The following is a 66,895-nucleotide window of genomic DNA, read 5'->3' as shown; positions in this document are numbered from 1 at the left end:
GTTAGGGCCATTTTGAGTAATAGTGAGCGTAAATATGAGCGAAGGAAAACAGTTAATAAAGAATATCAGTTTTTCTGTAAGTTTAAACAAACAGGATAACGGCTAAGCATAGTCACTTAGTATAGAGCAAGTGTGTGTGTGTGTGTGCACGCGCCCGCGTAATGTAGACAAGATCGGAATAGTAAAAAGAAGAGAAACAAAAACAAAAAAAGCAAAGTGTCCCATAACACCTTAATGTGATGATTAATTAGTAATAACTAAAGAACCGGTAGGTAAACAACCACAACTAAACAGACAAAAATTAAACACGCAAGACGGCGACCGGACGAAGTTTCGTTCCCTGTCCCCCCCTCCACTCCGGCGTTTATCATCAGTCAGAGACACACACACCCAGAGATCACCCCAGCATCCTCATCGCGTGGCGCGTGAGAAGAAAAATATAATTTAAAACCATAAAACACATAGAGGAAACAAGGACTGCTGCAGCTTGAAAACTGTATCAAAGTTACTGACTGTATTTAAGAATATATTAAAAGAAAAAAAAAGGAAAATAAATTATATTTAAAGAAAGAGGAACGTAGAATGCTTACATATTTAGTATCTAGTAGCAAAGAAAATTGAAGGTGAAAAATAAAGTAAAAAAAATACCGACGACACTGGTAGCAACAAACCAAGTGAGAGAGAGAAGTAAGAAAGCGAATGAACAAAAAAAAATACACGGAAGACGATCCATTAGATAGTTTCGGAAAAAAATTAAAGAAAACAAATGTGGATAATGATTTCTACTATCAAACGCTGTGAAAGAGTAAACTAATTACAACACCATCGTCGTGCGGAGTGAACTTCGCATCCATCATCATCATCATTATCATCAATGTCCAGGCCAGGCAATGTAGGCAACCTGGGACGAAGGTTTACAATATCCTAGTGCCCTCAATCAGTCCGTTTATGATTGGTTTCGTCATTCTGTAGATCTGTTCGGTCTTCCCGAAACTTATTCAAAATTTTCTTATCGTGAGAAATAAATTTAGAATCTGAAACCTGCTTTCGTTCGTCGTTTTTGGCTCGTGAATAATTTGAAGTATTTAAATTGTAACATTTGAGCATTTGAGTTTGCTGAGGCTGCTGCTGATTGTGCTATCACATGGGTGCATGAAAACGATATCATTCTTGCGACGAACGGAGAGAATTGCTTGGCACACCTTCACTCCGCACGGGGTTTTGTTTCCATTTCTGATGAAACGACTAACAGGCTCATTGTGTTCGTTATCGTAGTATCTAATGCCATCTTTTCATGATCATCATCTCTCACTCTATCGTTAGCCGGTGTGTAAAGAAGAAGAAAAAAAAACATGAGCAAAAGAAGTGTAGGATTCGAGTAAAAAAAAACATGTATATTTTTCCCTGTTGTTGAGTTCTACTAAAAAGAATAGAATCGCGCGCGTGTTGGTTGGACTGTGTATGTGAGAGTGCGCGCGCGCAAAAACTTGATTGAACAAAAAATTATCGCGAATATGTTATTGTTTCGTCCCTTTTCTCCGCTTGGGAAACAAAAAGAAGCAAAAAACAACCTAGAGAAGTGTGAATCAATAGAATTATATTAAACACACGCGAGCCCCTCACGAAAAAAAAACCGTGAACTAGGTCACCATTTTCGAGGGAATCCGGAGTAGAAGTTTAGTTTAGCGAACAAATAAAAAGAAAAAAAAAGAAATACCGAAACATAAGCGCGATAACAATGGAGCAACATACTTTTGTTAAATATTGATTAAGTCGAAAATAGTGCGAGCATGAGCGAGAATGAGACAACCAGTTGGAGCGAGAGATCACTGCATGAACCGAGGATGCGAGGACATTCACAGGTGGCGTTGCGCGCAGATCGTTGTTTTTCATTTCTTCTTCTTCTTTTTTTGTATTGCCGGAGAAAATAACTACCAGGCAAATAAGTAGGCCGTGGCGTGGTGTGACGTGACGCGAGTGAGAGAGGCTGCAAATATTTATCTTAAGGGCACTGGAAAAGATTTCGCGAAATCCGAAATATTCAATATTCGGGGCGTTTGTTGCTTTAGCGGCGCGAGATATATGAATGTTTGCGTGTGTGGGCGAGCGAAAGAGACAAACGCTTTCGATGGGCAAATGTGATTAACTTATGTATAATATTGAAAAAAAAAAGCTAATATTAACTCTATGCGAGCAAACGAAAAAGAAAACCTATAAGCTGAGAGCATGTGTGAGCGTGTGTGCGCGCGGAATCGGGAAACATCTTAATAATTTGTATTGTATTAAGAAATGGAATAAATAGAAATGGATATATTTGGTATGGAAAGCATGAATGTTGTTGAAATATTGGTTCGATTTGCTCGAAAACTAGGGGAGCCAAAGGCGAAAAACCATAAAAATGGAGTGAATGATCAAAAGCTGAAGATATTCATAAACACACACCCACACAACAATAATAACAACAACAAAAAACCAGTCATAAAAGCTCACGTAGCACTTCTTGCTATGTAGGTTTGGAAACAATTCGATGATTTCACGCTGAATCGAGTGTGAATGGAAGAAATCAAACTAAACAGAAAACATACGGAAAACTGCAACTGCTGGAATAAAAAGCGCGAGTCACACGTAAATTATGAATGAAGCAAGTGAAACGGCAAGATCTAGAACAAACACAGTACAGTATGTTGCATCTAAATCTAGCGAAAAAGAGATAATTAATAATTCAGAAAGTGGAATGGAAGAACGAAGAATGTTTTTAATTTATGTTTGTAAATTATTATTGAGAAAAGGAGAAAAAAATAATAAAACAGAAAAATACAAAAAAAAACAATACTTTTCTTATTTCATTGAAAGCCATGCCATTAGAGGAGACCGGGGCTAGTCCGGCCAACTTGAATATCTTCTAAACACTGACTGTAGGGATGGGTATCGATACTGCGATACTTCAAGGTATCGATACTTAAGCCTAAAGTATCGATTTTTTTAGGATCGATACCGTGCAAAGTGGTATCGCGTGGTATCGATATTTTCATGGTCGATACTACACTCAGAAAAATATTATGGTAACAGTTACAGTTAACAGAGTATAGTGGTTTTCAGCCGACTATTAAATCAGATGATTTCAACAATAGTCACGTTCATGTTTACTATAAATGGTATCGACTCTAGAATAGTAATATTGAACAGTATATTGTATGAATAACTAATACGATTGAGATGGTTAGGCTAACCATGACCGAATCTTTATTTACATTGTAGTTTTCGCTATAACCAGAGCCATGGTATTTTTAACATTTCACTTCTAGTTATTTCGAAACTAAAGGCAGTGGTTGATTCAACAATGCTGAAGATCAGCAGAACATGAGCTAATGTTAAAAAGTTTTATGAATTTGAATTCTAGAACAAGAACAACAAAATAGTTTCATGGATTTTTATTTTATTTTCACATCATATTAAATGATGACATGCCTAGTGAAATGTTGAATAGCAACGTGGACACTGAGGAGCATTGTTTGGTAGCAGCAGTTGATCAAAGGCTCTGATGTCCGGTGGATTTTTTCCCGAAGCAGGAATGAGCAGCTTGGAAGAAATTAATAGCCATGTCCAGATGTAAACCTCGTTACCCACCTGCGATATGTTGGATGTTATTTCTACAGCGACCGATAATGAATAATAAATCTAATACGAGACGTTGATTTCACTGGAAAACGTAGCCGTTGCCGGAAAAATGGTTGAAAAATTGAATTTCAATGACGGAAACTATTAAGGCTACAAACTTTACTCACCTGCAAGACCTACCAAATTACACAAAGTCATCATATAAAATATTTTTTTCATATCAATCACTGATGTGTTACCCACGTACGAAATTTTCTGTTATACTTTATGTGACAATAACATAGAACATTCGTTTATTGACAATTTGTATAGTTAGCACAAATGAAATACATAGTCGGTTAAAAAACAAAAAATACACGATAATGTGATTACTACATAAATTCTGTTTATATGGACTACATGAATAGTGTTTTCAAACTTCATAATCGTCTATCAAACCATGTATCTATTTATGGTAACATTATTATACTGTGAACAAATTCACATGGTAGCAATAACTATTTCGCTTCTCATATATCAAGGCTCAAGAGCAATTTCACCTTACTAGAAATTGTGAGTTTAACTATTTGTTCTTATATTTGAGATGACTACCATTGTCAGTATGACCATGCCAGAAAAGTCATAAATACAAATAGTTTAGTCAAGTCGTAGTCTTTGTTGTCTAGTAATTTATACAATACAGATGGTGAATAGTCATATATCATGCTCTTTGCTACTATTTTAGCGTATAGTAGAAATGACAATGAAAAACAGTTTGCGGTTACTATGGTTCTTTTCTCAGTGTAGCTTAAAGTAAACATTATCTAGATCCCACTCTAATAGTCAATCAAAGAGCAACCAGCGACACCAAAAGCGCCCATTCTGTCTGGCAACCAAAGAAATGTCCAAAGAAAAGTATACAACTCTTAGTAAGATCATTCCCATTGTTCGAATGATTTCTGATGTAAGTAGAAGAAACAGAAGTTCTGCATAAGCATATAATTTAAAATAATCGACCTAACTATTAAAACATATAATTTGAATGAAGGTTTTTTTTAACAGAAACCCGGTACCAAGAACTTGCAACCGACGACACGACCTGCCACTCGACTATCAAAACTGTATCGCAAATTTAACTACCCCTCAGTAACTGGTAATGTCAAAACGGATTTGCTTGAAAAAATGTTGGAACTGGCAACACAAGTTGATAAGTTATTGATTTTGAAAAACAGTTACCAGTAGCCTTGGTAACTACATATGGAATGTAAACAAAAACAAGAGATTCTCACTTGAAACGAAACCAGTTGGCGCGCTGGCAGGTATTAAATGCATTCTTTCAAAGAGTTTTGAGTCATTTTTGCTCATTTTTTTAATTTGTTTTTTTTATAGCCAGTCAGATACCTCTAGCTTCGGCTATCAGTTCGATGTTTCTTTCCATAATCTTCACAATATCAACATCGTCAGGGAAGTCAAAGAGCTGTACGTACTTTCGGAAGATCGTGTTGATCCTCGCTCTTCGAAGCAATATTGAACAAGAGACGAAAGAATCCAAAACCTTGCCGTAGCTCTCTCTGAGACTTGAGACGACTCGAGAGCGTCCCAGATACTTGGACGTAGCACATTACTCTATCCATCGTTGCCTCGAAGAATCACGTCAAATTATACGGAAATCCGCATTCGTGCATAATCTGCCATAGCGATTGTGTCGTATGCCGCTTTGAAATCAATGGCGCGTTGTATTCTCGACACTTCTGGAGTACTTGTCTCATAACGAATATGTAATTCGTAGTGGCGTACCGTACCGGCAACGCAAATTATTCACTACCAAAAATTTGATTTCGGTTGTTTAAGGCAATAAAAAACTTCTCTTGTGTTATCTTCAGAGGGAATATATTCATATAACTAAGCATTGATCACTTTCATAACGTTCCCAGAATTACATTCCTCGTTTACAGTTTTGCTCGAACTTCCTGGTTTAAAACTAGTCCACCAAGCCGATTGAATGTAGACATTTTGATAACTCGCTCCAGGCGACCACAGTGTTTCTATAAACTTGGTGGACATATCAGCATTGTTTAAGGTTGTCAAAAATTTTGAACGTGCCTGTTCAACGTCACTAGTTTGTAATTACCCTTGCTGGATTGAACTTTGAAGTGCCAGCGTTTGACAAATTTTATATACGATTCAGTCCTCGAATGAATTATTGTTATTCCACCAAAGAGGGCATCAATGTCTCTCGCATTCAGTTTATCAACCGATCCACCACCTGATGTGTTCCCTGATCGTGCATTCCAATTAAAGGAAAAATTTTGAAGAATCGTTCTACCGATGCCAAATTATCTTTTTTGATTGCATCTTCAAACTTTTGACAAACGACGTTGCGGATCTGTGTTGTTGCTTGTTCTAGCGTAGAAACAGCTTTTCGAACGGAAGCTATCGATCCAGACACGTCATCAGTAATTTTTTGTAAATGATTCTTAATAATGAAATGTGGAATTATTCCACAACTATTTCAAACTGTTTGTTTATTTATTCTGGTGCTCCTTGGTAACTAGTTCATAGCAACTTAAACAGTGTTGCTCGAATAGTTAGTTTTTGTCATTTTCAAGGGGTCGCTATATTTATGGTAACTGGTGGTAAATCGCACACGAACACTTTTTATTCCGATTTTTCTTCGGAGTGTCTGGTCGTGTCGTCGTTGTAACCCTCTGCATACATGGGAATCGATTTGCCATCAGTTTCCTCATTTGACGTCTTTCACTTTCACTTTCAATGAGTGTTCTTATCCAGTTTGGATAACGAATTTTGGTTTTCATAGAAGAAACAGACTCAATCAACTAAGAAGTGAGATGATACCGTTTTTAATAACTCCGCAAGCGCGAACTTGTTTGATAAAACTCATTTATATCTCGTTGGAAAGGTATTCTCGCGAGGTATTGAAATATAAAAAAAATTCTTGATCAATTGAAAAAGATATTCTCAAATAACTGAAATTGTCTGTAACTCAAAAGGTGAACAAAGGATCTCAAAACCAATCAACAGCGTTTTGGATCTTTGGGGAGGTCATTATTTGAAGACTAGTTTAATCAAAATCGGCCTAGCTTGCATTTTCGATCGATACCGATACCGATACTAAGTATCGATACTTTTTCCTATAGTATCGATACCGATACCTGAAAAGACAAAACGGTATCGCGATACCAAGTATCGATACTTTACCTCTCGATACCCATCCCTAACTGACTGACTATGTAAACACGCTTTGATGTGACAGACAATTTTCTGGATGACACTGAGTCAATTCAATTTTGTATCAATAGGGTTCGTGTCAAAAGTTGTACGTTTTTTACTGATTTTTAGAAGGTTTCTAATTTGGTGGGTATATTCGATTTCTGTGCATTGTAATGACTGTCTGGTTACTGTTTTCAAATGTTCATCTCGTGCTGAATCCAGTGATTAATGAGTTCTTTCGATTACGTGGAAAATAAAATTATTATCGTGTCTCGAAAATGAATTGTCTGTGCAGGGCTAAACCGGATACAAAAGTTGTACTCAATCGCACACATAATTTCCGACTTGAAATTCATGACAGATTTTTGAAACATACCTAAATATTGATATAATAATATAAAAATATTCATTTATTTAGATATTTAAAGACTTTTAAAGCCAGTTTCAACATCAATTATTTGCTCTTTTTGCTTGCCAACTCAGTTTAGCGTATCATACTTTATAGACAAATTACTGCCACTACTTGCTGATTGCAGATTTTTTTTCGCATTTACAGACTTTTGCAACCCTGCCTGAGGAATTTTGGAATTTTCACCTGGCATCTCTGTTTATATCCAACGTTTTTCGGAACCATTGTGGACTATTCACACATTTCAGTTCCGTGGCGGTTCAGTGAAAGTGCCTTCAGTGCGCCGTCAGTGTTCTTTTTTTATCGGAACCCTTCCGTTCTGTTTCCGTGCTGTTTCCGTTCCGGCACAGCCAATGCAATGACATACCGACTTCAGTGAAAATAAAAAAAATATCGGTAACGACGAATTTGAGTTTGCCGGACGGACGCTACACTGACGGCGAGCTGCACTGAAACGGCACAGTGCCGGATAGGTGTGAATGCGCGCATAGAGAACGAATGAAATAATATCAGTATCCGTGCACGGTGTCGTGCCGGTACTGAACCGGACCGGATATGTGTGAATAGTCCTTTAACGTTTTATTTCTACACTTGCAAGCTGAGCATGGAGTTCCTCCTATCTCGAACTATAAATGTACAGCAAGTGTACTAACAATGTTGTTTAAAGATATCTATTGCCGGCACCCCACCGTAACTTTTGACATAAAGCAGATAGCGCCATTCCGACAAATGTCAAGTGTGTGTAGTATTAGCACGTTCTTTTTGTGCCGAATACCGAAGCAAACAGACGCTTGTACTTTTTGCTGCGTTCAAAACAAATTTTAATTGCGTGAAAATAAACACAAAAGTTTTTTATGACTTTTTTAAAGTATCATAAATTGAAGAGCATCAATCGAAAAGGTGAATGGATTTAATAGTTATGGATTTGGGTGAAATCGATCTATTTCGAGATTTGATACCGGATGCTATCAAAATTTTCTGGCATTCTGGTAGAATACCGGTTAAAATGGCTGGCAGTCTTAGCCAGCCGTCTGGGGGGAAATCTGCCCGCCGCGTACAAGCGGGCATATGGGACCATACGACCCGCTTGTGAGGAATTCTGGCAACCGTCAGAAGACTGGCTGCATTCCGGCTGCTGTCAAAATTGTTCATGCGAAATTGCGTCACTATCTCGCCGTATGTGTATTGTTTATTTCTCTCTTCCTTCGTTTTTCTTTTTTTTTATTCGACTGTGATAAGTGTTAATATTGTTGTAGTTGGAATATTTCTATAACAGGCAGGAGGATTTTGTTATTGTTCCGGAACGTAGTGGAACGTTTTCAACGATCGCGGCGAACAGTCGAATAGGTGGCAGTAGTGTTTCCAACGTATAGCAAATTTGAAATTTACTCAGGATTTTGAAAAATTTTGTTCCTGTTCCTGTATATCTGTTATCTGTGATTATATATAAACATTATTTATAAAATTTGAAAAATTTGTTTATAGTATTTCTGATTCTGAGCCAATTTTTTCAGCAATGAAACGAGCGACTTCTGGCAATTAATTTTGATTTTGAAAATTCGTTGCTTTCAACTTTTCTATGATGATAAATTTACCTTCACTAGTTAGCGCAAGAGCTTGTTTTTTGAATGCTTGTAGGCATTCAAATTCATCAACTCGTTGCTCTCTTTAACATTTTAATATTTCTGTTATGAAATCGTTCGGGTTTTTTATCATCGAATTTCTTGGGGAATAACACTGTTCCTATAAAAGTGTAGAGAAAATGTAATACAAAAATTACTAATAGAAGTTTTCAGCATATCCGCTAGAAATATTCATGTGCCAAGTATTTACGATACTCCGAGTCGAGTTCTCCATGTTTTGAAACAATTTGTAACAGTTTTTCCTATATCATTATTTCTTATGAAATTTACTCACCTGCAATACCAATGCTGAAGTACAACTGCGCCTTATTTCAAAATTTAACACTAATACAACATATCGCAATTTCGTCGTTGGAATATGAAATCTGCCGCTGTAATGAAACTTTATGTGACAATAAAAGAAGCAGACGCGTTGATTGACAATTTGTATAGTAGCGTTAAGAAAATACATAGTCGGTTTAAAAACACCATACAGACGATGTTCTTTCTACATAAATTATGTTGATATGAACAATATGTATAGTGCTTTTAAACTTGACAATCTCTATTCAACTATATGTTTATTCATGGTAACATTATTATATTCTGAAGAAGAACTTACTCACACGGTAGTCATAACTATATCACTTCTCAACTTTATGGTGACCGAAAGCTCAATTTCACCTCACTTGTAATTGGTCATTGGGAATTTTTCGTTCTTATTTTCATGATTATCAGAATTACCACGCCAGGAAAGTCATAAAGACAAATAGTATAGTCAAGTAGTGGATTTTTTGTTCTAGTGCTTATTACAATACAGATGGTGAATGATTTGATATCATGGTCTTTACTATTATTTGAGTGTATAGTTCAAATGACCATGAGGAAGAGATTGCGGTTACTGTAATATTTTTCTGAGTGTATTTAAAATCATAAAAAAGTGGAAATTCGAAGAAACTTTGAAAAATCTTGCTGATAGAGGGCGAAAACGTATTCTAGCACCTGGAGATAAGCGCAGATCGTGCGAACATTACGAAAATATCCTAAAACAAGTATTCCGAAGTTGGCTGTGGAAGTTGCTGACAATATTCATATGCACGTTAGTCGCCGCATCCTAATACTATGTTCACACCTGCAGAAAATAACACGTTTTAACGATAGTAATATAAAGTTGAACCTAACTGTTCACACTTGTATTATGTTAAACGCATGACATATTGTTTGTTATTGAGTTTGTTTATAAACAAACTGCAAAATGTTTACGTCGCAAATATTAAGCACTTGTTAAGAAGATAAATTACTGTGAAACTTTACTGGGTTCCGGAATTCTAATAGAATAGTTTGTAGTACTTCGGAATTGGAAAATCTACAGTGAAAAAATTGAAGATTGCATTCCCGGTTTCAAGAAGCATGGTTTTTCACAATGCCATCCATGGAAGTTGACCATCAATGTCAACTTCCCTCTCTGAGCAGCCTAGATAGCCGTGTAGTGTCGGTAGCGGTTTCCCAACTGGCTAAGAATAACGCTACGGTCCACCTGTACCGGTGGTATAAGTCCACCAAACAGGTAAGCCGTGTGGCATCCGGCGGAATTATTTTTTTACCAAGAATTGATCCACTGGTTTCCTGTTCCATGTCGTAAAAGGCCACAAAAATAGGAACTCCTAAGCCAAGGTGTATTTCCGTGCCGATGGCTGAATGGCTACAGGAGGTTAAACAATGCAGTCGTGAACGGAATATCTTGGGGTGTTCCCTTACTGTGTTAAGCGAAGCTCTGGCACAGTGGACGACTTCTTTCTTCGCAACTCGTGGGATTTAAATGATAATAACATTTAAAAAAATCCTTACATGGTTCGCTATAGGCGATTATAAGCCAATATATTTGGTTTCTTGTAGTTGTTGTACGGTTGGTGCTGGAGGTGGAATGTTCGTTACTCTAATTTATAATGGTTAGAGTGGCACAAATCAATCTTCAGCATAAACGTACAGCAACTATGAATCTATCCAGACTTCTTCAAGAAGGTAAAGCTTCTATAGCTTTGGTTCAAGAACCATATTTCCAAAAGGGAAACTTCTACGTTGGAAAATTGTTAAACCCAGTCTTTGTTGCCTTCAACAAGATCGGTATGACAAATCCACGTGAAATGCCTCGAGCATGCATACTTGCAAATAGTGCTCTCGATGTTTCTCTCATATCGGAGCTCACAACTCGGGATATTTGTGCTGTCACAGTTAGTATGACTATTGATGGCATAGACAGGAAATATGTCTATTGTTCGGCATATTTGCCGCATAACCAACCTTCGCCAAGCGATGACTTCAAAAAGGTTGTATCATACTGCTGCAAGAGTGATTTACCGCTTGTAATCGGCAGTGACATAAATGCTCACCATATCATTTGGGGCAGCACAGATATAAATTCGAGTGGCTCTGATATGATGGAATTTGTGAGCAGTACAAACCTGCACATAGTCAATGCAGGAAACCGCCCAACTTTTGCGAGATCTGGAAGAGAGGAGGTTTTGGACGTAACTCTCTGCTCTGATAGAATTGCGCATGAGTTGGTGAATTGGCTCGTCTCCGATGAGCTCGAACCTTCGTTGTCTGATCATAAGTACATATTCTTTGATCATTCAAACGTTAAATTTGATATTGTCACATATCGTAATCCCAAATCTACAAACTGGGACCTCTATGAAGAGGGCTTGGCGACTAGATTTTACGGGTACCAACCAACAATTGAAACCCCAATTGATTTGGAAAATGTTGTCGACGAGACAAATTCACTCATAGTTGCAGCATATGAAGAGGCTTGTCCACTTCGGATTGTGCGAGCTACTAGAGGAACTCCTTGGTGGAATGCTGAACTTGCTAGACTAAGGAAACTATGCAGAAGAGCTTGGAACCACCGACGCAGAGATGGGTCGGAGGCATTCGTGTTGGCTCGAAGGGCTTACAAAAATGCTCTTCGATCATCTGAGCGAAGTAGTTGGAAAAGCCTCTGCACAAATGTCTCTAGTCTCAACGAGGCTAGCAGATTAAATAAGTTACTTTCGAAGTCTAAGGACTTTAATGTCAGTTTCTTAAGAACTTCAGATGGTGAACACTTGTCTGATGAAAGTGATGTACTTCACTGCCTTTTTAACACTCACTTTCCAGGATGTATGGATCCATCACCGACAGCTCTTCCCGAGACTTTTTCAGGTAGTTACGATTCTTGGGCCCTTGCTCGAAGCGTTGTGACGATTGAATCGGTCAAATGGGCAGTTGAGAGTTTTGCTCCGTACAAATCTCCTGGAAAGGATGGAGTTTTCCCAGTGTTACTGCAGAAAGGGTATGAACATTTCAAACATGTTTTGAAGAAAATACTTACTTTTAGTCTTGCGACTGGATATATTCCAAGAGCCTGGCAGGAAATAATTGTCAAATTTATTCCCAAAGGCGGTCGCGACACTTATGAGGAAGCGAAGAGTTTCAGGCCTATCAGTCTTAGCTCATTTCTTCTTAAAACAGTGGAACGCATAGTCGATCACTATATCAGGAATGTTAGTCTGGGCGTGCAACCGCTACATGGAATGCAACATGCTTACCAGCGTGGAAAGTCCACTACAACCCTGTTACATGATGTTGTGTACAACATTGAAAAAGCTTTCTCACAAAAGCAATCTTGCTTGGGAGTTTTCCTAGATATTGAAGGTGCCTTTGATAACGTGTCTTTCAATTCAATTCTGGAAGCAGCCCGTGGTCATGGCATACCTTCAAGTATCACAAATTGGATACACGCAATGCTTAGCAATCGACTTCTTTGTTCATCGCTTCGGCAAGCAGAGATTAGAAAGCTAAGTGTCTGTGGGTGTCCTCAAGGTGGTGTACTATCCCCACTTTTATGGAACCTTGTCGCTGATGGTTTGTTAAGGAAACTTAATAACCTTGGATTTCCGACTTATGGTTTTGCCGACGATTATCATATATTGATGACCGGTAAAAGCATTAACACTCTCTTTGATTTAATGCAGCAAGCCCTGCGATCTGTTGAACAATGGTGTTGTCAGGTTGGATTGTCTGTAAATCCGGGCAAAACATCAATGGTGCTTTTCACTCATCGTAGGATAATCACAGGAGCTCGTCCGTTACAGTTCTTCGGTTCAGAGGTCACTGTGGTCGATCAAGTTAAATACGTCGGGGTTATTCTTGACTCAAAACTGAATTGGTCTGCTCACATTGACTTCAGGATTAAGAGAGCTTGTATGGCTTTCGGCCAATGCAGACGAGCTTTTGGAAAATCATGGGGACTCGAACCCATATATATTCATTGGATCTACACAACTATTGTTAGACCAATTTTAGCATATGGTTGTCTTGTATGGTGGCAGAAAGGAGAAGTCGCGACAGTTCAGTCAAAGCTAAATCATCTCCAAAGGATGGTCCTAATGGCGATGACAGGAGCATTCACGACAACTCCTACTGCTGCTCTAGAGGCGCTACTGTGCATTAAACCACTACATGTGTTCCTAAAACAAGAAGCATTATCTTGTGCATATCGTCTTAAGATTACAGGGCTTTGGAACAGTAACCCATTAGATTATGCTACCAGCCACACTCGCTTGTGGTCTCAAATGGTTACATGGGATGAGTATTTACTCGCTCCTAGTGACCTAACTCTCACATGCAGTTTTCCTTTCAAAACATTCCATGTGAGCTATCCTCTTCGTGAGAAATGGAACGACAACTTGATGAACACACAGTTTGTTGTACGGACGGTTCTCTGTTGAATGGTCGTGCTGCTGCTGGTGTCTACTGTCGTGAAATGAGACTAAAGCAGTATCATTCACTTGGTAGATACTGTACTGTGTTCGAAGCAGAAATCTACGCGATTCTGTGTGGAGTACAATCGGCACTTCAGCAGAGGATCTGTGGTAAACGAATTTATTTTTGTTCCGACAGTCAGGCAGCCTTAAAAGCACTCAGTTCGAATGACTCACGGTCGAATCTAGTGATCGCATGTCGAACTCAAATTGAAGACCTCAGCATTTCAAATGCTGTTTACTGCTTATGGGTACCCGGCCATTCTGGTATTACTGGAAATGAATGGGCTGATGAGTTGGCTAGAGCTGGTGCAACGAATGATTTCGTTGGTCCTGAACCAGCTTTACCACTTTCAACTAGTTGGATAAATCACAAGATTCGTTCTTGGGCTGCATCCAAACATGCCAGCTACTGGCGCAGCTTGCAAACTTGCGCTCAGACAAAAGCATTTCTACCAGATTTAAATCTGAAAATGTCAAAGTGTCTACTGCATTTCTCCAAGCAACATTGCAGTATTCTGGTCAGAGCTCTGACTGGACATTGCAAACTCAATTATCACATGGCTACTATTCAACGTGCTGAGTATTATTCGTGTGATTTGTGTGAATGCGATTATGGTACTTCATATCATCTGATATGTAACTGTCCCGCATTGACGCAGCTACGTATCCGGGTTTTTGGTTCTCCATACATGGTTGAGTCTGTGTATGCGGAGCTAAAATTGAAGGATATTCTCTCGTTTCTCACCCAATGTGGTAAGGAGCTATAGGCAGAAGGGTTCATCGTTCTTCCTGGAGTGAATGAATCCCTTCTGTATTCACCTTAAATAGGGTTTAGCAGATTGTTTGGCATTCTTTAGGGGGTGCCGAATTTACTTCTGCTCGTACATACTGCGAATCGTTCTGCATTCTTCCGGGAGTTCAGAATGGTGTCGCTTCTGTAAGATCTCTAAATCCTCTCGTGGGTTGGAGGTTTTATTAACAGCAGACTGTTCGGGACCTCGTAGAGGTTCAGAATTTACTTCTGCTTCCACTAAATGTGATCCTCAGCAGATTGTTCGGCATCCCTTAGGGGTGCAGAATTTACTTCTGCTTTTATGTGTTTTTGTGTCGTCAATTTTTCCCATCCTCCTAGTCCAACCCTTACCATTTCCTTTCAATCCTTCCCTCTTATATATCGGGAAAATGATGCTAAAAACAAATTGATGGCAAGGCACAAAGGGGAACGTGCCATTTGAGCCAATTTGTTCTGATTCCTGATTCCTGAATGGTTTTTCACAATGCCTCGGAAAAATTGGTAAAAGTATTATGTCAATCGTTTTAATTTTTCCACTTCTTCACTCAAAAAGTTTTCTACGTATTAAAAAGTCATTTTTGGTCATTTGTTGGTTTTAAATGTTTGTATCACGTTAGATGTCAACTTTTCGAAGGGTATTTGCTTCGATACTTTGGCCATTTACGTGAAATAAATATTTTTAGCAATAAATGATGTATTTAAACAAAAAAACAAGCAATGTTGCTCGAATATCAAAAATACAACGAATGTCTATGATCATCGCTCGCTTTCCTTCGCCTTTGTTCGATAATCGTTCTGGTATTCGGACTTGTCCGTATATTCAGGCGCGAATGAAGCCGACGCTGCTTCGTTACTTTAACGAATATCTATTCCTTGCAGTTGTTATTAGCAGCCCTTACACGAGACAATATTATTGTCAATACAAGGAGTATTGACAATACTTTTGATCGTGTAATGGAAACTTCATTGGATTGACGAAAATATTGTCAAAAAATCAAAACTGCTCATCAATCCGACAATACTTTTTCTCCAGAGAGGAAACTGTCAAATATGTACAATGGACTCTTCTCTCAATGTTACAATGTTCAGTTGCAATATTTGAAGCTTCAAACGCTTAATTATTTCGAAAAATGCGGACTCAAGTTACCAAGTCAATTGGATTGACGGTATTGACAATACTTTGGATTGACAATAATATTGTCACGTGTAAGGGCAGCTATTCGCATTGGACATACCCCCGAATGACTTAACGCGAATATCAAACGAATATTCATACAGTGATCATCGCCAAACCTAATTCGCGATGATCGTTCGTGCTGTCTTTGAAACATGCAAATTAAGATGTTTCCCCCCGCACTATTACCACAGACTAACAGACATGACAGTATGAGTAAATTCTAATAAAAATTATTTTTCGTGATGCACTAGTTCCACCTATATTGTACTGCGCGAACTATTTACTATCTGTACACCCCTTGTGTTATGTAAAAGTTTTTTTACTAGTTGGTTTCCCCTCGTTTGTCAACACCGATCAGCTGCTTGCAGGGATGCCTGATTTCATCAAAATATTTGAAAATGAATCGTCACAATGATTTATTGGATTACGTTGATAATATATTTAACTTTTTCTTGATGTTGGAGGGTAACCATTTATTCGACTCAAATTTGTTCATCTAGACTATTTTTTATTGTGTTGGTAGTTTTCACCCGAAATTAAGTGGCGGCAGACCAGAAGCAAGTAAATATTGTAACAAAACGGGTTCGATTTTTTATTGAGTTGGAGGATGAGAACTAGGCGCAATTATGTATATAGTTTAGGCAATATCAAAGATAAACTCAAGATAGAGTAGTCTGCGATTTCTTAGGTATCATTTGAATAGGACCCCTCGATGAGCTCGGTTCACTGTCAATTTGAGTATTTTGAAGCAAAACAACAAGTGTCTGATCACTAGATGCGTCGTAACTATGACAATGATTGTTTATGTTTGGAAAAATATCAAGTTACAGTATGAACGATATTGAGAAATTTCGCTTTATATCAGTGATTCTCAGAATAAGAAAGTGAAAACTACTTAGAACCATTGTCTAGAATTTATTTAGTTTGTTATAGCCTCATCCCATGAAGCATCAGTTGTGGCAAGAAATCATTATATGCTGAATGTAAACATATGTGTGCTTCCTTTCTAACTTGTATTGTTTCCATGGCATTTTGTCGGAACTAGTCGACGCTTGTTAACGGAGGGTCAATAAAATTACATTATTACTGAACCAACTGGTTCACGATTACTGACCCAACATTTTTCAATGAAACGTATGGAACATTGTAATCTTCAGTTTATCTTTGGGAATATGTATTAAATCTGTATCCTGCATGAAATTCGCATGGACGTATACAAATCAATACATTACAGGTAATTCTGTATGAATGGCAACTCTGTTGGTAAATGAAAAAAATAAAGACAGTCTAGATGACAGACATGATGTTTTTGATAGGGTAACGTGGCGCCATCATGACACATGTGAGTACTGTCCCAAATAATGGAATATTCGAAATGACCGTTAAAATGATTGAAGAATCAAATTTGAGTGTCCTGTCTGTTAGTCTGTGCTATTACCATAGTCTTATATGTGTGAACCATATTCCAGCATTCTCCCATTACTGCTACCGAACGAGATATGATGATTTTATTAGATGAAAAATGCTTCGCGAAGAATGGAAACCAACGATCTTCGCCGTGACGCTATTCGAACCAATTCGAAGAATAAAATAAATGAACGAATGACAAACGAATGTATAAAACGAACATGCACGATGTATACCAGCAGCGAAGAATGGATTAGTATATTCGGGTTCTCTACGATTATTGCTTATTCCTTTTGCACCCTTCTCTCGTTCGAGCAGTGAATAGTTCAACGTTGTTCGAGACTGGCATATTCGAAGGCAGTATAATCACAGCAAGGATGCGTGAATGAATTAGTTACACGAAGAATATTTGCAACATTGAAAACAAGCAGTGCTGTATAAGTTTCCTGTTCTATTTTGTCATGACTACTCTGATGGAAAACTGTTTCGATAAAAGCTTGTCAATTGACATAGTCGAAAAATGACGGAAAATGCTAGCAGGGTTGTGCTTGACTGATCATTATATCATGTTATTTTGGGAAAACATGTTTTAAACATTTCGCTGTTATTTCGCTTAAAACATGAATTCAGCTTTCGGTGGAAAAGTTAATATAACTACAGGGTTATTACTTCCAGCAAGACAATTAAGCATACCTCCTACGTAGTACGTGAGTGGTTGCTCTATAATGTACCGAAACATCTCAAAACTCCTTCTTAATCACCCGATTTGAACTCTATTGAGCATTTCTGGTGTGAGGTGAAGAACTGGCTGAAAAATGTTAACCTTAAAACGGCAATTCAAATAATGAGGGACAATACTCCACTAACAGTGACAAAAAATCTGCTGAAATCGATGCCGTGTCACTTACAAGCCATGCTACATGCCAAAGGAAGACACCAAATACTAAATAAAAATTTTTTATGACTAACGACATTCAAACCTGGTTTTTATTAACAATAAGTTGACTGTGCACTCAATTTTGCAAGATCAGCATTAAAGGTTTTGCTTTCTTATAACGAATTTCTAATGAATTCCACCAAAGTGGTTAAAGCCGGGGTAAAATAACTGTATGCTGTTTCTTAAACCAGTTTACCTTTTGTTTGTATTTAATGAAACATATTTCAACTGGAATATTTTCGCTTATAATATAAATATTTCAGTAATTAGTAATTATTTTATCTACTCAAAATGAATAAAAAGTTTGTTCCGGGGGCTGGGGTCCCCTAGGAGATTGATATTACCTATTAGCTCTCTCCGGACAGTACCAGCCTAGATGCCGTGTGGAATCCGGCGGAAAAAAATGAACCAAGAATAGATCCACTGGGTTCCTGCTTCCATGTCGTAAAAGGCGACAATTGCTGGAGTTTCTTTTTCCTTTCAGTTATCAGAAATTTTCAATGTTTCACTTCTGATTACTCTATTTTACTAAATTATCTCTTCATTCAATCTATTAATTTCCGTCTAGCTTCGTTCGTTTCAATCTATCAATTTCCGTCTAGTTTTATTTGGAATGTTTTCTTCTTCCATGTTATTGATTGTCTTTCAGGATTATAAATTGAATTGATAACTATTGCGCAAATCCGTTGATATTACAAAGTTAATAACAGAGATAACATATATCGGTATATTGAATACATAGTAAAAAACATTTGATATTAATATTTCAAACAACAAATTAATATTTTTCTCGGTAGCCGGCTGCCCAGATCAACCAATATAACCAATTGATATTTTTATTAAATAATTAAAATAATGAAGCTGAAATTATAAAGACGCGCGTGAAATCTTTTTACCTTCATTTGGTGATTTAAAATGATTTTATAACAACTGTTTAGAATATGTCAATGCAATGAATCATAAATCTAAATCCTATTCACTCGTTTATTTTGTATCACGTAATTTCATTTAAAAAAAATAGGGAAGTTTTTCTTCTATACGCGATAGTATTGCAAATTTTTTCTTTAGTTTCCTCGAATAAGATCTGTGAATCAAGACTTCCCGGGACTTCAATATAGGATATTGTTGAAACGTCCCCTGGGGAGTCAGTGAGTTTAGTGGTGCATCCGGGCATCTTGAAACCGGAACATACTGAGTCGCGCGCGAAACCAATACTGAAATTTTTACTAACAAATATCCTTCTCCCGTGACACTTGTGGATTGCGCAGTAGTATATACCTAAGACAAGACCTGACAACTGGGGGGGGCTGCTTTTGTTCCAAAATGGACCAGTTTCTGATTGGCTGATTTTGATGTTGCTACCCTCACATTGTGAAAAGGAAAAACTTTTGCAGGGTACGCGAGCAATGATGCCAAGTATAAAGAAAATCAGAGAACAAGTTTATTAAAATGTATAATTTTAGCTCACCAATGAAAATGGAAAATTTCAGAGAATGTTTCACTTGTTTTCAATCTCATTTGTAATAAATTTTTATAGTGGCAGCACTGTGTAATGAAAATCAGCATCAAGCCGTTTTTCTTTTTAGTGAATTAAAATGTAACCAAAAAAGATTTGTTTAATTAATGTAAATTCGAAAGTGTGCTTAGTTTTACGAGAAGAATGAACTGTTGTGTTCCACACTGTGGTCGCACTAAACATTTCTATCCAAACTTGACTTTTTCCGGTTTCCAAAAGATCCGGTAATACATCAACAATGGATTCGATTTTGCGTTCAATATGAGATATTTCGTCTTTAGCCATCGAAGCTCAATTAATTGTTTTTAAGCGTTAATATATATTAAAAAAATGCATTCACCAAAACATTTTGCATGTTTATTTCAAATCGAAAACCGAGTCTAAAAATTTCATTTCAATAAATATTTTTTTCTTAGCAAAAAGTTGTTAAAAAATCTGTAAATATGGCTACACTGTAGCCGATGCGTTGGTATTTATTCCACAGGGCGAAAATGACGAGAAAGGTGATTCGGAAGGAAGAATAAGAAGCCAGTTGTCAGGTCTTGTCTTAGGTATATACGGCCTCTAGTAACAACAAGTATTGGACTAACATCCCTTCCCATTCCTTAGACGATCTACGTTCGGGCCTGGCCGGCGCCGGTACTGATCAATGATTTCTGGGATTACCAGAAGATGTACATTGAAGGATGATTTACCAGTCCCAGGTCGGATCATCTAGAAACTCCCTGTACAATTTCAGCTAATCCCGATCAGTAACGGAGTAGCAACCAGGGGTGGTCGCTCAAGCTCAAAATGAATAAAAAGTTCCGATGTTTTCTTGTTTAGCGATGTACTATTTTTTATCGTTCAGCAAAGATATTTTGTGGTTCTTTGAAAAGTTTGAAATTTTGTAAATAGCGTTTTTGGCTCTTTCGACTCAAAAGATTACCGACCCCTGTACAGTGTAGACCGATTAAACGAATGAATTGCTCAAAACTGGACGCATCTGAAACTAAATCGAATCGAATTTTCGCGCAAGTGCGAAAACCTGGTCGTTTCGATTTTCCTAATGCAGCAACACGATGAAATTTTGAATCTCGAAGGATTCCTGGAGGCAGTATGAATGTGATATTTTCTTTCTCGAAAAGACTAGTAAGACATTTAGAAGCTAGTAAGTTGTAAAAGCTTTATTGGTTACTTCCGTTGGATGATTCTGACATAAACGATATTAATAAGAATTAGGAGTTCTTGAATGTGCCAAGTGCCTTAAATTAGCTGTTAGGTGAGTGGAAAACGAAACACGTTACATAGTATGGTTTACGCATTAGTACAAGGGAGCAAAATTATCCTTTAAGGCTGCTCATACCGGCACGCATGATCTCATCCACCAGAAGCAAATTGCTTGCTATGACAGTGCATGAGTTGAGAATTTGTTTCTTAACAATGTAATTATCATAAACGCCCAGATCGACCGGTTTCATTGGTTCCCCCGTGGACAAGTCCAATCCAATCGGGTCACCACTCAAACGGCTCTCTTCCTGTAGACGTACGATGGTGTCCTGCGCATCGTAACCGCTGTTGACGGCCAACACCTTGGGAATGACCAACAAAGCATCGGCATAGGCTTGGATTGCGAGGCGTGTTTTTCCCTTGACATCCTTGGCGTATTCCTTTAGTTTGTTGTGAATACGCACCTCGAAGGCACCTGCTCCCGGTACCAGCTTTTGATCCTCGATGGCATTGTTAATTGAACGAAGACCATCCCGAACGGCGTCTTTGATCTGCGTTAGAGTGTACTTGTTTGGACCTTTCATCAGAATCGTCACCGACTGGGGATTTTTGCAGTCCTCCACGAATGTGTACTTAGTTTCCCCAAGCACATGTTCGTACACCAACCCAGCATATCCAAGACTAGTTTCGTCCATATTATCGAATGAATTTAGGGCCAATCCACCGCAAGCCAAAGCTAAGCGCTCCATGTTGCGGCGCTTGGCACGACGTAAAGCCATGATTCCTTCTTTGGCCAGTAAATCCAACGACATCGGATCGATACCCTTCTGATTGATGACAACAAATGTCTTATTTGTTCCTTCGCAAACCTTACGCTTCAGTTCAATCACTTTCTTAACACGTTCCTCGATGAATTCCCGTTCGGCCAAAACAAACTTCTCTCGCTCCTCTGCAGTTTTGTAGAAGAATCCGGAATTGACCTCGCTCTTTTCGTACTCCAGCGAAACATTGCAGGTTAGAATGTACGCATTCTCCAATCGTTTTGGCATGTCCGGGTGACGGGAACCGTGATCCATGACAATTCCTTTCACCAACTGAGTATCGGTAGCCGACTTATGCTGCATCTCCATAAGCTCGACCATATGCAAATCAACCGGTTTTCCCTCTGTTCGAATGGCCAGTACAGCATCGACGCAAACCTCAGTCAATAAATCCGCCAGTTGTGGATGAACCTTGGTTCTCAACGAAGTGCGAGCAATGCTCAGTAAACTTTCCCTGTTAACCTCGATCGGACAGGACATTTCATCGAGGATCTGCAGTGCTTGCAGGCGAGCTTGGTCGAATCCTTCGGCCAAGATTCGCGGATGCAATCCGTCGGCTATGTAAAGATCAGCCTGCTTCAGCAGCTCACCGATGATCAACACCGTCGAGGTGGTTCCATCGCCAGTCATGTCGTCCTGCGCTGTACTGGCACGGGCAATAAGGGAAGCCGTCGGATGCTGAATTTGCATCTCGTGTAGCAGCACATTTCCGTCTTTGGTGATTTTAATGTCACCGGCACCGGAGACCAACCTGAAAATAACAGCATTGAGGTTATGAAACATGAGTCATCTGCGAATAATTGATTTCTTCTTGATTTTGAGTAGACAAATTTTAGTACATAAAATTTATAACACAATCAAATAATTCTCAACTAAATCTTACAACTGAACCTCCCGAGAACGGAAATATTTTAAAATCCATTCCCACCTGAGACCCCGTACTCACATTTTCATGGTACCTTTCGGTCCCAGATTGGTTTTCATCACATCTTGAATACCCTTTGCGGCACCGATATTGACGGCTAGGGCCTGAGCAGCGCGAGCAAACTCGGCCTTTGGATTAAGCAGACTAATTGAAGCCATTTTCACAGACGATTCACGGAAAATTCGAGAGCTCTATCAGAACACGAAAGGATTTTGCGAAGAAAAGAAAACCACGGGAGCTACCGTTTCTGCGATACGATGAAAACAACAAGGAAAATCACACGCTTTCGATGTGACAGTAAGGGGTAGGACATGAAAATTGTGGAGTGCGTTCTCAATCTACACACTCGACGAAAGTTCAGAAATCCAGGGCTGAGAGCAAGGAGAACGGATTTTTTTACATTGATAAAAATTTGCACGATCGATTCATATGTAAAGAACACTTCAATTTAATGATGAACATCAAGTGATGTGTTTTGCTATTAAATCGAACTGCATGTGTTCATTTGAAGCTAATCACATTAAATTACCTATTGCGGAAGGATTTTTCAAAGAACATTTGGTGGATATTTTTACAAAGTGGGACAAAATAAAATCAATCCTAAAGTGGGCCAAAATACCTATGTTACCCTAACAGAGGAGAGTTAGCCACTGTACAAATTATGACTAACCTCACAGACTTATTGCATTTAACCAATTTTAAATAGCTCACGTTTCATAATATTTTAAAAACCATGGAATGGTTTTCGAAAGATTTTGTAATATTTAGTAAATGCTAAAAAAACTCAAAAAACGAAATCAGTTGAAGCCTACACAAAAAAATTCTTTTTCGATGTTCAGTAATTATTTTTACTGTTACGAATCATGAAATATTTTTACTCGACGATCTGTAAAATTTATCCAATTCACTGTCATCCATCGCTGAGCTACCGAATTTCGGCAAATCGTATAAAAATATTCTGACACACTCGTTTTTATACTACTCACATGATCTGTAAACCTTGAAATGTCATAATTTTTTTCCAATTCAGTAAAAGTTTTACGAATTTTCAGTAAATAAATTGATAATAATGAAGAATTTCAGTTAACATTACTAATTCGATCGGTACGAATCATATCTGTCAAACTGTTTTATTAATATTTCAGCTGTTGCGTTAGTTTCGATTTCGATTGAGAATTCAGTCTTGTGACGAAAATTCACCTATATATTGCAACTGTGACAACAAAAATTTTTGAAATGCAAATTATTCTTTATTAATGCAATCAAGATATGATGCATTTGCATGCATTTCTACTTTAATGTAAATAAATAATGTAAAAAAATAACAGCTCCTCTAAATCCGATGCATACTTTTGTGCACTTTTGAATATTTCATTTTATCGAATGAATTCAAATTATAAATTGAAGGTCCGTGTTGGTTTCAAAAAAAGATCAATAGATCAATTATGATAGGAAGATGGATTTACCGATCGTTTAACAAATAGAACTTTTACTGAACTGCCCGAATAAAACGGAGCCATACCTTTACGTCTACAGGAATTATATTTTGAGGATAAGTTATTTTCCTGGAACTGAAGAATTGTGTTATATATACATTCAATCTCTGCAGGGGCTTTTTGACGAAAGCAAAACATGCTCCAAATCTCCTTCCATTTATGCCTTTCCTGATAAATAGGTATATGTTCACATTTTCAATACATATAGGCAGACCCTGTCAGCTTGGAGCGATCTCAATCTTCAGTTCAGCAACGCCATCGCACGGCATCACATTCCAAGCAACAATTCGAATGCCTAATGGTTTTGATTGTAATTTATAGGAGTTTTGTAATTGAGTTTTTAATCACCACCTGTTTTATGACGACTATAATAAATGTCTCCTTTGACAAGCAATATCATAGTTTTTAATGCTTCTATAAAACTTTTTACCCAGACTAACAACTGGACTAAAAAGTACGGGTGTGTAATGTCAGAGACATAACTGGATGTCGTGAATACGAATATGACACACTTTATTTATGCTTCCGAATTCGAATTGGTAGTTCATCGATTGTTTGAATTGTGCAACTTTCCCCTCTTTCATTACTAGAAATTTAAACGATGCGCCTAGACTAAATTACAGATTAGTTACATTAAACATTCTGAAACGCACTTAAATACTATGAAATAAGCAGTATAGTTCTTTATGGTGACGATTTGAGTTAGTTCAGCACGCAGACTCTGAATTCTAAACCCATATTCCAGAACTAAGCTCTAAAACATGAAGACGATTTGTTCTGTATAAAATGTTCAAAACGACGTATGTAACAATGAGAGATTCTCTTTGTTTACTTTCTCTTTTGATTTTAACGGCACTCTTAGCAATCCTTCTCTCCAATTATTTACCGATAATAATAACTAAAGCTATTGTCTTTAATCTGCTTTGGAGAAATGATCGAAAAAAGCAGGAATATTTCGCAATAATAGAAAGAGAAAGTAAACAAAGAGAATCTCTCAATGTTACATACGTCGTTTTGAACATTTTATACAGAAATGATGGCAGGTGCTCTCTCCGTCGCTGATGGTTCAACTCTCGCGATGGCAGTCTGCTCGCCTTGAAGGCTAGCAAACGAATGAAAGCTGCTACCTGAGCGTTTGAGGTTTTAACCACGCAAAAGGCGCTCTCTCCGTCGCTGCTGGTTGATGGTTTAACCAAATACAAATAATAATACCCCTAAGTCCCATATAAACGAATCGCCAATGTTTGGTTCACAGCATGAACAAGTAAGCCTAGCAAATATCTCCCTTTCGTTGCGATAGTGTGAAAATGTGAAAGGAGATCTTTTCTGGCAACGCTTTATGCTAGTTGCTACGGTGCAAAACAAACTTGTTTGTTTATCGTTGCTGTATTAAACTGCAACAATCAGTCCAAATATCGCCGGCTAATAAACCGAGTAGCTTTCGTAATGGTAATGATATTCATATTTCCATTCTACTTCAATTTAGTATTATGTATTTCAGCATACAGAATTTATAGATGCTGTTCTATTAGGGGAGTGGGCTCTTCGTATTTTCATGGACCAGTTCAAATTCCATCATAAGGACGATGCTTTATAACATATCAAACTGCAGGAACAGGAATTCAGTAAATAAAACTCAACTCCGACTGCAAATATATAAGCTCATAAGCCACACACACATGTACACCATATATATATATATATATATATATATATATATATATATATATATATATATATATATATATATATATATATATATATATATATATATATATATATATATATATATATATATATATATATATATATATATATATATATATATATATATATATATATATATATTGTGAATAAATGGTAATGATGCAGTTGATGGAATGTATTTTTATTCTGTAACCTCACTTTGATAAATATACTGACTTATTAATGAACCGACCTTCGTACCGTTTCTCAACTCAAATCAGTTGCAAATATCTTCCACTTTGATATGCCATCGTGATCGTTGTCAATTTTGACAAAGGATTTTTAAAATTGGGTCTAACCGGGAATCATCTAGAGTCTGCTGAAAAACATAAGAGATTGTTTAGCAGAATTTAAAATGTTTTTTTTAAACCTTACTTTTCTTATAACCGACATCAGTTCATCGATTCGCACCAATTCCTCGCTAACAACGCCTGTTGGCCCATTATCATCAGTAGTACGTTTTTTGACGGCGCTCACTTGTTGCATCAGTTCCTGTTCCTTCATCTCTAGATCAACAAGCACTGTGTTCGTTTTGCTGATCATTGAATTAACTTGTTTGTACAGCATTTGGCTGCGCGCGATTCTTTTACCTTCATCTCTCCAGTTTTACAATACCTCGGTTAAGATTATAGTTCTTCTGACTTCGCTTGTGTTTACATATTTTTCACTATAATAAACAGTAACTATAGTGAACTTGTTCTTACCCTTCAGTGTTGCTAGTTTTATAGGAAATTCGTTAAAGTACATTGTCACTCTGACAGTGTATCATGACAATGTACCGCACGATGCAAAATGTGTCCTTGAAAATTTGTTGGAGTACTCCGTATTATAATTTGTATTTGGTTTAACTCTCGCGATGGCAGTCTGCTCGCCTTGAAGCCCAGCAAGCGAATGAAAGTTGCTACCTGAGCGTTTGAGGTTTTAACCACGCAAAAGGCGCTCTCTCCGTCGCTGCTGGTTGATGGTTTAACTCTCGCGATGGCAGTCTGCTCGCCTTGAAGGCCAGCAAGCGAATGAAAGTTGCTACCTGAGCGTTTGAGGTTTTAACCACGCAAAAGGCGCTCTCTCCGTCGCTGCTGGTTGATGGTTTAACTCTCGCGATGGCAGTCTGCTCGCCTTGAAGGCCAGCAAGCGAATGAAAGTTGCTACCTGAGCGTTTGTGCTTTTAACCACGCAGAAGGCGCTCTCTCCGTCGCTGCTGGTTTAACTCTCGCGATGGCAGTCTGCTCGCCTTGAAGGCCAGCAAGCGAATGAAAGTTGCTACCTGAGCGTTTGAGGTTTTAACCACGCAAAAGGCGCTCTCTCCGTCGCTGCTGGTTGATGGTTTAACTCTCGCGATGGCAGTCTGCTCGCCTTGAAGGCCAGCAAGCGAATGAAAGTTGCTACCTGAGCGTTTGTGCTTTTAACCACGCAGAAGGCGCTCTCTCCGTCGCTGCTGGTTGATGGTTTAATCGACGACACGACCAGGCACTCCGAAGAAAAATTGGCAATGAAATTGTCTGTTAACGATTCACCGCCAGTTACCGCAAATATAGCGACCCCTTGATAATGATAAAAATAATCTTCTTGAGCAACACTGTTTAGGTTGCTACAAACTAGTTACCAAGGAGCTCCAAAGTAAATAAACAAACAATTTAAAAAAACGCAAAAGATACGCGAATGGTACACATTTTACAGATTTTGTTCAATATTTCAGTAACTTCTACTGTGAAATCCAAAGAAGGTCATCTTTCCATTGTACGCAATGGAAATGCTAACCAGTCAACATGTTCTAGCTTCAATGGTTTTGTAAAAAATCAAATTCATGATCGAGAAATATAAACAATTTATCGATCGAGCATTTTTTAATGTTCTAACGGTAATGATGTACGGATACAAAAATAAAAAATAAATTTGTTCCCGACGGTCTGGATTGAATTCTAGAATATATCTAGGCCAACCCGCGCCCTGATTCAGACATAGGTTCCCCCATTCTCGTTCGGTAGAATGGCGCTCCAATTTCGGGAAGGTCCCGGCACGACGGTTATTCAAGGTAGAACGTGTACAATCACTATCCTCCACAATACGGTCACTATGACCGGTACACGCTTGATAGTAGCTTCAAAAGAGATTGACGCATCGATCGGCGTGATTCACGAAATCACGTTCCGTATCATCGTACATAGAAGGTCCGAAAGAATCGGAAATCCGCATTTCTTCTGGTTCACAGAAACAATTTGTTTTTGTTTTGAGATTATTTATATAGTCCGTTCCATTAAAAAACATACGTAGCCATGGTTATGGTAACTGTTATCTAAAATCAACAGTTTTCTACTTTTGTTGCCAGTTTCAATAGATTTTCAAGCAACTTCGTTTTGACATTACCAGTTACTGAGGGGTAGCTGCATTTTCGATACAGTTTAGATAGACGAGTGGCAGGTCGTGTCGTCGGTTTAACTCTCGCGATGGCAGTCTGCTCGCCTTGAAGGCTAGCAAGCCAATGAAAGCTGCTACCTGAGCGTTTGAGGTTTTAACAACGCAAAAGGCGCTCTCTCCGTCGCTGCTGGTTGATGGTTTAACTCTCGCGATGGCAGTCTGCTCGCCTTGAAGGCCAGCAAGCGAATGAAAGTTGCTACCTGAGCGTTTGAGGTTTTAACCACGCAGAAGGCGCTCTCTCCGCCGCTGCTGGTTGATGGTTTAACTCTCGCGATGGCAGTCTGCTCGCCTTGAAGGCCAGCAAGCGAATAGCAGCCCTTACACGTGACAATATTATTGTCAATACAAGGAGTATTGACAATACTTTTGATCGTGTAAAGGAAACTTCATTGGATTGACGAAAATATTGTCAAAAAATCAAAACTGCTCATCAATCCGACAATACTTTCTCTCCAGAGAAGAAACTGTCAAATATGTGCAATGAACTCTTCTCTCAATGCTTCAATGTTCAGTTGCAATATTTTAAGCTTCAAACGCTTGATTTGTTCGAAAAATGCGGACTCAAGTTACCAAGTCAATTGGATTGACGGTATTGACAATACTTTGGATTGACAATAATATTGTCTCGTGTAAGGGCAGCTAAGGAAAGTTGCTACCTGAGCGTTTGAGGTTTAACCACGCAAAAGGCGCTCTCTCCGTCGCTGCTGGTTGATGGTTTAACTCTCGCGATGGCAGTCTGCTCGCCTTGAAGGCCAGCAAGCGAATGAAAGTTGCTACCTGAGCGTTTGAGGTTTTAACCACGCAAAAGGCGCTCTCTCCGTCGCTGCTGGTTGATGGTTTAACTCCCACGACGTCTGCTCCCATCGAACGCACGAAAAGAAATGATCGATTCTCACCACGGTTCCGCTTTTATACGCATTCAGTTGAAGATATGTGCCTGACTACCTCAAAATCGTCGTCCTTGCGCGAAAAACCCAAGTGAAAGTAAAGTTTTCCGCATTATTTTGAAATTTTGAGAAAACTTAATTTTTGAGTTGTTTGTGGTTATCTCACACTGTTCAAAATATTATCCCAAATTCCTGATCATATTTTTGATGAAATGGTGAATGAATTATGTTGCTACCATTAATACAAGTCGAGATATTCACGATTAAGTTCTGCCCATTCTTCCATATGGCTAATTTTGAGAAGGCATCCCATAGTAAAGTAAGTCGTATTCACGACAAAAATAAAACACTTTGTACTGGAATAAAACCATGCAAACACTTTTAATATTGCTTTCAAACATTTTCTTTAAAACATTATTGTCAGTTAAATTCTTTCATAAATCTAGTTTTATGTGTGTGCGTATTCATTGGATGACAGTTTTACTCAGAGCAAATTTGAGGGTTCTAAAGTACATTTATGACACATTTGTTGTGGGCTATTTAATTTATTGCTTCTTAGGATAAGCGTAATTTGCATTAAAGAAAATTTCATGGCCGCCATTATGATGTCCTATACCGTAGCATTTATTGACATCAAATAAACTTCGAAATGCAAAAACGGATAAAAATGATGGGCGTTAATGATTCATTTTCAGAACATATACACAAGTTTTAATGCCACGAAATAGTTTTGTACAAAAATTATTTTCAAAAATCATGGAGATTGTTGCAAAAACTGCATTTATTTCAAGGCGATTAGTTGTTATTCTTATTTTTATCCAAACATTCACGATAAAAATAAAAGCGCATGAAGTTTTTACGTTCGGAAAAAACCTCAAACTTGTAAATAAAATCTAATATATTCTTACTGATTGCATTCAAAGCAGACATGATACACACATAGCCATGGAAAATATTATCAAAACGACAATTTATTCATAGCGGAATTCATTCCTTCCGAATAAATTGAATGTTTATCGTAAAGCTGGTTCTAAAATTTTCTTGAATTTGGAGTTTTAACGCAGGTTTATGCTAATTCTTTACTTTGCTTTATAAACCTTATGAAGAATGGTCAGTAGGCTTTCGTGGAGTTTGAAGGTCTAATGCAAGATTTATTATGTAGCATTGAAAATAGCTACAAGTATTTATTAACATTAAAATTGTTACTTGGGATTTAACGTATCATGTCAATTGTATGGGTGCGCAGTGCTGCTGTTTTGGCGCGCACGAAATTGACATTTCTCTTCCCTACTTCTATGTACGAGATTCGATGCGGACTCGCCTGAGGGCACCATGCTCGCAAAAAAGGATGTTGCCAATAATTTGTTCGGGAAATGTGAGAGCTGAATATCTTGTTAATATGATGTCTTTGATATAGGGTAAAATATTTTCCTTATTACTCCTAAAATAATAAGTTGAATTAGAAATAAATAGGATAATCAGTCGGCTTACATCTATCAATCTAACGATGTGTTTAGGTTTAATTAATTGGTTAAACATGACTGAGAACATTTTACAGCTCACGAAGAACATATTTTACAGCTTACGACGTTTATATATTTACTGATCTTTTGTAAATTTTACGTAACGTCGGTGAGAAACGACGAAAAAGTCGGTATAATTATGACAGGAAGATGTATGGTGCACTTTACCAATCGATCAATGAGGATGAATTATAGCCATCAAGACAGCGACTACTTTAATCGAGAGTCTACATTTAAATAACTTCGTTATATATACAGATTCCCGGTCAGCTTTTCTTATGCTGGAAAGTGCTTTTGAAGCCAAGCGTGGTGACGATACATTGATCGAAATACTTACAATCTGCTCGAAACGGAATTTATCCATACAGTGGATCCCAAGTCATGTCGAAATATATGAAAACGAGGTAGCGGATCAACTAAAGCAGCACTCACATGCGACAGAGTTCTAGATAACAAAATCCTTTTGACGGATGCATTTTTGTACTTCAAACAAAAATTATTGAAAAGTAGTAACGAATTGTATAAATTTTATTCGGAAGAAAAGGGCAAAACCTTCTATGAAATACAAAATACTTTCTCTACTAAACCTTGGTATATCAAGAAACAAATACGCGGTAGTGACATCAGACTCATCAACCGCTTAATGGCTGGTCACGATTATTCGAACTACTGGCTAGCACGAATGAAAATTATAACAGATCCTAACTGCGATATCTGTGGAGAAGCAGAAACTGATGAACACGTAATACTGCACTGCACTAAATATAACATAAGCAGGATGAATTACAACTTCGATAATAGATTTAGAACATTAATTTCAGCATTCAAAACAAGTGACATGAGCATATACAAAGAAATAGTAAAATTTGTACGGGACAATAAACTAAAATTTTAAAGTAAACACACAACCTCTTTCAAGCAAACGCGAAAACAGGGCATATAGTCGCACGGCTGGCCCTCTCCTCGAACTGACAGCCGTCAGTTCAACAAGATGAAGAAGAAGAGGATGAATTATTGTTCCGTTCCATTCTCTCTTATTGTTTGCGACATTTACGGTTTTTGTTTCGCCGCTTTAGGCGACGATAGAAATTTTTTAACACACTTTACCCTATAACTCCGTATGTGAGAGTGAAAATGAAATTCTGGAATTCCGTATGAGATCACAAGACCTTTCATTTGAACCTAAGATTGTGGAAATCGGTTAAACTATCACTGAGAAAAGTGAGTAGGATCTATTTCGGAATCGGTTCAGTAGAAGTTTTAGAAAATTATTTTAAACACCTGCAATTTTTCGTTACTACAGTATATCATAACATAACCATAAACTATATTGCAGAAACATATCATATTATACTTTGTAGTTGAACAAAAACCGTGGTTATTGTTGATTCAAAAACATACCATAACAAATGGTGTTACAACAACACAAAAGATTTTTAAACAATTCGAACTGTACCAGTTTCTATTTTTAATTATGCGGGAAGCTAAGATCCCAATATTATTGAACTACTTCCTAAAGTTCGATTCAGACTATCCGTCACCTTCCGTCACAGTCAACATCCTTCATCGTCCCATTAATTACATGCATTCTTACGGAGACATTCACACGTAACGTCACCGCCACGGAACGTCTTGATGGACGAAGTGTGTGAACGTTCCGGTAAAGAAAGTATTTAACTAATTTTGACGGAAGGTGACGGTGACGAAAGGAGACGGAGCGTCTGAATCGAGCAAAATAGCTTTTGTCAGCCATCTGACACCGGTATTTTAACACCAGCCATTTGAAAGTACACCGATTAGGTTGAGCCCACCGCGTTTTGAGCCCCAAACACTGCGATATTTTGATACTCATCGCGATTCTAAAATTGTGAAAATTACTTCCACTTGATGTCCCAAAACACTATCTGCTGTATTTTAGGTAAACCGACAAGTTATTGTGAGAAAATCGACCCAAAATTCTCTAATTCTCGGTAACCGTGAAACAATTGCATTACTAATACCTTGTTTACGTTGCACGTACGTTGCAGCTGATTTTGAAGTTCCGACTTAGATCTCAAAAGGCGCAAAAGGCCGACTTTTGTACACTCTCATTCAACATAACTCAAAATTGAGTGTTACCATCTATCTACTCATTTTTAAGTTAAGAGACGAAGCTTTCAAAATTTTAGTATTTTCACTCAAAATATGGAAAAAATATTTTTTTTCAAAATTTTAGTGAGTTTAACGCAAAACTTGAGTTCCTTGTACTAAAAAAAACATCCTTATTCGTAAATGTTTATATACAAAGTTATTCTTCTTTCTTTTAAATGGAAAGCGAATAAAAAGTGATTCAAAACCGTTTCCTTTTGACCGGTTTGGAGTCGAAATTGAACGATGTTGATATCCTTATGTTGTACTTCTCACTTAGCATAATTGAAACCATAAAATTTCTATGAAAACATCTATGATTGATGGTTTATGGTTTCAAAAACCAGATCTAGAAATGGCAATAAAAAACGACGTGTTCTGGCATCCTTAAATTCGATAAGAATATTCCGATAAAGAAAACGAACTGAACTGCTAGAAGTATTTTTTTACTCAAATGTTTGAAGACTCAACGCTTACTCTATTGTATGAATAAATACGAGAGAACTCATGTCCTGAGAAAATTTTACTCAAATTTTGACATATCTCGGGTAATTTTTCAAAAGGGCGTATAAGAAGATAGTTTCTCTTTGTTTAGTTTCTCTTCTATTAATTACCAAGCGGTTTCCACGTTTGTGATATTGTTTCAGTTTATGAATTTGAGTGATCGCAACTCAAACCATGATTTATGTTCAAAGAGCATATTGAAGACAAACACGAGAAAAGGTCCTAAGTGCAAATGACAGTTTCTCTTTGTTTACTTTCTCTTTCGAGTATTACGGTCCAATCTGCAATCTTTCCATCTAACACTTTACATAGGATAATAGCAAAAACCATCAACTTTCGATATGCACTGTAGAATTTGTTGGCAATTACTGGAATTTGCCGTAATAATTGAAAGAGAAAGTAAACCAAGCAAGACAAACATTTCAAAAGGTCCTATCTGACAATTTATTAAATTTCATGATAACAGTGTAGGAACAGTTATCTAACGGTAAACTTATGATTTCCATTAAAAACACTGATTTTTTCTAATTGTTGCTATAAAATTATTGATACATGCAAAACGACCAATCTGCTTTACCGACAATATCGCACAGTTCTGTTGATTGGACGTTTGACGGATGAGTAGTCCAATCTGACAATAAAAAAAACATTCTGAAAGTGCAGTTCGGACTTTTCAAACACGCATGGAAAAATAAAAACTTAATCTAAATTTCGTGGATTTACCAATTTTTGGAAGTTATGCATCCATCGCTGGACAACATTCAGCTATTATTAGGTAAGAATACTAAGTGAAGTTGTTTTGTGCTTTCAATTGTAGAATATTTTCAGATGCTGCAGATACCATTTCACATCGGTTGGATAATAATGTCGATCATGGTGATGTGATTGTGAATGCTTCGAGCTATCTCAGCCCGCATTATCCTCTGAAAAAAAATTTACCTACGTATAACTTCGAGCGAAATGTTACTTCGAAGAAAATTTCGAAAGGTAATCATTGGCAAAGACAGCATTTTGGATCGTCCAACAATGGTAAATGTATATTCTGAAAATTAACAACAGTCATAAATATCTTTGTCAACTCATATCATAACCGTAGATCACAATTCAACTTTACGAACAAAAGGATCGGCTCGACGGTCACTTAATTTCCAACATATTACTGCCGAGTTCCATCGTAACAACGAAAGGTACGAACGTAGCACACAAGTTTCCTCTCAACGTTATGATGGTGTTGGCTTTGCGAATGATCGTACGTCAAATTGGGTAGAGGAGCATGTCCACATACAAAACAACGAATATGAAATAGTAAAAGCATCTATCTGTGGTAAAATGTACTGTGTGGCTACACGATAAGTTATATTTATTATAGATTTCATCCAAAGATTCGTCAGATTTACCCTCAATCATCCGCAAAACTAATAAAACAGCGACTGTAGAGGAATCTAAAAATGTCGATTATAACCTTTTGTGTCGGGAAGAAACTTCCAATTACTTTAACAGTAGCGTTTATAGTGCAGACCGAAAAAAATATTTGTGCGAGAGTCAGATGGAAGAATCCATGAGGCGTAATATTATAGCCACTGATCATCCTTACGTTCAGCGACAAGACTGTCCGATTGTTGATTCGGGTTATCTTATAAGGCAAAACGAAAAATTAAGTGGAATTGCCACTTTAAAAAGTTCTAATAGCAACGAAGGTAATTTTCAACTGTATTAAAAATTATTCGTTATTAAAATCCATATACAGTTGTGAGCAGACATCTATGGTCCCGATCAAAAAATATGAGCGGAATTGAAATGTTGCGCAATAGTTCCATCAGGAACACAGGTTATCGAATCTATTTCTACTACATTCGATGTAATTCTCATCATTTTCTTTTTTCATGTAGAAAATTTTTGGAAAACTGTTGACAAGCATATCTTTCCTAAATCCGGTTTAAATTATATTCCTTCATCTCCTAATCGATATAATTCTCGAACGACATTTACGACTGAGAAAAGTTTATGCACTGATCACATGAACACCTCAGTACCAACTTTTTCAAAAGTCGTTACTTCCACACCTTGCGTACAAGATGGAGGTAGCAAATTTTTGAGCGACCCATTAGTTGAAGAAGTGATGGTTGCAGAAGACGATCTTGATGCAGAACACAAGAACACATTCAGTGCCAGTACGGATATGAGTGGCACAAAAAATGATTCTTTTTCAGATGATGACATTTCGACAGGAAAATATGAATTTTTGAATGATCTCACAATATTCGAGTACTTTGAAAAGTACGTTGAGCCAAATGATGACGTTTCTTTGTCAATCGTTAAAGAACCTGAAGGCTCGTATGGTAAGTGATTGAATTCTTTGGCGGCAGCTTTCCAATCTATGTACAATGTTATAGCTAACCTACGACCTGAAGACGAGCTTTGCATCGATGTGGTAAACGAAGACTCATGCCATGTCAAGAAGAAAATTAAGGCGAGGCGGATGAATCAAAAACGCAAAGAGCTAGGTCTGTCGTATGTCCGCGATAATGGAATAGTTGTACCTGCACGCGAAGTTAAGACACCATGTAAATGTAGATTGAAATGTTACGAGAAATATGCTTTGAATACACGCCAGAAGCTACTTCGAAATCTTCTACGATTAAAAAATAACAGCCAAAATCAGTTTTTAGCGAATCACATAACAGTTAAAAGAACTGTCCGGCCACATGTGAGTAATAGTGAATCTTTTTGAACTTTCATCCAATCATTCTACATTCAATTTGTTTACTATATTCAATAGGTGGTGAACTCTAGGCGCAGTTACACCCGAGTTTATAAGATGCCCGGTATCAATGGTACAGTCAAAGTATGTAAGACTATGTTTCAAGCAACATACGACATCGGTAGTAGAAAAATACGTGTCCTTGCGGCAAAGATCATAACCGGATTAGGAATACCCACCGATGATGAACGTCAACAGAATAGTAATCGGAAACCGATTAGTCAGGAACATATACACTACATAAAACAGCACATTTTATCATTTCCTGCCTATGAAAGTCACTACACAAGGGAAAAATCAAGTAAACTATACCTCTCTAGTGATTTATCTATCCGACAGATGTATGAGTTGTACCAACACAAATGCGCTGTTCAAAATTTGGTTCCGGTTCACTATAATGCTTATCGTTTGATTTTCAATACCTTTAATTTGAGCTTCAGAAAGCCCAAATCTGATACCTGTGGTAAATGTGATCGCCTCATGGTTCAGATAAAAACAGCATCGGATACGAAGGAAAAACAGGAACTGAAGATGCTGCTTGAAAGTCATCAAGATGCTGCTAAAAGAATATATAACGAAAAAAGGAAAGATATAACCAACGCCAATAAAAATTCGACTATCAGAACATCTTCGTTTGACTTGCAAAAGCAACTCGCAACTCCACACCTGAAAAATGGTGAAGCATTTTATCGTAGGCAGTTGTACACTTATAATTTGACAGTTTTTACTTCTTACCTTGGCGAAAATATATCATCTTGTTATTTGTGGGATGAAACAAAGGCCAAGCGTGGATCCCAAGAAATTGGATCATGTATTCTTCAAGATTTAAGAAAGATTCCCGACACAGTCAACACTGTCATATATTACAGCGATCGATGTTCTGGCCAAAATAATAATAAAACTATAATATTCCTTTTCACTTATTTCATTGAATTAATGAAGCGACGTGGTACTACGTTGGAAGTTTTTCACAAGTTTATGCTTAGCGGCCATTCCCACATGGAGGTAGACACTGTGCATGCAGCAATTGAAAGGGCAAAGAAAAAATGTTCGGTTGATATAGAAATCCCCCACGATTGGGCTATATTTATTAGTTCGATCCGCCGGAAATTTCCTTTCAATGTAACCGAATTGGACCAAAAAGAAATGCTTAATTTGAAATCTTTAGATAATAGATACCAAATACCAAAATTCTCGACTGCAGGTAGGCCATTTAGAATGAAGGAAGTTATGATATTCCGGTATTCCACAGAATCTCCTGGACTAGTTGAATATAAAGCTGATGTTGAGGATGAAACATTCAGTAGCATTCAAGTTCTAAGAAACGCAGCAAGCGACGTTGACAATGTTATTTTAAAACCAATTTCGGATCAACCAATAGAGTTACCGAGCGCAAAGCTAGAAGATTTGAGGAAACTTATGCCTTACATCAAACGAAAGGAATATTACTCTACATTTCTTAAAACATTGGTAGCACCGAAGAGAGGTAGACGAGGAAAGAATGCTGTGATTGACCATTTTGATGCAGATCAAGATCCAATGGAGGATAGCGATTGTGACGAATAAGAACATCAAGAGATTTAGAGCAATCGATCAACTTTGTGCTTATAAATTTGCTAAATCTAAGTCAAATAACATTATTATTATTTGTTTTACCCCGGTGGTAATACCATTATTATGGTAAACTACAAATAAAATATACTAACATGTTGAAGTTCTCTTTTTTTAATAACACGAAAATACCTTATTAAACTCAACATCAGAGTGAATTTCAATATTATTCTAAATCTATTCACAAATGTTGTCCAGTTCAGGATCTCAACATCATTCATATCTGAACCAAGAACAAACCTGTGTTCTGTTTTATGTTGACCAGATTTAAATCTGATTGATATTTTCTGATAGTAGATTTCATTCAGAATTTCCTCCGTGCCTCCGAAATCCGGCTTATTTGCAATGGTCGTATTGTTACCATATTGCACATCTCAGTTGACTGCATTTTCTAATGGTATGCCTTCCGAGAGCATCAGAACATAAATCTTATTGTTTTCTGTTGCAGTTCTCTGGTTGATCGTTAGTGTAGAGGTGCCCTATTAACAGATGAGACAAGAGGTTTTTTCAAACCGTTTTCGAACACAGTTCCCACAGAAAGCACTTACCTAATTGTACAGTTCGATGCATCCAAAAGAATCATCAAGGGTTGACAGCGTATTTAACACCAGAACTGTTCGATATTTGCATGTCACAAGCTTTTCTAAAAATCTATTTGTAAATATCATAACGGAACCGCTTCATGCCTTCGTGTTTTATTTTACGGTGGTACCCCTATTGTTTTTTGCTTAAAAAAGAGTAACACAAATTCTACACAAAAGCTCAAAACAATTTCTCCTCCCGTTCGACCGCACGTCGGAGTAACAGTTCGTGATATTGTATTTGTTTTCACTACAGAATAAAATTTATAAGTTCGTTTTTGTTCCAGAAAATATTTTAGTTTCATCACGGTCCTATGACACATGATGTATTTATAATGTCCTATTTGACAGGTCCTAACTAGTGATGCAATTTCATAAGGTTCTATGTAACAAACATGCAGATAAAAACAAGATAATGCAAATATAACAAAAATTGTATTGATAATCAAATTATATGACTGTTATGTAACATTATTGCGTTGCACGATAAATGTTATGATGGTATATACTTATTTAGCATTTGATTTCATCCACAAAATTTTAAACTGGTGATTTCCACAGTCACTGTGAATGTTATATAGGACCTTTTGTAATGTTTGTCTTGCAAGAGAAACTGTCACTTGCACTTGGGACCTTTTCTAATGTTCATCGAGATATAGTCTAATTAAAATTTGTTTGTGCTTGGTGCTGAACGCGTTCCAGTTTAATTCTTACCCCTCAAAGAATTCCAAACTTCATTATGTTTATGCGTGTTGACATTTTTACGACTGCATGTAACTTCGCCTGCCTGCCGTGTTGATGTTCTCTGTTCTAGTTTGTCGGAGAAAGTTAGTGTGTTAGTTTATTAGATTTTATTTTGTTTAAAGGGATCTCGCGGTTACCTTCGATAGGCACTGTAGAGCCCTACCGTACTGAGAATATTGTACGATCCCGGTCATGGTTGCTTCCGAATGGGACAGTAAGTATTAGGGGGTCAATAGTTCAATGTTTACAAAGATACAAACAGACGAATGCGCAAAAAACGATGACGAATCCATTTCGTGAAACTTCTTCTTGACTTGCTTTCAGATCTGCGAAAGCAGGCTCGCCATCTGGAAAATGATATCGATCTCAAGTTGATCGCCTTCAACAAAGTGGGAGTCGGTAGCGGTTCGTTAGGATCGTCTGCGAATGCCGAACCGGGTTCCGATGCTGATACGGCACCTCTACTCGGCGATCATGTATTCGAATCACTGTCGCTGGAAATCGAACAGATGCTGGATAAACTTTCTAGCATCAATGAAAAAATGTCCGAGATTCCTAGCAGTGGAGCAGCAGTAATGCATGTGCTGCAAAGACATCGGGAAATTCTGCACGTAAGTTTAATGCACATCGAAAAAATAAAATAAAACATTATTGCATTTCTTCTAGGGCTACCGACAAGAGTTTCTTAAAATTCAAGCCAATCACACAACCCGCATCGAACGGGAAGAACTGCTGCGTGGTTCCGGACTGGGTCCTTCTTCTGCAAGTTCGCCCGCAACGAGCGGATTGAGCCGAAGAGATATGTATTTGAAAGAGAACACTCACCTTCACAAGTGCGGTCCCAGCTTCTTTCAGGTGCTGAAAAATTTAACGCGAGTTTCTGTTTTTATCTTTCAGTTCGAGTTCCATGGTTAACGACCAGATTAGCATCGCAATGGAAACGAAGGAACATTTAAGTTCACAGCGGCAACATTTGAAGCGCTTCCAAACTAGAATGCATGACATTTCACATCGTTTTCCGATGATTTCTAGGTAAGCGACATACTTTTGCGATAATGTGCTCAAGAAAACTAGTGATCAATTTATTTTCAGTCTCGTTCAACGAATCAATATTCGTAAACGTCGAGACTCGTTGATTCTAGGAGGTGTGATTGCTGTGTGTACAATTTTGCTACTTCTCTATGCTTTTCACTGACCGTCGTAGAATGGCAGGAATGTGAGCTAAGGTCACATTTTAAACTTCACCTTTATTTTGTTCCCTTATTATTATTATTAATACTGGTTTATAATCACAACTGATAGTTTCTATATGTACACGGTATTGACTCATGTTACAAAAATAATCGATTCCAAGTAGGTCGAAACGAAAGAGTTCTAAACCAATAGCGCAATTACTAAAAACGGAATTATTGAGAAATATACTATTGAGTCACGGTTGTAATTTGTGATAGTATTTAATGATTCTGTTGACAAATGATTCAGAATGTGATATATCACCTGATCTGATTAGCTGGTAAGGAAATTATTCTCATATCTAATTTGTATTTGACTAATATTTAGTAATAAATAATTCTACGAGCCTTCAATAATTGTTTTGTTAAAAAGGTTACCCGACCCAAGTTCTAACCTGGTTGGCCTTTTTCACTTGTACTATATAGAAAAAAATCTAACGGATTCCGATGGTTCTTTGAACATTTCACTGCTTGGTTCACAGGAACGGATGAAGCTACCTCATTTTTTGCCAAACTACCAAAGTTTCGCCGTTGCCCACGGATCATGTCCATCATGTGCTATCACTGGCGGATGAACCGGGACGGGGAAGGGTTTGGGAACGGCCACCGGAACGGGTGCTGGCACCGGAACACCAACGTGTTTGATTACTGGAACCGGAATGGGATGAGCCACCGGTACGGGATATGGACGGTCAACTGGAACCGGATACGGTCTGTCGACGGGTACGGCAAATGGCTTCGGAACTGCCACCGGGTAGGGTCGATCCACCGGGACGGGAACGTGAACCTGTGGTAGGGAAGAAAGTCAATTTAGTCGTTTTTTAAAACTGAGATGCAGAACCATTTGAGACTTCAGCGATCTGGAAAAGTGTATTTTCCTCAAATACAAAGGACCGGAAGCTGAATGTCGGTGTCGAATGGTCCCGCAACAGAACTGCCCACGGTGCAAATTGATTCAAAACTGAAGTAATTTTTATAAAACGCTCTCTTGTCATGAGGCTTCCTTCTCATTCTAACAAAATCGGCGGTTTTAACGACAGCAGATAGAAATTAACAGCATGTTTTTTTTTTAATTACAAGCTTTACGTGGCCGATTGGCTTATTTTTGTTTTGCCTTTCTCATATAGTAAGGTTATGCAATCACTATGAAAACCGACTTTTGAACCGAGGCCCGGATGGTTGAGTGGCATATACCATTCGACTCAGTTCGTCGAGTACACAAAATGTCTGTATGTGTATGTATGTATGTATGTATGTAAGTAACATTTGTTTGCACTCACTTTTCTCGGAGATGGCTAAACCGATTCTCATAAACTTAGATTCAAATGAAAGGTCTTGTAACCCCACACAAAGTTCCTGAATTTTATTTTGATTCGACTTCCGGTTTCGGAATTACAGGATGATTTGTGAAAAAAATCCTACTTCAAACTACTTTCCCACTTTGCTGAGAGATGGCGTGATCGATTCTTACAATCTTGAATTCAAATGAAAGTTCTCATAGTTCCAAATAAAACATCCAAATTTCATTTGGATCTGACTACCGGTTCCGTAATTTTAGGGTAAATTGTGTTAAAAATTTGATACCGTCACTTAAACAGGCGAAACAAAAAACGCAAAAAAAATCTAAACTAGTCTCAAAACTACACATTTTGGTTGCCATTATCAGTAGGCAACTAAACAAACCGAATTCGGCTATCCTGGTTCCCGGTATCCATTTCCGGAAGTATCGGAAATAGTGGTCATATATTCCAAAATGGATCTCACTCACTTTTCTCAGCGATGGTTTGACCGATTTCCACAAATTTAAATTGAAATGAAAGGTCTCATGGTCCCATATGGAATTCCTGAATTTCATTTGGATCCGACTTCCAGCTCCGGAGATATAGGGTAAAGTGTGTAAAATATTGTACATCATCATTTAAACAGGCGAAACAAAAACCGTAAAAAAAAATCTAAACTGGACTCAAAACCAATATACCCAATCTTAGGGTCAAATGAGAGGTTTTATGGTCGTGCCAAAACTTACTGCATATTTTCGGATACAACAAAAAATTAAATCGTCGTCGCGAGCAAAGCACTGTTACATTCTGTATGTTACACTAGTTAATGCACAAACAATCCCTTGGTTTCTTTCAAAAATCGAAGAGAAACATTTTGAATAGAATACCACAGTATTAAATATGAGAAAGGCATCATTACACCACTAGGTGGATTAAAACATTTTTTTTTGCTATTCGATCTCGTTGTCACCCTTTTTCTAGGGGGAAATGAGCTTCCATTTTCATCTAACGAGGATCGAGGGTCACTTTGTCCGTGGTTTATATCATCATCCATTGCTTCGTCGTCGGTGTTGTGTGTGATTTCCGTTTTCATTTCGTTTCCCTTGTTGATCGTAGTTGTGGGCTCGTTGAGAGTTGCTGTAGATGCGCCTTGTTGTACATTGGTTGCAGTTGTTGGTTAGTTGGAAGGTAAGTTGTTAACTGCAGCTGGTGTACTTTGTTTTATAGGGGATACTGATGGTTTCGTTGAAGGGGATGCTTCATTGTTGTTGGTGGCTGTCACAGATGTACTGGAGTTGCTTGGAGTTTGTGTGAAGGAAGCACCGTTGTCCTTTGGTGTAGTTGTCTTCTTGTCCAGTTTATCACATGTCTTTCCGTAGTGAACAGCTTTTTGGCAACATTGACATGTGGTCATCTGATTGTCATAGGTAACAAGTGATTTGCACGGAATTCTTGTATCTTGACCGAAAATCACATAAGAAGGTATAGGCCTCTTCAAGTGTATGCGTAACAAACGTACGTCATTTAGAATACCGGGGAAAAAGTTCTTCCACTTTTCTTTTTTGATAGAGAGAATCTCTCCGTATTGGGACATAGTTTTGCGAATATAAGAATTGGTGACGCATGAGGGAAGATCATGCACACGCACTTCTATAGCACTATCTTTCATATGTACTGGAATGGTGTACTTAATGTTCTCGTGCTCCACATAGTGCACATTGTTATTGTCTTTTGCGAATTGAATTGCATCCAACTCTTTATAAAACTGGATGTAAACAACATTGTTTGTCTTATTGCATTGAAGTAAATGCACACGTTTAATGTCAAGATGCATTTGTTCCTGTAAGCGAAGCAACCCTTGAAATAATGAAGCGATCGCTGACATGAAATTTTTCATTCATTCCTATTAAGATGCTCGAAGCAAACGGTCACTAGAAATAAATTGTTCTTACCAGTTTTTATCTTTTATTCCGACCGGTCATTTCATCAGGTTATGGGCTCTTCAGTGAAAGACGGTGCTGTTATCCCACAGCTGAGCGGAAGCAACTATGAAAACTGGCGGTTCCGGGTCAAACTCTTTCTGGAAGCTGCTGAAGTTTCGGAAGCGCTTACGGAGAATGTTCCTGCTGAAGGTGAACCGAAAAACAAGTTCTTGAAGATGGACCGAAAAGCGAAATCGTTGCTGGTAGGATTTGTCGGCGATGAGTGCCTGAGAATCGTCCGGGACAAAAAAAGTGCTCAAGCAATGTGGAAGGCGTTGGAAGACACTTTTGTGAAGAAATCTGTGACAAATCAGACCCTGTTACGCAAGCAACTGGCAAGGTTACGAATGAAGGATGGCACATCGTTACGAAATCACTTTGTGACATTTGACGAGTTGGTTCGACAGCTCAAGTCTGCAGGAGCAAAACTGGAGAAAAACGATCTGGTTTCCCAGCTGGTCCTGACGCTTCCAGACAGTTATGATCCCTTAGTGACTGCTCTGGAAAATATTGATGAAAAAGAGCTGACCTTGGAGATCGTGAAACAACGGTTGCTAGGAGAGGGATCGAAACGCGCTGATAGAGCGGACTCGCCTGAAGAAAAGCCTGCTGCGTTTGTTGGAGGTCGAAATAAGAAACTCAGAAAGTTTACCGGAAAATGCCATCGTTGCGCAAAACCGGTCATATGAAAAAAGATTGCCGAGTAAAGGAGCTAGAGGGAAACGCCAATGCTGTTGTTGGAAAGAAAGCTGTTACTTTCATGGTAAATGAAGCTAATCCAGTCGTGAACACAAAGAATGCAGTATTTATTGTCGATTCTGGATGCAGTGACCACATGGTGAAAAACATAGGATACCTACAATCGGTGCACAAGCTCAAACAACCGTTTGTTGTTGACGTTGCCAAGGATGGTGTGTCATTGGTTGGCGAATACGAAGGTATCGTGAAGGGTTTCATGAAACATGGTGTACGGTTTGAAATGCAGCATGTTGTATACTTACCTGGTCTGAGAGGCAACCTACTATCGGTAAAGAAGCTAGCGAAAGCCGACATCGAAGTACTGTTCTCGCGAAAGAATGGTACTGAGAAGGCGATTATGAAACACAATGGTAGTGTAATTGCAGTTGCTCAATTGAAGCGGAATCTGTACGAACTCGAGCTAGAGCTTCATATGAACGATGGTTCTGTGAACCTGTGCACGACGGAGATGATTAATGTATGGCATCGTCGCTTGGGACATGCCAGTCAGCAAGCCATACACACCCTGGTCAAGCATGGTATGGCAACAGGACTTGAACTGAAACCAAAACAAATTAGTTTCTGCGACACGTGTGTGCAAGGTAAGCAATGCAGAGAGCCGTTCGATAGTCCTCGAGAGAGAGCCACTCGTCCGTTAGAACGGTGCATTCTGACGTTTGCGGATCGATCGATCCTCCAACTTGGGACGGATCTAGATATTTTGTCTCGTTCATCGACGACTTTACTCACTTCGCCTATATACAGCCAATTAGGAAGAAATCGGAAGTATTCGAACGCTTTAAGGAGTATGAAGCGATGGCGACGACCCATTGGGGATGCAAGATCAGCAAGCTGACGGGGAATCATGGTCGCGAATACTGTTCAAACGAGCAACATATGTACTACAAGCGTAGAGGAATCCAGTTACAGCCTACGGTTGCTTATTCGCCGCAACAAAACGGCGTTGCGAAACGTTTCAATAGAACGTTGATTGAGAAAGTGAGAACGATGCTGCTTGACTCTCATATGCCGAAGCAGTTGTGGTCTGAGGCGGCTCTCATGGGGACGTACCTGCTGAATCGAAGTCCAACTAGTGCGCTGAAAGGACACGTGACTGCTACTGAGTGTTGGTTGAAAGTAAAGCCGAACTTTGAAAAACTGCGCATATTTGGTTGCAAAGCATTTGCATGGATTCCGAATCAAAAGCGAAGCAAACTGGACAGCAAGAGTCGTGAGGCGCACGGAAAGACCGAAATCAGCATTTTGGCGAAAAAATTAGTTGATTTTCTGATTTTAGTTAGTTATTTTTTGAGACAACTAAAAAAATCTTACTTTTGTTAATTTAGATTTTCTAATTCTAGTTCCCTTAACAATAATAAAATATTTGTTGAAATGGCTATTTTTTTAGTTGAATTCACCAATTAAACGTGCTGTCATTTCTTAGCTAAGGCACACTTCATATCCATTCAATTAATTTTTTAGTTGAATCGGAGAAATAAAACGTTGTTTTCAACCAACATAAATGGTTGAATTGGTTTCTGCAATTTGCAGCTATATGGCGCTCTGTCACCGTAATGACTACTAGCCACTAGATGGCACACTACTACCGAAAAAAAATTCAGTCGCGGTTGTTTTGTCTATATTGGCAGGTATAAATACGATGTTACGAGACATAAGCGAAACATAAACTTCTTTTTGAAAATTTTACTTCTAAATCGCTGTTTTCTTCATTCGACTTCGCGAAATCGACTCTCTCACTGAAAGCTTTGAGCATTCGGAAAACAAAAACCGAATACAATAGTACACCGGACGGCGTAGCCCGGAATGTTAGAAGATACAAAAAACATCATTTAACGTGTACAATTATAGTGCAACATTCGAAACTCACTTCACTGTTCCGCGTAAAAACATTATTACCCACAATCGTTTCAAATGCGCACAAATTCTGAATAAATACACTTTCCACTAACAGTTGCGAACATGCGAAAAACGTCTAAACAATTTGCAAGCAGTTTCAACAAGACTGTCCCTTTTAGCTTTTTAATAGATTGTTTTGCTTTGACACTTTTCATGAATTTTTGGCTAATAAACTTGTTAATAAAACCAATTTCATTTTTGTTTTCTTTGTGCTGTCCTTCAGTAATTACAGTGATAGTTGTCAATGAGAATTTCGTTTTGGATTGAAATATTGCTGGTTTGTGTCCAGAATATTCGCCAACTAAACACATTCTCTAAAAATAAGAGTATTTTCAGCAAAGTAAATTCTCAATTTTAACTAATTTTATAGTTATTTTGGAAAATTTGTTGTTAAAATCAACTAATTCAAAAACAGTAATACGAATTAGGCGCAGAGCTAATTTCGGTCGTTCCGTGCGGTAATGGTTTGGTACGCGCCGAACGGATACCGTCTTTGGGATCAGACATCTAGGAAGGTGTTCATTGCTCGTGATGTGAAATTCAACGAGATGTGTTTCCCTTTTCGTGAGCGGTTGAGGATGAGCTAACGTCCCTGAACGCTAACAACGTGTGGAAATTCGTACTATGCCCTGAAGCAGTGAAGCCGTTGAAATGTAAATGGGTTTTCCGTATCAAGGAAAATGAGCATGGAAACGCGGTTAAGCGCAAAGCGAGACTGGTCGTGAAAGGATACCTTCAGAAGCCCAATATTGACTACGAAGAGACATATGCGCCGGTTGCGAGCCTGCCTACCATTCGGACCGTGCTAGCAGTTGGAGTTCAGCAACGCTGTATATTCCATCAAATTAATGTTAATACGGTGTTTCTGCATGGCGAGCTGCGTGAGGAAATCTATATGGATGTTCCTGAGGGCGTGAAGGCGCCTCCTGGAATGGTATGTCGTTTACAGAAATCGTTGTACGGGCTAAAGCAGTCTCCTCGCTGCTGGAACGATAAGTTCAACAATGTTATTTTGAAACTGGAATTCGTGCGATCGAAACACGACCACTGTCTGTACACTTGATGCAGTAAAGATGGAGGTGATGCGATTTATCTTGTGCTGTATGTAGACGATCTGCTGATATCCGGTCGAAAACTCGAAACAGTTCTGGCTTTGAAGAAAAAGTTGTCTGACGTTTTTGCGATGACGGATTGCTGCGAAATGAAGCATTTTCTGGGCATCAAGATTACCTACGATAAAGGTGCTGGGATTATACAGCTTATACAGGCATCACACATTGAGAGGCTCCTGTTGAAATTTGGCTTGGTAGACTGTAACTCGTCGAGGACCCCTATGGAGAAAAACTTGAAACTGGAATCAACGTATGGCGAGCACACTATGGAACCTTACCGTGAGCTTCTTGGAAGTCTCATGTACATTATGATGTCGACTCGACTCGATATCTTCTACCAGGTAGGGTATTTGGGACGATTTCAGCAGAAACCTGGCCAACCCCACTGGACCGCGTTGAAGCGGGTTGTCCGTCATCTTAAAGGTACGACGGATTTGGTGTTAAAATTTGTTAAAGTAAGAAAGCAAGCCCACTTGTCGGGTACGTTGACGCAGATTGGGCTGCGGATACTGTTGACAGGAAGTCAGTGAGTGGTTACTTGTACCAGGTATTCGGTTGCACAGTATCATGGTGCAGTAAGAAACAGACTACTGTAGCTACATCATCAAGCGAAACAGAGTATGTGGCTCTGAGTGCTGCTGCAGCTGAAGCAATCTAGCTGACTGGAATATTGAACGATCTTGGTGTAAAGAATGTCGAACCAGTCACAATCTACGAAGACAACAACGGGGCTATAGGAATGGCAAAGAATTTGGAGTGCAAACGGTCAAAACACATAGATGTAATGCATCATTTTGTTCGAGACCATTATCGATTGAACCCATAAGCACAACGAATCAGTTGGCGGACATTTTAACAAAAGCTTTGGATGCTGGAAGATTCGAAGATCTAAGAAAGAAGCTAGGAGTAAACGATCGAGAGGGGGTGTAAGCGAAGCAACCCTTGAAATAATGAAGCGATCGCTGATATGAAATTTTGCATTCATTCCTATTAAGACGCTCGAAGCAAACGGTCACTAGAAATAAATTGTTCTTACCAGTTTTTATCTTTTATTCCGACCGGTCACACACTTAAAAAAACCCTGTGATTTAACATCTTATTCGCCCTAATTCTGAATAACGACGTAATGATGCACATAAATGGAGCGTTGCAGCTCACGCAAATTTACGTGGAAGAACATTTAATATTGTGTCTAAAACTCAATACATGAAATTCATTGAAATAAAGAATACTGAGAGCAACCGTCGCGACTTGAACCGAGAATCATTGGATCGCAAGTACGTCTGTTAATCGACCGAGCCACAGAAGCATGCATCTGCTTGGCTGGTAAAAGGTGCATTTAAATTCATACAGTCGCACCTGCTAGCAGAACGCAAGTTACAGTCAAAACCAGTAAAATTCAAGCTCATCTAACATTAAGTCATTACAAATGAGATTTTCCGCCATTTGACGAATTAGGTCTTTATGAATTACATCGTATGAGGGATTAGGTCACCTGTAAAATTCAAATTTTTTTGGTGTGCATTTCATCAGCTCTTTAAGCAAACCTTCAAGTTCTCGTATCGAAGGTCGAATTTTGCACTGCCTGAAGTCAACAACAATAGTATTCATTCGTACCGGTGGTTATTATTGTTCGTTTGGTTCACTCATTTCAAAGTCGTTCTATTGTTCACTACACAATACTGAACTTGGTTTCTTCCGTCCCGAACGTAAGTGGTTTTGTTTTATCGACTGACTTGGATGAGATGTGAAAGCGAACTGATGAACAGCATGTTGTTGCTGATTAAATAATTTTCGATTTGCTTGTTTCAGGGAAAGAAAAGGGCGTTATGCTCATTTGGAATTTTTTTCTGGCCATTGGAAGTGCCGAAATGTTGAATTTTTTTTCGATATTTCGATACTTTAGACAACGTCTTTCTTTACTTAACGTGAATTTTTCAAAATGTTTAACACGAGAGTGTAATGAAGCTACTTCAGATTTGAACATTATTCCTACAGATATACAGGCTCGAACAAAATTTTTCAAATTCCTGTGAAAATTTCAAATTTGCTATACTTAGGAAACACTACTGCCACCTAACATCGACTATTCGCCGCGATCTTTCAAAACGTTCCACTATGGTCCGGAACGATAACAAAATCCTGCTTCCTATTATATAAATATTCCAACTACAACAATTTTAACACTTATCACACGATTTCTCTAAGTATTGAAGACAACTTTATTTCCATGTCGCATAAATCACATGAGAATTCGATCGGAATAAAACAAAAATAAACTTGCCATTTTAACCAACAGCAAAACAAAAATCTTGCGTGAAGTGAAAGCGGCACCCAAATCGTAGTGGCACCTCGTGTCAATCGTGGTGACATCTGCAAGTATTCGTCATGCAGATTGAGCAAATTTTACACACAGTTCATTTGTAAGCCTGTATATCTGTTATCTGTGAGCTAACTTAAGCCACCTGCGGTCGGGACGAATGGAGACAAACAGCACGATATAGTGTTGTGAACTGTAGGAGGACTGTTGGGACCAAGGTGAATGATTCATTTTTAGTATTGACAAGTTTTATACACACAAAATAAAGTTGAAGTTATTTTAAAATCGGAAATCAACCTAGACATAGAGAAAGTGAACGTAATTCAACTGAACAAAACTAGCAGTGCAGTTTATATATATAGTCCACTTTGTAGTACGGAAATGATTTGTTGCGAATAGTATGCTTGTGTGCTCTCTGTTGAATACGATTATTCGTTGTTTCGTATGTAAACTCCAAGTATCCATGGAAAGCGCTGATAACATCGTACACACTTAAATTGGATTGCCGATTGCCGGTAGCTGATTTTTTCAGTTGAAAAAACCATTCCATCTCAGCGCTACCTTAAGGCACTGCAATCAACAAATGTTTATTTGTGCTAATATATCAGTAGAATGAGAATGTTCAGTAGTTCAGGTGTTCTAAACTCGACAAAAGGTGAAAAAATTACCAAATGTAGATTAGTGTGTAATCGAACAAAATTCGAATTTGAAGATGCTTTTAGGAAAAATTTTTTCATCTGCGCTTGATGTCAATTTGATGTTTCAATTTAAAACCACTTGAATCCCCATTTTCGCTCAAATTAAATCGAATATGGACGATGACGATAAGAAAATAGGGAACCAACATGATTTGGTGCTGAATAAAAATAAACACATCAATCCACTTCAGTACACCTGAATTAATTCAAACAAATCGGATTGACCCAATGCGAGTCACCCAACCTACCTTCACCGGAACCGGAAAAGGACGATCGACCGGAACGGCGTACGGTTGCGGAATGGGAATTCCGATTTTCTTCGTAACGACGGTGTGGGTGTGTGCGTGAGCCCCCAGGAACGGCCCGGGAACACCAGCCGCTGCCGGTACCACTAGGCTGTCGTGATGATCCGGAAATGCCGGAGGTGCAACGATGGGCACGGCATGTGCATGACCGAAGGCATGTCCGTATATCGGTGCAGCCGGTGCGTACCCACCAAAACCGTAAATGCCACGTTTTTCCTTCCGGCTTGGGACAGATCCGCTGGCCTCAATCTGGCTGTTGCTGCTACTGCTGGGTGTTCGTATCGGTGATGTGGTTATGGCCAGCGTCGATGCTATCGTTAGCGGTAGTAACAGGGCCTGTGTGGGCAGAGAGGAACAATTCAATGTATGGTTAATACTTTGTTAACACAATCAAAAGTTCAATCCGTTTAATCCATATTTTATGTTAATTAAATCATCATCATCATCATTTGACACTGATAAATTTGCTTATCTTTATATCTTTATGATTATAGCGCTTCAGTGTCTTCGTAATCTAGGCCTACTTGTTTTACCCACGCTTGTTTTCTACGACACAATACCCAAACTCAAAACCAACTGTGTCTTTAATCAATCAATTGATGAATTGACAGTCAAATTGAAGCTCAGTAATTGCTGCTTTTTTATTTACCTTGTTGACTGACTACAATTTCAGAATTCTGTGCAAACGCAATGAAAAAATATGTGTGTATTTGTTCAGGAAAAAGGGTACTTTTCTACCGGAGTAAAAGCTACCGGGGGAGTAATGATGGATATGACATTTTAATATATTCCCACGTGTGTATGAATCCATTATTCGTTCAGATTGTTTGCGGCTGGATTATTTCGACGAAAATCGGTGAAGAAGATTGAAAAGTACAATCACGATGATGGATTCATATTGATAGACAATTGGGAACTGAACTGTCGTACGAGGAAGGACAATTAGGTTTTTTACCGTCACTGCTAACCTCAATCGGATGAACACGTTTTGACAGTTCAGCAGTACTGTTTGTAAACAGAAATTTCTTTTGTTTGTTTATTGAGAAATTGGATCAGACCATTTACAGTCCGTATCGCCTAAATAAAGTTTTAAAACATTTGTTCACGATTGAATACGGTTCGTTTTTGATATTTATTAAATAAAAGTGACTAGTTGCGAAGTGTAAAGATGATTGTTTTAGATGTGCTCTTCGATTTTTGTTTAGGCTTGTTTGTAAACAGTACCGCTGAACTGTCAAGGATGAATACTTGTTCATTTGTGTCGTCACGATAAAAAACCTAATACGGCAATTTCATACCGTTCGTGTTGAGATGGATGAGAAAATCCTTACTCGTCATTGCGTCACAAATACTGGCACGGGTTGATGGTAGTGCATATGAACTCTAGAAACTAGAACGAGAATTTTCGTTTAGTAAAACAACGTTACAATCAAATGCAGTCGCAATGCGTATTGTCATTTTTCTGTTGTGGTTGATTAGTCTAGAATAATGCCATTAAAACGTGTTAACTTTTTTCTTGTAGAATTACATGTCAATAACGTTTTGTTGTGGCAACCTTCATGGAAAGCCTAGTTCAGATACTTGTGTTAGTTTAACATTGGAACAGTTTAATGCAAAGACAAAATAAACAGAAACTAATGTTTCTATTTCGTGTGTATTCAGCAGAGCGGTAAATTAAAACTGTTTTGTTTTGCTTTTCAGAGGAAGAATGTTGTACCTTTACGAATAACTTTACCGTACCGAATTGTACTCATTGTATCAATCGCAGCGCAACCCTCCGAAACTAATTAAAATAAAGTCTGGCTGGATTGTTTAAAACAGACAGGATTCCTATGTCTTGACACTTGACCTGTAGTTCCGTTAGATATGGCAACGGATTTTTAATGCATTGGAATACTGTACTAGTGTCATTGTTCTTTAATCTAGTGGTGTGATAATGTCTTCTCCTTGCCATTTAAATAGTACTTTTGAAACATTCATAAGACTCTATCTTCGGCCATTAGTATTGGGAGTTTACCAAATCGATTCTTTTACATCCCGATCCGAAATCGATTCTTTTACATCCCGATCCGGAAATCGGACCACATTGTAACTGTTGTAATATTGTTAAACGAATCTAAGTTTATCGAAGCTCGTAGAATTATCACAGACTAACAGACAGGACACTCAAATTAGATTCTTCAATCATTTTAACGGTCATTTCGAATATTCCTTTAGTTGGGACAGTACTCGCATATGTCATAATGGCGCCACGTTACCCTATTAAAAACATCCTGTCTGTCATCTAGACTGTGTTTATTTTTTTCATTTATCAACAGAGTTGCCATTCATACAGAATTACCTGTAATGTACTGATTTGTATACGTCCATGCGAATTTTATGCAGGATACCGATTTAATACATATTGCCAAAACTATATACATAATTGTGCCTCGTTCTGCCTACTTCTCATTCTCCAACGCAATACAAAATCGAACCCGTTTTGTTACAATATATACTTGCTTCTGGTCTGCCGCCACTTAATTTCGGGTGAAAATTACCAACACAATAAAAAATAGTCTAGATGAACAACGTTGAGAAAAATAAATGGCAAAAAAAGTTAAATATATTATCAACGAAATCCAATAATTTATTGTGACGATTCATTTTCAAATATTATGATGAAATCAGGCATCCCTGCAAGCAGCTGATCGGTGTTAGGTTTTTTACCGTCACTGCTAACCTCAATCGGATGAACACATTTTGACAGTTCAGCAGTACTGTTTGTAAACAGAGATTTTTTTGTTTGTCTGTTGACAAATTGGATGAGAGCATTTACGGTCCATATCGCCTAAATAAAGTATTAAAACATTTGCTCACGATTTGATACGGTTTGTTTTTGAGATTTATTAAATAAAAGAGACTTGTTGAAAGTGTAAAGATGATTGTTTGAAATGTGTTCTTCGATTTTTGTTTAAGCTTGTTTGTAAACAGTACCGCTGAACTGTCAATGATGAATTTTTGTTCATTCGTGACGTCACGATAAAAAATTCAGTTGACAAACGAGGGGAAACCAACTAGTAAAAAAAACTTTCACATAACACAAGGGGTGTACCGATAGTAAATAGTTCGCACAGTTCAATACAGGTGGAACTAGTGGATCACGAAAAAATATTTTTATAAGAATTTACTCATACTGTCATGTCTGTTAGTCTGTGGAATCATCTTCGAGAAAAAAAAGCCAATGAAAAATGTGCGTTTAGTAGCTTGCGTCACTTGTACTAGAGATGGTCGGGTATAGAGATTCTTAAACCTGAACCCGAACCGTAACCATATCAAAAACAAAAAATTATACTCGTATCCGAAGGTAAACATTATTATCCGCAATCGACTAAAACCCGCCGGGTACGGATTTTGGTCGGGTTTCGGGTAGAGATGGGCAATCTGCTCCTGAGCTGATCCAATGAATCGAATCATAAAAGTGAGCTGACAGCTCACAGCTCTTTGTAAAAGAACCGCAGCTGACCAGCTCACTCATTTGCTACCCAGTTCGCCGCACCGAGAAGTTGGAAACAAGCTACGAACTGAACGGATCTTCGGCTCTTGAAGAACGAGTTCTAAACGAGAAGAAATGTGTGCACGAATTATCGTTCGTACAAATACTCGAAGCCCGAACCATCTCTAACTTATGCCATTATATCATCGGAACTAGAAGTGACAGCAATTTGATTTTGGAACTTGATGCATGACTTAAGGTGAAATGTACCGGAATGCGCGAATCGCGTTTTAGGTCAATTATTCAAAAACTAGATCGATTTTCGAAAAACCAAAAACACTTATGTTTTCGCACTTAAGTTTATCACAACTAAGAATTCTTAGAATATTGAAATTTTGCTTTACCGAGCCGTAATTGGTTTTTGAAATGTATAAACAGTTACTGTTCCGTTGGTTGGTTGGTAAACGACTGGACAATGCGCAATTCAGGCCCCAATGTGGTTCTTAGCCTCTTGTCCAGTAGCTCCTATCCCTACCTCCCCGCGGTACCGGCTGGGGTACGAGTAACCATAGGAAAGATCGGGTAACCAACCCCGGTGGGACCTTGGTCGTATGCTGAAAGGGAAGGGGGGGCTTGCCTTCTCTTTACAGAGAATATGGAAATACGACTCGGAATAATCGGCAAAGACCTACACAACGAACAAAGGACTACGATTGGAAGCTTGGCACATGGAACTGCAAATCGCTTGGCTTCCCAGGATACGACCGAATGCTGCATGATGAGCTTCAAATCCGTGGCTTCGATGTCGTAGCACTGCAGGAACTTTGTTAGACGGGACAGAAGGTGTGGAAAAGTGGGCATCGAGCGGCTACCTTCTACCAGAGCTGTGGCACAACAAACGTTCTAGGAACTGGATTTGTAGTGTTGGGCAAGATGCGCCAGCGCGTGATTGGGTGGCAGCCAATCAGTGATAGAATGTGCGTATTGAAGATCTAGGGCCGTTTCTTCAATTACAGCATCATCAACGTGCACTGACCACATGAGACGAGACCCGATGACGAGAAGGAAGCATTCTACGCGCAGCTGGAACAAACTCGTCATGGGCGACATGAATGCACAGGTAGGCCGGGAGGCAATGTACAGGCCCGTGATCGGGCTGGAGAGCCTGCACGCGGTAACAAACGCCAACGGTCAACGATGCGTAAACTTTGCAGCCTCTCGAGGAATGGTAGTTCGAAGCACCTTCTTCCCCCGCAAAGATATCCACAATGCCACCTGGAGATCACCTGATCAACATACGGAAAATCAAATCGACCACGTTCTCATCGACGGGCGATTCTTCTCCGACGTCATCAATGTCCGCACTTACCGCGGTGCCAATATTGATTCTGACCACTACCTTGTCGCGGTTTGTTTGCGCTAAAAAATATCGACGGTGCACAACACTCGTCGCACAGGAACGCCGGGACTTAATTTCGAGCAGCTACGTAGCATTCGTACTGCAGAGGAATACGCGCAACAACTGGAGCTAGTGCTACCAACGGAAGAGCAGCTTGGCGCGGCGACTCTTGAAGACGGCTGGAGGAACATAAGGTCCGCCGTGAGTAGCACTGCTGCAACCGTTCTAAGTACGAGGTTATCGAATCGAGGAAATGACTGGTTTGATGGCGAATGTCAGCAGTTGGTCGAAGAGAAGAATGCAGCAAGGGCGAAGGATGCTGCAACACCGCACTAGAGCGAACGAGGAACGATACAGACAGGCACGGAACAGACAGAGCACGGTTTTCCGGAAGAAAAAGCGCCACCAGGAAGACCAAGATCGCGAAGCGATGGAACAGCTGTACCGCGCAAATGACACACGGAAGATCTATGAGAAGGTGAACCGCTCACGTAAAAGCTTCACGCCACCGGCCGAAATGTGCAGAGATACCAGTGGTAACCTTCTCACGAACGAACGTGAGGTGATCGACAGGTGGAAGCAGTACTATGACGAGCATCTGAATGGCGAAGCACAAGATACAGAGAACGGTACAGGAATCAATCCGGGTGCACGCTCAGCCGACGATAGATTCCCAGCACCTGATCTGTCGGAGATAAGTGAGGAGATCGGCAAGCTGAGGAACAACAAAGCCGCGAGTAATGATCAGTTGCCAGGCGAGCTGCTGAAACATAGAATAGAGGCACTGGCTAGAGCGCTGCACTGGATGATTTCTAGGATTTGGGAGGAGGAGATTCTACCGCAGGAATGGATGGATGGAGTGGTATGTCCCGTCTACAAAAAGGGCGATAAGCTAGATTGTTGCAATTACCGCGCAATCACATTACTCAACGCAGCCTACAAGGTGAATCACGCATCACCTATTCATTGACTTCAAAGCGGCATACGACACAATCGATCGAGAACAGCTATGGCAGATCATGCACGAATACGGTTTCCCGGATAAACTGACGCGATTGGTCAAAGCAACGATGGATGGAGTGATGTGCTACGTCCGAGTATCTGGGACGCTCTCGAGTCCCTTCGAATCTCGGAGAGGGCTACGGCAAAGTGATGGACTCTCTTGTATCTTGTTCAATATTGCCCTGAAAGGTGTAATTCGAAGAGCGAGGATCGACACGAGTGGCACGATCTTCCGAAAGTCCGTAAAACTTTTTGGCTTCGTTGACAATATTGATATTGTGACACGTAACCTTGAGAAGATGATGGAAACCTACATCGGACTGAAAGCTGAAGCTAGGCGTATCGGACTGGCCATAAATGCGTCGAAAACAAAATACATGAAAGGAAGAGGCTCTAGAGAAGAAACACTATGCCTCCCACCACGAATATTTATAGACGGTGACGATATCGAGGTGGTTGACGAGTTCGTGTATTTGGGCTCACTGGTGACCGCCGATAATGACACCACATAGAAATTCATAGACGTATTTTGGCAGGGAATCGTGCGGAGTTTGGACTCAGAAAAACCCTCCGATCGAGAAAAGTACGCCACCGCACGAAATTGACCATCTACAAAACGCTAATTAGACCGGTTGTTCTCTATAGCCATATGGTCGCTCAAGCTCAAGCTAAAGCTCATAACTAAATTATTTTTCTTGATGTTTGTAATTATATAAGTAGCAATGCTCGGGATCGTTTGATTTTTTTTTTTTTCATAAATACGTTTATTTCATAGGCAATATACATAAGTTTTTCTTCGCCGTGGCATCCACAATACATAGTAGTTTAAACCTAATACATTTCGAATATCATATTAGTATGTTGGTACTCATTAGTTAATCTAAACACTGTTTTTATCAAGCGAGTTGCTATTTTAAATTACATTAAATAAAATACATTTATTTTGTACATGATCTTATAACTATTTCAGGATTGTTTGTATCAGTTCACCACTTATATTCAATATCCTATAGTTGGCTATTGGTTGAACTCATGGAAGAGAAAACAGTTTAACATAAAATAAAATTTAAATTGGAACTCCAATGGATTTAATGAAATGATAAAGAAGTTTCATGTATGGAAGGTCACGACAAGCAAGAATGTCGCGAACTGGGACATTGGATAGTCTACCTTGGGTACGCAAGGAATTTATTAGTTGAGATCTGACATCACGAAACTCCACGCATGTCCAAACAACATGGTCAATATCGCGGTAACCTTCGCCGCAAGCACAATGATTAGTCTCGGAAAGTCCAATTCGAAGGAGATGTGCATCTAACGTGTAGTGATTGGACATGAGTCTGGACATCACACGAATGAAATCTCTACTCACATCCAGTCCCCTGAACCATGCCTTTGTCGATATTTTAGGAATAATTGAGTGCATCCACCGACCCAGATCATCTTTATCCCAAGAAGCTTGCCAGCTGGCAAGTGTTCTTTGGCGAGACGCGCTATAGAATTCGTTGAAAGCAATCGGTCTCTCATAAATTTCACCCTCAATAGCACCACGTTTGGCTAAAATATCGGCTCTTTCATTGCCTGGAATGGAGCAATGAGCCGGAACCCAAACTATTGTGATTAGATAATTATTATTCAATATGTCGTTCAGACACTGTTTTATTTTACCCAAGAAAAACGGTTCATTTTTGCCAGCAGCGTTTGAGCGAATGGCTTCAATTGCACTCAGACTATCTGTGAAGAGGAAATAATGGTTTGGAGATAATGTGACGATTACATTCAAGCTATAATGAACTGCTGCTAACTCTGCTATATAAACAGATGCAGGTTCTTGAAGCTTGAATGAGGCCGAAACATTATTGTTGAACATACCAAACCCTGTCGCTTCTTCCATTCGCGATCCGTCCGTGTAAAACATTTTCTCAGAGTTAATATGCCTGAACTTACTTGAAAATATTTTTGGGATTTCCATAGAGCGTAGGTGGTCCGGGATTCCACGCACTTCGCGCTGCATGGATGTGTCGAAAAATAAAGTTGAGTCAGGTACATTTAGGAGGCTGACACGGATAGGAATATATCTTGAAGGGTTGATTTCCTGTGACATATGGTTAAAATATACTGTCATGAATTTTGTTTGAGATCGAAGCTCGACTAGTCGTTCGAAATTATTAATTACCATGGGATTCAGCACATCACATCTTATTAGCAGGCGTGATGAAAGCTCCCAAAATCGATCTTTTAATGGAAGAACTCCCGCCAGAACTTCAAGACTCATTGTATGTGTCGAATGCATGCAGCCTAAAGCAATTCGCAAACAACGGTACTGAATTCGCTCAAGTTTGATAATATGAGAATTTGCAGCGGAACGAAAACAAACGCATCCATATTCCATCACTGAAAGTATCGTTGTCTGATACAATTTTATTAGATCTTGCGGATGAGCACCCCACCAAGACCCTGTTATTGTTCGAAGAAAATTTACTCTTTGTTGGCATTTCGTTATCAGATACCTAATGTGTCCTCCCCACGTGCATTTGGAATCAAACCACACCCCGAGGTATTTGAAAGTTAAAACCTGTTCGATTATTCTTCCCATCATATGAAGCTGAAGTTGCGCGGGATCATGCTTTTTTGAAAAGACGACCAGCTCTGTTTTCTCCGCAGAGAATTCGATACCAAGATGAACAGCCCAAACGGACAATTTATCTAAGGTATCTTGCAATGGTTTTTGCAGATCAATAGCTTTGGATCCAGTAACTGAAACCACGCCATCATCTGCCAATTGTCTTAGTGTACATGGGGTTACTAGACAGCTGTCAATGTCATTCACGTAAAAATTATAGAGGAGCGGACTGAGGCATGAGCCTTGCGGGAGACCCATGTAGCTAATTCTGATTGTTGCCAAATCGCCATGTGAAAAATGCATGCGTTTCTCTGACAAAAGGTTGTGCAAATAATTATTTATAACCGCTGGGAGTCCATGTTGGTGGAGCTTGTCTGAAAGAACATCAATGGAAACTGAATCAAATGCTCCTTTAATGTCTAAAAATACAGATGCCATTTGTTGCTTTTGAGCGAAGGCAATTTGGATGTCAGACGAAAGTAATGCAAGGCAATCATTCGTCCCTTTATTTCTACGGAAGCCAAACTGAGTATCTGACAACAAACCGTTCGTCTCGACCCAAGTGTCGAGACGTCGTAGAATAATTTTTTCGAACAATTTTCTGATGCAGGACAACATCGCAATGGGTCTATATGAGTTGTGATTGGAAGCTGGTTTCCCCGGCTTTTGAATGGCGATAACTTTCACTTGTCTCCAGTCAGGTGGAACAATATTTTGCTCAAGAAACTTGTTGAACAATTCCAACAAACGTCTTTTTGCGAGGTCGGGCAGATTCTTCACCAAGTTGAATTTAATTCTGTCCAATCCAGGAGCGTTATTGTTACAAGACATGAGTGCTATGGAAAATTCCATCATTGAAAAGGGGCTATCAATGGAATCATCATTTGAAGAAGACTCCCTAACAATGCTATGCGTAGGAACGGAATCTGGACAAACTTTCCTCGCAAAATCAAATATCCATCGATTCGAGTACTCCTCACTCTCATTTCCTACGTTACGATTCCTCATTCGTCTGGCCGTATTCCAAAGAGTGCTCATTGAGGTTTCTCTTGACAAACCTTCCACAAAATGTCTCCAATAGCTGCATTTCTTAACCCGAAGTATGTTCTTGTACTTGGTTTCTAAAACCAAGAATTTTTCAAAATTCTGAGGAGTTCCTCCTCCTCGTTTTAAAAACGTCTTGAAAGCATTTTGTTTCGCGTGTTTAGCATCTGAGCACTCTTTGTCCCACCAAGGATTTGGAGGTCTTCTGTTAGACGATGGACCAAGAAATCGTTTGGTTTGGGCTTGTTCTGCGGCCTCCAGAATCGAACAAACGAGGAAGTCATATTCTTCAAGTGGGGGAAGCTCTTCCATTGAAGTTAAGACACTTGAAATATTACTTTGGTATTTAATCCAGTCAATATTTTTTGTCAAATCATATGGAATATTAACTGAATTAGCAATGCCTTTGTTACTGCTAATTGAGATGATGATTGGTAAATGATCGCTACCATGTAAATCAGGAAATACTTTCCAGGTGCAATCTAGTCGAATTGAAGTCGAACAAAGAGATAAATCTAATGCACTTGGACGTGCAGGAGGTCTTGGGATCCGTGTCATGCTACCCATATTTAGTACCGTCATGCTAAAATTGTCGCAAATATTATATATTAGAGATGATCTGCTATCATTGTAAACGGAACCCCACATCATTCCGTGCGAATTGAAATCTCCTAAAATCAAACGTGGAGCAGGAAGGGCTTCGACAATTTCATTAAGCTGTCGTTGTCCAACTTGAGCTCTTGGAGGAATATATACCGAAGCAATGCAAATGTCCTTTCCTTTAATGTTTATTTGACAAGCAACAACTTCTATACTAGAAGTCGAAGGAATGTTTAATCTATAAAAGGAATAACATTTCTTAATTCCTAAAAGCACTCCACCATACGGGGAGTCTCTGTCGAGACGTATAATGTTAAAGTCATTAAAATTTAAGGCTATGTTTGATGTAAGCCATGTTTCGCACAAAGCAAATACATCACATTTTTGACTATGCAACAAAACTTTAAATGAATCAAGTTTTGGCATGATGCTTCGACAATTCCACTGCAGGACAGTGATTGAATCATTTGCGGCGGATGATAAATTATCCATCAAATGATACAAAACCTGAAAGAGCTGGCCATTGAGCTGATAACTGTTTCAAAAAAGTTCTAGCTATTGGAAGGAATGCTGTTATGATGGTCTTTAGAGGTTCAGAAATATTGAATGCAGCGAAAATCCATTCTACAATTTCCGAAAATTTCAGTAATCCTGTTGGTGAATGTGAAATGGAGCCCACTGGATTATTGTCTTTTCTTGAGCTAGTTCCTGGATTGGTTTGTGAATTTGACAAACCAGGAGGCACAGTTTTTGGTTTTAAATTTGGCTTTTTAGCTTTAACACGGGGATCTTTTTTTGAAGGTATAATTTTAGGTGTCTTTTTTGGTATTTTGTGGTTTGTTAATCTCCTCTTAACAGACCCTTGAGGAGTGACAAACGAGGTATCTTCACTATTTCCGTCAGAGTCAGATTCCTCTGGCTCCGCAAGATTTGAAAAACCGTTTTCGGTTTCCAAAGGGGAGACATGTATGACCGTTTTGAGCATTTCTGCATATGTGCGCTTAGACCGTGCTTTTAAAGAAAGCTTCATTTTGTCTTTACGCAGCTTAAATGCAGCGCACACTGAAAGATCATCATGAGGGCTTTCCCCACAATAAACACATTTTTCAACATCTTTATCGCAAAGATTATCCTTATGAGGCCCTTGACATTTGATACATTTGGACTTATTACTACAGTAAGTAGCTGTATGTCCGAATTTTTTACAGTTCGTGCAATTCATAACATGCGGTACGAAAAGCCGAACAGGAAGACGAATTTTATCGATATAGACATGGCTAGGCAATGCAGATCCGGCAAATGTTACGCGAAACGAATCTGAGGGACGATAAGACTTTTTTCCATCGACAATAGATGCTGAGTACAATTGTTTGCACTCGAGTATCTTAACTCCCTCAAGCATGGAGTTTTTAAAACGGCCAACTCCATTTTTAAGTAAATCATCTGCTGTCAGACTTGCTTCAGTCACAACACCGTCAATTTCTACCTCCTTCGATGGAATGTAAACTCGATATTCAATAGCAAATAATTTACAGGTTACAATATCGTTTGCCTGTTTCAAGTCGTTAACTACAACTCGAATTTTATCTCTATTAACCTTACAGATTTCTTTAACTTCAGAGAAATGTGATGTCAAATCCTTTGTAATTTGCATCAAGTTTAAAATCTTTTCTTTTTTTCGAAGATAGACTATCCATGGCCCAGTGGTACCCTGTGGATAATGTTTAGCCCTCGGAGTATTTAAACTTTTACTAGTATCCGGAATCGGATTCGGATGATCTTCCATGAGATCATCCATTACATTAAATTTTTTTTGTAAATTAATAATACCAAAATAAAAACTTATGTTTAGTAAAATTTCAGATATAAGAAATAAAAAATAAATTAAATTAAATCTACCTTGTAGCTGATGTCTCTGTTCCTTTATCGTGAAGAACGACGTGAAGCTCTTCCAACGATTTCCAATTGGCAGTCTTTTGCTGTTTCCAATTGGCAGTCTTCTGTCGTTTACTGCTATCTCAGTTGCTCTGCCGTCGTTGTGAACACCACTGCACTTGCTGTACCTGACCCCAGGTACAGTGCTTTTGCTCTTGGTGGCGATCAAATGCGATGCTTGCAGTGTAGCACCTCGCGATATATGCCGTCTCTTTTGATCCTACGCAGCGTACAAATTCTGGTACCTGGTAGATCAGCACTGGGTTGCTTTAGCACCTCTGTGCCTTTGCACCCCTTCGTCTTCGCACCTTTATGCGATGGCACCTCTGTGACTCGTCACTTCTATGCTCTCGCACCTCTGTGTCTCTACACCTCTGTGCGTATGAACGGGATGGCCTTCGTTGCTAGCTTTCCAGTCGGGAAACGCCCCGAATATTGCGTTTGCTATGGGCAGTTTAACTACCTGAAGCTTAGAATTGTCTCGGTAGCAGCCGTTAACTCACGAGCCAGTACAATCGAAACACAACCTCTTCGCTTGAATGGTTTTTACTGAATGGTGGATCGTTTGATAGCCGAAAGGCGAAATCACTTGCCAGAAACGACGCTTGCTTTGCTGCCAAGCTTTTGTTGGATTTCTAACAGAAAATCGGCAAAACTTTCTGACAGAGACGGGCTACTAGATTCAGAGGTTAAAGAATAACGATTGCATGATTGCTTTTGTTCACCATTGCTCACATTCGACTCATTCTCATACGCCGGATAAGTTTGAACGATTTCAATGCAATTAAATGTGGAAACTAAATGGGTTTCCGATTACTGAACATATCACCATTGCATGAAACAATTGCTAATATTTCCAGAAAAACTTTTAAGTAAAACATATTGTTATAGCGTTACATCATACGTCGTTTGGAGAATTCCCCGTTCAACCGAACAGGCAATCGTAGTTGCCATTGAATAATATGCTCACGTACCAAAAATTTCATTTTCATTTCTAATTGCTGCGGCACCTGCTGCTGCTGCTGCTACTGCGATTGCAAAAGGGTATCGATGATGTTATGACATCCACTAATTATAAAACCTAACGACAGCCAATCGTTCGAGGGCTGGGTTTTTCGGTGCACTTTTTTCCTCTTCTGCTATTGTCACTGGTTGCACTTTTCGCACTCGATGCGTACGGCGAGATAGAAAAGAACCACGAAAAGATGACTTCCTGGGCACTGGATTGCACAGGGACTCCGGAGATCAACCGGACGGTCGGTTGAAAGTTCGGTAAAGCGGAACGGCGCGCGCGAAAAGTGTTGGACGCGGTCTGATTTGAATTTTTCATTTGGTGACCGATTTATAGCTTTGTCTCCCACGCCACACGACCCTTTGGCGGAGGTAACGAGTGCAGCCGCGTTTTTTTTTTGTTTTTCGGTGGACTGGCGGCGGGATGATCGATTACGTACTGGTGGTGCATTTTTGTGCATTCTTCCCATCGATGGACATTAGCAGCTGCATTCTTGGGTAATCGAGTGTGTTTGGTGGATCTTTGGTTGACCGATTTTGGTTACATTGTTGTCGCCCAGTTGGTTCTTTGATGTCGGCTGTACTGCATTGTTGTTACAATTAGTGCGAATCAATTGAGCAACTAGTCGACGGCAGAGTTGACACTTCGTGGTCAGATAAATTAGGTGGTTCCGTTCTTTTGGTTTAGGTTATTTCTAGGCTTACAACGAAAAGCTCTGCATAAGAGTTTCAAAATCGTTCAATCTTGGTTTCGTGTGGAACCTGTTTTGAACGATTTATTGGGTTGCAATTTTGTTAAACTTTGAAACGGTTGTTTTAACTTAGGGAAATCTTCTAAATTCGTCTCTCTTTTGTGTGGGGAAAGGTGATGCATTGACAGTTGATGCAGAATACTTTGTACGCTATAATTCAACTAATGCCGTTTTTGCTTGAGCTGAGCTGAAGTAGATCGTCCGTAGTTGCACTGACCGAATGAGTGGAAATGTTCAATAAACCAAGAAGATAAAGCTTTGGAGAAGCAAATCATTCCACTGTACATAACCACTCACTGCTAACTTTTCATTAAACGATCGATAATGACGCCGGCTACGACCAAAGGCTGTGCTACTGAGGAAAAGGAAGGAATGTTAGTCCGATACTCGTTGTTTCTTAAGAACGCGGGTACCACTGTATCTCTACGAGCATCTCGGGATAGGAGATGTGTTAATAGGAAGGGAAAAAGATCCGGATATGTTTTGGTAAACAATATGATCTCTACAGAAGCTGATTTTCGATACTCAGGAGAAATATAATAAGGCATTATAAGTAAGAAGATATAAAATATCTCTAAGGAACGATCTCATCCGTATCCTTTTTCTCCTATTCGTATTGCTGTTAACAACGCGAGATGAAATACGACTACTGAAAAAATAAAACAAACGCTCGAAAATGAATCTGCTGCAGACCAACTGTATATTAGGTTTTTTATCGTGACGACACAAATGAACAAGTATTCATCCTTGACAGTTCAGCGGTACTGTTTACACAAGCTTAAACAAAAATCGAAGAGCACATCTAAAACAATCATCTTTACACTTTGCAGCTAGTCACTTTTATTTAACAAATATCAAAAACAAACCGTATTCAATCGTGAACAAATGTTTTAAAACTTTATTTAGGCTAAATGGTCTGATCCAATTTGTCAATAAACAAACAAAAGAAATTTCTGTTTGCAAACAGTACTGCTGAACTGTCAAAATGTGTTCATCCGATTGAGGTTAGCAGTGACGGTAAAAAACCTAATATTCAGCTGTGATGGGCGAGCGCTCACGAGCCGCTCATTTGAACCGACTCGTAGCAATGAGCGAACGAACCACGGCTCTTCAAAATTGAACCGCGGCTCTCAAGAAGAGTTGCCATTTTAAAATCTGCGTTTCAACTTGGAAAATCTGTGTGCCTGTGTACGCAGAAATTTGATTGCGTTGTTGGTTAAACGATGGTGTTTTTTAATGAAGCTGTCAAAAATGCATAGGAACATTTATTCAGCAGTGAATTTTCAAAGAATTCTGTTGTAATAGAAGAAAAATAGATTTTTTTCTAAACGGAATTTCAACTAATTTATTTCAATATTCCGCTTCCTCGCACACGGACATTTCTAGTTGTGAACAGCTTTGCCAGGTTGCCAGATTTATCTGGCAAATGCCAGTTTTCTCTCGCTACGCCAGACACACAAACTAACCAGATATTTTTCCAGATTTTCCAAATATTCCCAGATTTTTCGATTATTCCTAGATTTTTTGAGATTTTTACGGTTTTGGTAAGACGTTTTTCTATATTTTTTGCTCACTGAAAATGAAGCTCGGTAAAATTTTTCTTGTATATAGTAGACCCAGACAAATCCAGATAAATTTTTGAGTCAGAGACAGATTTTTTGAACTCTGGTTGTGAAACACAATTTTAGTTCGCCCATGCCGCTCATGCTTTTCCGTGGCTCTCACACTCACTCTCTCGAAACGCTTCTCCCCATTGACGTTTATTGAAAAAGAGCCAATGAGCCGTTCAATTGAACCGGCTCTTACGAAAGAGCGTTCGGTTCAGAGCCGCTCATTGAAATGAGCCGTATTGCCCATCACTACGCCCAATATGCAACGTCAATTCAGATCATACAACTCTCAGTCTGACAATTAAGTTGATGCCATGACTTCCTTGAACATCTGTTCTAACTGGTTTCAAATCATAAATTTATTTCAGTGTTCATTATAAAATATCTACTCAAAAGATCTCCATTTCAATTTGTGATTTGTCCGTTGATTATACATTTTTATCTCGTCACTGCAATCAAGTACTAATAGATAGCTTAAGTGGAATAATATTAATTTTTCTTTCTTACTTTTTGTGGAATCTGTATGAATCTGTATTAAATTTGGAATATCTGTATATAATTTGTACTCTGTATTAAATCTGTACGCGTATGTAAAAATCTGTATAAATGGCATCTCTGGTTTCGACCAAATCTTTAACTATACGTACACGCAGAGAAAAATATTTGTCTCAGTGAATTAGTTTATTTCAATAAATATTTTGTTGAAAACAACAAATGTTTCGCTTGTGAATTCCTTTCAGTTTCTTAACAAACAATTCCATAGTAAATTTAACTTGCAAAGTCAGTTTACAATGAACTAACTTTAAATGAAGGTAATCTTTATAGTGCTTTGAATTTATAAACTTGGCAGTTGAAACAAATGATAAAATATATACTTAAAATGAATATTATTTCTACTTACGTTTTTTGTTTACTAAAATCCTTTATTTTTGTTGAGAGTAAAATGATTTCTTTCAAAATAAATTGGATTTCTACGATTTCTTTATAAATATCAATCAAACATTCCGCGGAAA

The 66,895-nt window shown here is 38.7% G+C and overlaps 4 protein-coding genes across 4 annotated transcripts; 2 read left to right on the top strand and 2 right to left on the bottom strand.

Moving 5' to 3' along the window:
- Positions 1–20,636: 20,636 nt before the first annotated feature.
- Positions 20,637–22,721, bottom strand: LOC131430639 (T-complex protein 1 subunit zeta). Its single transcript, XM_058595748.1, has 2 exons — positions 22,474–22,721; positions 20,637–22,278 (listed from the first exon to the last, which is right to left on the bottom strand). Exons 1-2 carry the CDS (start codon positions 22,608–22,610, stop codon positions 20,820–20,822), a joined length of 1,596 nt encoding a protein of 531 aa, XP_058451731.1. The 5' UTR covers positions 22,611–22,721; the 3' UTR covers positions 20,637–20,819.
- An 11,039-nt stretch (positions 22,722–33,760) lies between these two features.
- On the top strand, positions 33,761–34,525 carry LOC131427300 (uncharacterized). The gene is made up of 3 exons (XM_058590362.1): positions 33,761–33,925; positions 33,979–34,179; positions 34,247–34,525. Exons 1-3 carry the CDS (start codon positions 33,889–33,891, stop codon positions 34,501–34,503), a joined length of 495 nt encoding a protein of 164 aa, XP_058446345.1. The 5' UTR covers positions 33,761–33,888; the 3' UTR covers positions 34,504–34,525.
- Positions 34,526–38,834: 4,309 nt separating this feature from the next.
- On the top strand, positions 38,835–40,305 carry LOC131429004 (Golgi SNAP receptor complex member 1). Its single transcript, XM_058593060.1, has 5 exons — positions 38,835–39,061; positions 39,172–39,458; positions 39,514–39,680; positions 39,745–39,879; positions 39,940–40,305. The coding sequence occupies exons 1-5, from the start codon at positions 39,040–39,042 to the stop codon at positions 40,040–40,042; spliced, it is 714 nt and encodes a 237-aa protein (XP_058449043.1). The 5' UTR covers positions 38,835–39,039; the 3' UTR covers positions 40,043–40,305.
- A 128-nt stretch (positions 40,306–40,433) lies between these two features.
- LOC131427121 (tetra-peptide repeat homeobox protein 1-like) lies at positions 40,434–63,981 on the bottom strand. The gene is made up of 3 exons (XM_058590046.1): positions 63,961–63,981; positions 50,375–50,767; positions 40,434–40,866 (listed from the first exon to the last, which is right to left on the bottom strand). The coding sequence occupies exons 1-3, from the start codon at positions 63,979–63,981 to the stop codon at positions 40,594–40,596; spliced, it is 687 nt and encodes a 228-aa protein (XP_058446029.1). The 3' UTR covers positions 40,434–40,593.
- Between the last annotated feature and the right edge of the window lie 2,914 nt (positions 63,982–66,895).

Source organism: Malaya genurostris, chromosome 2, assembly GCF_030247185.1.
Source record: "Malaya genurostris strain Urasoe2022 chromosome 2, Malgen_1.1, whole genome shotgun sequence".
Classification (NCBI taxonomy): Eukaryota; Metazoa; Arthropoda; class Insecta; order Diptera; family Culicidae; genus Malaya; species Malaya genurostris.
This window is presented reverse-complemented; position numbering and strand designations above follow the sequence as displayed.

What these genes read in the sequence shown, in the direction of transcription:
- LOC131430639 (XM_058595748.1), bottom strand. Translation starts at nt 22,610, where the DNA reads ATGGCTTCAATTAGTCTGCTTAATCCAAAGGCCGAGTTTGCTCGCGCT. An exon ending in CCGAAAGGTACCATGAAAAT is followed by an intron (nt 22,279 to 22,473) that starts GTGAGTACGGGG and finishes TGTTATTTTCAG; the next exon opens with GTTGGTCTCCGGTGCCGGTG.
- LOC131427300 (XM_058590362.1), top strand. Translation starts at nt 33,889, where the DNA reads ATGCATCCATCGCTGGACAACATTCAGCTATTATTAG. An exon ending in CAACATTCAGCTATTATTAG is followed by an intron (nt 33,926 to 33,978) that starts GTAAGAATACTA and finishes GAATATTTTCAG; the next exon opens with ATGCTGCAGATACCATTTCA. An exon ending in TTTTGGATCGTCCAACAATG is followed by an intron (nt 34,180 to 34,246) that starts GTAAATGTATAT and finishes TCATAACCGTAG; the next exon opens with ATCACAATTCAACTTTACGA.
- LOC131429004 (XM_058593060.1), top strand. Translation starts at nt 39,040, where the DNA reads ATGGTTGCTTCCGAATGGGACA. An exon ending in GGTTGCTTCCGAATGGGACA is followed by an intron (nt 39,062 to 39,171) that starts GTAAGTATTAGG and finishes ACTTGCTTTCAG; the next exon opens with ATCTGCGAAAGCAGGCTCGC. An exon ending in CGTTTTCCGATGATTTCTAG is followed by an intron (nt 39,880 to 39,939) that starts GTAAGCGACATA and finishes ATTTATTTTCAG; the next exon opens with TCTCGTTCAACGAATCAATA.
- LOC131427121 (XM_058590046.1), bottom strand. Translation starts at nt 63,981, where the DNA reads ATGCACAAAAATGCACCACCA. An exon ending in TGCACAAAAATGCACCACCA is followed by an intron (nt 50,768 to 63,960) that starts GTACGTAATCGA and finishes CTGCCCACACAG; the next exon opens with GCCCTGTTACTACCGCTAAC. An exon ending in CTTTTCCGGTTCCGGTGAAG is followed by an intron (nt 40,867 to 50,374) that starts GTAGGTTGGGTG and finishes TCCCTACCACAG; the next exon opens with GTTCACGTTCCCGTCCCGGT.